A 72,089-nucleotide genomic window follows, 5' to 3' on the forward strand; every position below is an offset into this window, starting at 1 on the left:
GAGGTGGTGAAGGCTGGTACAATTACAACATTTAAAAGGTATGGATATGTAAATAGGAAGAGTTTAGAGGGATATGGGCATCAATCCAACCCTTAACCTTTCAGGCTCTTCCAAAGACATTTACAGACAGTTTTGTTTGACAAGCAGTCACAGTTGTAATGTCAAGGAACGTGGCAGCCAGTTTCTACACAGCAAGATCCAAGGAGAAGCACTGAGATCAAAGAGCATTAATGATGATGGATTAATGATAAATATTGGCCTGATTAGGTTCCCTACAGTGTGGAAACAGGCAGTTCAGCCTGACATGTCCACACCAACCCTCCGAACAGCAGCCCACCCAGAAACATTCCCTACATTTACTCCTGACTATTTCACATAACACTATAGGCAATTTAGAACGGCCAATTCAGCTGACCTGCACGTCTTTGGTCAGTGGGAGTAAACCAGAGCACCTGGGGGAAACCCACACAGACAGAGGGAGAATGTGCAAACACCACACAGACAGTTTCCCAAGGACGCGAATTGAACCTAGGTCCTTGATGTTGTGTGGTAGCAGTGCTCACCACTGAGCCAACATGCCTGAAGGTAACCCAAAGCGAAAGTAATTTGGTTCAGTTTGATGGAAAATGAGAAAACCGAAGGTGAAGAAGAAGGTACGATTGCGGATTAGTGATGGGATTGATTGTTACTAGAAAATAAAAGGTAGGGATGGAAATTTCAAAATCAAAGGAACCAAAGAAGTGCCGGGAAAATCAATAATAGATCAAACTTAAAGAGTTTGTAGCGAAATGCACGAAGCACTCCGAGTAAGGTAGACAAAGTGATGCCACAAATCCAGGTAAATTGAGTTTCCAAGGAATTTAAACGAGTTAAAGTGGAGGAGGGCTCAGGGGAGATTATTTAAGTTTCTAGAAGATGTAAAAAGACAGAGAGTGTGGAAAGGATCAGGAGTCGAATGTAAAGCACAGCAGATAAGTGAACAATGATGGGAAGGAGGGCAGTCAATGCAGGACTGAAGGTGTTGTACTTAAATACACACAGTGTACACAATGAGCTTGTAGTGCAGATTGAAACTGGCAGGTACGATGTTGTGGGTATCACAGAGACATGGCTGTAAGGGGATCCGGGCTGGGAGCTAAATATCCAAGGATACATGTCCTATCAAAAGGACTGGCAGATGGGCAAAGGGGCAAGAGTTGCCTTGTTATTAAGAAATAAAATTCAATCAATACCAAGAAGTGATAGAGACTCAGTAGGTGCAGACTCTGTGTGGGTAGAGTTGAGGAACCGCAAGAAATAAAGAATCTGATGCAAGTTATGTCTAGATCTCCAAGTGTGTGGGGAAGGAAATCAATCAGGAGACAGAAAAGCCATATCCAAAATGTTATAGCAGACTTCAATGGATAGGTGGACTGGGTAGCACATCTCAAGGAAAGAATTTCATGGAATGTCTATGAGATGGTTTTTGGAGCATCTTGTGGTTGAGCCACTGTGGAACAGGCAGGTCTGGATTCAGTGATGTCTCATGAGGCAAACTTGATTAGTGAGTTTAAGGTGAAAGTATCCCTGTGGATAAATGACCATAATATGATAGAATTCCCTCTATAGTTTGAAAGGGAGAAGCTGCAATCAGACGGAACAGTATTTCAGTTGAGTCAAGGTAACTGCAAAGGCATGAGGAAGGAGCTGGCCAGAGTTGATTGGAAGGTGAGCCCAGCAGGTAAGATGGTGGGGCAGCAAACAGCAGAGTTTCTGGGGGTAATTCAGGAAGCAGAGCAGGAACTCATCCCAAAAAAAGAAGAGACATACTAAAGGGAGAACATTCAACCATGGCTGATGACGGAGGTCAAGGACAGCATAAATGCAAAAGAAAAGGTATACAGTATGGTGGAGAATAGTGGGAAGCCAGAATGTTAGGAAGTTTTTTAAATCTGTAGAGGACAACGGAAAAAGCATTAAGGATGGGGAAGGTGAGATGTTGGGGTAAGCGCGCCAGTAATACAAAGAAAATTGTAATAGTTTTATCAGATATATAAAAAGGAAGAGGGAGGCAAAAATAGACATTGGATCACTGGAAAATGAGACTGGAGAAAGAATAATAGAAATAGCAAAGGAATTAAATAGATATTTTGCATCAGTCTGCACCAGGGAAAACACCAGCAGCATACCAGTACTTCAAGACTGTAAGGGGGCAGAGGGGAGTGTAGTGGCCATCACTCAGGAGGAGGTACTGGGGAAGCTGGTAGGTTTGAATGTGAATAACTCACCCAGATTGGATGAACTTCATCACTGTGTTCTGAATGAGATCGCTGAGGAGATTGTGGAGGCATTGGTGATGATCTTTCAGGAATGAATGGAGTCGGGGTTGTCGGTGGGGTGTGGAGGAATTTTGTGGGGGCAAGGGAATAGAAAATGGCTCCCAAAACGGCCCTGTTTTAGAAGGGAGGCAGTTGGAAGATGGGACATTATAGGTCAGTTAGCCTGGACTATTGTTGGTAAGGTTTTAGACTTCAATTTAAGGATGAAATTGCAGAACTTGAAAGTGCAATGGGAAAATAGGGCTGATTCAACATGGCTTCATCAAGGGGAGGTCATGCCTGGCAAATCTGTTAGAATTCTTTGAGGAGGCAATGAGCCAGTCAGCCAAAGGAGAGTCTGAGGAAGTAATCTATTTGGATTTTCCAGAACGCCTTTGACATAAGTTAAGAGCCCATAGTGTTAGGGGCAATGTACTGGCATGGACTGAGGACGGACAGGTTGGCATAAAGCAGAGAATGAGGAAAAATGGCCTCTGGTGACTAGTAAAGTTCTGCATGTGTCAATGTTGGGAGCTTAACTATTCACGTCATACATGAAGAAAGTGAAGACATTGTTGCTAAGTTTGCAGACGACATGAGGTGGAGGGGCAGTTCGTGTTGAGGAAGTGGGAAGGCTGAAAAAGTCCTGGATAGGCTGGGAGAGTGGGCAAAGAAGTGGCAGATAGAATGCAATGTATTACAGTGTGAGGTTATGCACTTTGGGAGGAAGAAGAAACACAAAGACTGTTTGCTAAATGAGGAAAGCCTTTGGAAATCTAAAGCACAAACCTCATTCAGGTTTCTCTTCAGGTGAACAGGCAGGTTCAGTTTGTGCTTGGGAAGGTAAATGAAATGATAGCATTCATTTCAATGGGGCCAGAATACAAGGGCAGAGATGTACTGCTGAGGCTGAGTAAGTCTCTGGTCACACTGCATTTGGAATATTGTGAGCAGTTTGGGGACAATGTTCTAAGAAACGATTTGCTGGCATTGGAAGGGTTTACATGAATGATCCTGGGGATGAAGGGCTTGTCATGTGAGGCGTGGTTGAGGACTCTGGGTCTGTACTCGATGGAGTTAAAAGAATGAGGAGGGATCTTATTGAAATTTGCTGAATAATGATCAACCTGGATAGAGTGGTTGTGGAAAAGATGTTTCCAAAAACAGGATAGACTCGGTAACCAAGGCACAGCCTCAGAATGAAGGGCCGACACTTTTGAGCTGAGATAAGGGGGAATTTCTTCAGCCAGAGGGTGATGAATCTGTGGAACTCATTGTTACAGAGGGCAGTGGAGGCCAAGTCACTGAGTGTATTTACGACAGAGATAGATAGGTTCGTGATTGTTAAGGGGATGGAAAGTTCCTGTGGAGTAGGCAGGAGAATGGGGGTGAGAAGCATATCTGCCAAGATCAAATGGCAGAGCAGATTCAATGGGCTGAATGGCTGATTTCTGCTCCTATTTCTTAAAGTCTTCTGGAGAGTTTCCCCAAAACCCTGGAACAGTGAACCCAGTGGACTGTGAGCGGTGTTGAAACTGTTTGTTATCAGAACTTTGCCAAGAGATGACCAAAGGGTGAAGAGAGTGTGGGAACTTCAGAATGTTTCCTAGCTCCTGGAATACCAGAGAATAGGAAGTGTGTTCAGTGACAGCAGTTGGAGCTCCGGGTTTCGGAGCTTGAGCAGCAGCTGGTGACAGTGTGGAGAGTCCGTGAGGCTGAGAGCTCCGTGCAGAGCATGTTTCTCGATGTGTTCACTCTGCAGCTTCAGAGTATTCAGGGAAAGAGGAAATGGGGGAGCAGCAGACAGTCCAAGCGGACCAAGCAGCTAGGAGAGGAATCCCCTGAGTGCATCCCACTCTCCAACCGGGATTCAGTTCAGAATCCTGATGAGAATGATGGTTCATCTCTGAAGTGCAGCCAGAGCCAAGTCTCTGGCACCAAGGTGGAGGGTTCAGCTGTACAGGGGCACAAGTAAGACTGGAAGAACGATAGTGAGAGGAGATTCGAGAGTGAGGACAATCGATAGATGCAGATGGGAATCCAGGATGGTGTGTTGTCTCCCAGGTGCCAGGGTCAAGGATTTCTCTGAGCGGCTGCAGAGCACCCTGAGGGGAGAGGAGGAACAGTCAGCAGTCTTGGTCCACATCGGACCCAGTGACAGCGGGAGAAAAGGGATGTGGTCCTGCAGTCAGACTTTAGGGGGCTCTGGAGGGAATTAGCACTGGGAGCTCAACAGTCGGAATCTCCGGATTGCTCCCAGTGCCCCACCCAAGTGGAAGTAGGAACAGGAGGATAACACAGGTAAATGTGAAGCCGGAAAAAGGATCCAGGTTGGAGGACTTTAGATTCTTGGGACATTGGGACTGGGTCTGGGTGAGATGGGACCTGGATAGACCAGACAGCGTTGTTCCTGAACAGAGCTGGGACTGAGTTCCCTTGGGGTGATTTACTAGTGCTGTTGGAGAGGGTTTAAGCTAACTTCGCAGGGCTGTGGGAGCCAGGGGGGTATACCAGAGAGGAACACCAAGGACCACAGAATCTTCCAAGCAGTCAATAAGTCACCACCCAGTGGGAAGGAGGCAGAGGAATACAAATACAAGGAATTTACAGATACCTGCAAACGTGATAGAGTCATTATAAATGGCTCTTTAATTTTTGAATATGGACTGGGGTAGTAGCAGTGGAACAGGCAGGGAGGGGCCAGAGTTGTGAATGTTTGTTCAGATGAATTTTCAGGGTGGCATTGTGTCCAGTGAAGAAGGCTGTCTAAGAGTACGATAGGCTCTTGACCAACTGGGCCAGTGGGCTGAGGAATAGGAGATGGAGCTTAATTCAGATAAATGTGATTGCTGTACTTTGCAAAGCCAAACCAGGGCAGTACTTTTACGGTTAATGGTAGGGCCCTGCGGAGTGTTGCTGAACAGAGACCTAGGGGTGAACATGCAGGTGCAGGTGCATTATTCCTTTACAGTGGAGTCACAGGTAGACAGGGAAATGAAGAAGGTGTTGGGTATGCTTGATTTTATTGGCCACTGCATTGAGTATAGGAGTTGGGGCATCATTTTGCAGCTGTACAGCAGTTGCTGAGGCCAGGCATTTGGGAATAATGTGAACAATTCTGATCATCCTGAGATAGGAAGGATGTTGTTAAACTTAAAAGGCAGCGGAAAAGATTTACAAGGAGGTGGCCAGGAATTGGGGGGTTTCAGCTGTTGGGAGAGGCTGAAGAAATGGGCCTATTTTCCCTGCAGCATCTAAGGCCTCGGGGTGACCTTATAGATGTGCATAAAATCATGAGGGGCATGGACAGGGTGTATATCCAAGCTCTTTTCCTTGGTAAGGGGAGTCCAACACAAAATGGCATAGGTTTAATGTGAGAGGCAAAAGAGTCAAAAGGGACCTGAGCGGTAACTTGTCACGCAGAGGGTGGTGTGTGTCTGGATCGAGCTGCCAGAGAAAGTGTTGGAGGCGGATAAAATTACACCATTTAAAACACATTGGGATGGGAACATAGATAGGAGGGGTTGAGAGGGATGTAAGCCAAATGCTGGCAAATGGGCTGAGGTCATTTCGGATATCTGGTTAACACGGGCAAGTTGGACTGAATTGTCTGTTTCCACGCTGTATGACTCCATGACTATGAGCAGCGAGAAAAGCTGAGACTTTTTTCCCTCAAGTGTAAGAGTCTGAGGAGTGACAACATAGAGGTTTATTAAATCATGAGGGACATAGATAATGTGAATCATTCAGAAAGCAGGTGAATGTTTTGGAGAAATGGCAAAAAATATTCCCAAAGATCATTCCAGGGATGAGGAGCATCAGTTATGAAGATAGTTTGGAGAATTTGGGACTGTCTTCTTTGGAGAAAGCTGAAAGGAGGTTTGTTCGAGGAATTAAAATAAGGAAGTACCTAGATACAGTAAATAGGGAGAAAATGTTCCCAATTGAGAAAGGATTGAGACTGAGAGACCACAGATTGAAAGTAATTGGGAAAAGTAACAAAAGTGAGATGGGGAACAACATTTTTGGCCAACGAGTGGTCACGATCTGGAATGTACTGCCTGAGAGTGTGGTGGAGCCAGCTTCAATTGAAACATTCCGAAGGGAATGAGACTGTTATTTGAAACGGAACAATGTGCAGGGTTACAGGGATAAGGCAGGAGAATAACATTCAATGAATTGCTCATTCAGAGAGCTGGTCCAGACAGGATGGGCAGAATGGCCTCCTTGTGCACTGAAACAATTCTGTGATTATGTGATTGAGCAGAGTTAAAGCTGGGGGAGGTGGGAGTTCGGTGTCTCACTGTGCTGCTGCTGCTGCTGCTGCTGCTGAGGTCAGTGAGATCAGAGACTGGGACAGGAAGCCAGAGCTCACATCAAACTCTGCCCGTGTCTGTCACACAGAGACTGACAGGAGGCTACTCACTGATTTCACTCGATGCTGCAGGAATGGGACCACAGGCTGCAAATGGACAGAGCTCCTCCACACGGTGAGTTAAACTGACTGACTTATATCTTGCTGCTTAAAGGGGGCAATGGGACTAAAGAGGTACAGGTGTACTCCGTATGGGGGGACGTGGTGTTCCTCAATAAAATATTTCCTTCACTGCAACACTTCAACAATTCAGTATTTGTGTTTTATAAATTGTGGTTAGAGATTGAAAGGGTTAATAATGGAGGATTGAGGTTTAGTTACTCAGTCTGAGCTTGGATCCTTTACAGAACGTAAGGGCAGCTGGAATACTGAACGTTGCTGATTGTCAGGAAGAAACTGGTCCTTGGACTACTCGCTCGGAGACTTCTGTGAATCGAGTTGTGCACTGTAGATCAGGAGAGAGGGTTTCTGACCTTCTCTCTGCTGGTACCAAGCAAGGGAGTTGCTACTGCTTTGACTGGCCGTACAGGTGCTGGTTGCTGTCTGGCCCAGTCCCACTGACAGCACCGGGGGAGACTGGGTCATGATGATGTCCCCACTGATACCTGAGGGGTCAGAGAGGAACACAGTGAAGTCAGAACTTTCACAGAAAGAGCCGGTCAAATGAGAGATTGTTGGAGACACTGAGCATTCTTCTGGTTTCATCATTTTCCCTTCAATCACAAGTCAGTGGAATTGGAGTGAAATGAAGAGCAGCTAAAGATTCAAGGTGGAAGGAGAGAGATTTGTACCTGTGCCACAGAATGCCGGGGGCCAGATCAGCTAGATGTATGAAATCATGGTGTGTGCTCCTGTCCTTGTGCCTGGTTCCTGATAAACTCTCCCTTCACTGGGCTCTGCTTTATAAAGCTGCAGCCTGTGAGAGTCTGACTGGGTGTTCCTCAGTATGTAAATGGCATCAGGCGGAGAGAGCAACATCAGCCCCTCACACTTCCTCTTCTCTCTTTCTCTCTCTCTCTCTCTCTCTCTCTCTCTCTCTCTCTCTCTCTCTCTCTGTGTCAGAGAGTCATTGATGTGAACAGCACTGAATGAGGCCATTTGGCCCATTGTGTCTGTTGCTGTTAACCAAAGATCTGATGACACTAATCCCACCCTCCAGCTCTTGGCCCATTACCCTGGCGCCTACAGCAACACAAGGGAATATCTAAGCACTGCTCCAATGTCACGAGAGTTTGTGACTCAACCAGCCTTTCAGGCAGTGAGTTCCAGACTCTCACCACCCTCAGGGTGAAAACATTTCTCACTAACTCTCCTCTCACTCTCCAACTCGATTGGGCCTGGACACAGAAGGATAAGAGTGGATCTGATTGAAATGTATAATATTTTAACAGGGCTGGGCAGGGAAGAGGTTTCCCCTGGTTGGGGATTCTGGAACCAGGTGGACAGTCTCAGGGGGATATGGGGTAGACCATTTCAGACTGAGATGAGGAAACATTTCTTCACTCAGAGGATGGTCGATCTGTGGAATTATCTTCCACTGAAGGCTATGGAGGACAAGGAACTGAATGGATTCAAGAGAAAGAGAGAGAGAGATTTGTTTTGCATTTTAACAGCATGAAGAGAATGGGGAGAAAGTAGGAACGTGACTTCAAGAGAGAGATTCAGCCATGATCACAATGAATGACAGAGCAGTCTCAAAGGGCCGAATGGCCGACTCCTGCAGCAGTTTCTATGTGTCCATGTCTGTTTTTTCTTCAATCTCTGTCCCTGGTTATTGAGTCCTTGACTCTTGTAAAAATTGCCTTCCTACTCACCCTATCACTGCCCTGAATAATCTTATCCCCCTCTATCAAGTCCCCTGCTGCAAGGAAAGCAACCCCAACCTTTCCAATCTTTCCTCACAGGTGACCCTCCATCCCAGGCAGCATCCTGGGAAATCTCTGCACCCTCCCAAGTACAATCACATCCTTCCCAGAATGTGGTGACCAGGACCTGCCCCTCTGTCTTTCTCTTTCTCTCTCACTCTGTCTCATAGCCACTCTCTCCACTGACACTTCCTCACTCTGTCTCATAATCTCTATTTCTGCATCTTTCTCTCTCACTGTCACTCGCTCCATTGCTCGCTTCAATTGAAAGCCTCCAAATGTTAATTGCCCTTCTCTATTCCTCTCTCTGTCTCTCCGTCCCTCTCTGCACCCCAATCTACAGTCTCTCTCCTCCCTCTCTGTCATTCTGTCTCTTATCATACTCATCTCTCTCTCTCTCTCTCTCTCTCTCTCTCACACACACACACACACACACACACACACACTCAAACCTACCCACTCTCTCTTGATTCCCTTCACTCTTGGTATCACACCCATCCTATCTCTTTCTGTCTATCCATCCCTATCAGTCACATCTTGTTTCTCTCTCTCTCTGTCCCTCAACCACATCACTTCTACCTCCCTCTACCTCTCTCGGTCCCTTCACATATCTCACATAGTCTCAGATGCCCCTCCCTCTATCGCTTGATCACACACACAATTTGCCTCTACCTCTCTCTCTGTCTTGCTTCTCTGTCTTTCTCACAGTGTCCCAGGTGGTGACAGTTGAATTCAGGATAAATCTCCCTCTGCTCTGCCCCACTAATGGATGTTAACCCTTGACCCAGAAGCATGTCTTTTCCTGGAGTAACTCCCCATTTCTCACATTGACCAGGGTTTGACCTCGTTCAGGAAGACGGACAGATTCTTGTCAAATGAAAGGCAGTTCTGTTCTGTTGGCCATTTCTCACTGGGGACTGGTTTGGATACAAACCTCATTCCATGAAGGCCCAGCAGAGAGAGGAGATCCTCAGGCCATCAGTGTGAGCTGGAGGGACAGGACATTTTCTGACCCAGTGACCCAGCCTGTCCATCCACAACATGTTCCAATCCTTTTCCCTTTCCTTCCCCTTCCATGATCAGTCTCTGAATCAGGTTGTTTGACTGGGATATAGGTCAGAGTATCACACAGTTACAACAGAAAGGAACTGACCCCACACCCACCATGTGTTCATGACGCACTGGACTCTCCAACAGAGTCCACTAAACAAGGAATTCAGTTCACAAGGCTGCTCGATAGAGAGACATGGGCCTCCTTCCCACTGAAGTTCCCAGAAGAGACCAGTAAACATGGGCTCCTTCCTGCTGGAACCTGCAAGAGAGAGCAGTAAACATTGGCCTACTTCTGATTTGATCCTCCAAGAGAGATCAGGAAACATGGGCCTCCGATTCATTGGACTTTCCGATTCAGACAAGTAGATGACTGAGTTTTTGAAAAAGTAATCACGAAGATAGGTAAAGGTAGATCAGTACAATCTGTCTACTTGGACTTTAGCATGGCCTTAGACAAGGTTCCTCATGGTAGATTGCTCAGTTAGATTATATCACACAGGATACAAGGAGAGCGAGCCAATTGGATATAAAATTGGCCTGATGATAGGAGGCAGAGGCTGGTGAGAGAGGATTGTTCTTCAGACTGGAGGCCAGTGACCAGCCATCTGCCACAAGAATCGATCCTGGATCCACTGTTGTTCGTCAGTTATATGAACAATTCGGAGAGAAAAAAACAGGAATGGTGAGAAGTTTGTGGCTGACATTAAAATTGTTGGCATCGTGGACAGGGAAGAAGGTTATCCAAGAGTGCAATGTCATCCTGATCAACTGGGCCAGTGGGTCAACAAATCCAGATGGAAATTTTGATAAATGCAAGGAATTACATTTTGGTAAGACAAACCAGGGCAGGAATTACACAATTAATGGTAGAGCCATGGGGAGTGTTGTTGAACAGAGTGACCGAGGGGTGCAGGTACATAGTTCCTTGAAAATGGTGTCACAGGGAGACAGGGTGAAGAAGGTTTTTGGCACGCTCACTTTTACTGGTCAAAGCAGGGAGTACAGGAGCTGGGACATCATGTTACAGCTCTACAAGGCATTGGGAAGGCCACATTTGGTCACTGTGTACATTTCTGCTCACCCTGCGAAAGGAAGGAAATTATTGCACTGGTTTGAATAAAAGAAAGATTAACAGGGATGTTACCAAGATTGGAGGGCTTGAATTATAAGGCGAGGATGGAAAATGCCAAGATGTTTTTCCAGGGAATGCAGGAGATTGAGGGGTGACCTCACAGAGGTTTATAGAATCATGAGGCTCATAGATAAGGTGAATAGCCAAAGTCTTTTCCCCATGGTAGGAGAGTCCAGTACTAGAAGGAATAGCTTTAAGTTGAGGGGGGAAAGAATTAGAAGGGACCTGAGAGGCAACCTTTTCACACAGAGGTTGGTGTGGATGTGTAATGAGCTGCCAGAGGAAGTGGTAGAGGGGAGTACAGTTACTACATTTCAAGGAGGTTTTTACAGCAACATGGATAGGAAGGATTCAGAGAGATTTGGTCCAAACAAAGGCAAATAGGATTAGTTCAGTTTTGGAAACTTGGTCGGCATGGATGAGTTGAACTGAAGGGCCTAATGCCATGCTGCAAACCTCTATGATTCTAAGATGATGTATACATGGGCCACCTTCCTACAAGACCAGTAAACATGGACCTCCTTCCCACTGGAACCTCCAACAGACACCAATAAACATAGACCTCCTTCCCACTGGAATCTCCAATAGACACCAATAAACATAGACCTCCTTCCCACTGGAACCTCCAAAAGACACCAATAAACATCGACCTCCTTCCCACTGGAGTCTCCAATAGACACCAATAAACATGGACCTCCTCCTCACTGGTTGTTTCAGGAGAGACCAGTAAACATGGGCCTCCTTCCCTCGGGACTGTCCAGTACTTGAGCTGCAAACCCCACATCCACTCCATCATGAAGATCTCTTCTTTCAATCTCAACAACACTGTCTCTCTCTGCACGACTTCAGTCCCCTGGCCACAGAAATCCTAGTTCCTGCTTGTCCCACCTCCTAACTATTGATTCCAATGTCCTCTCCCAGCTTCCTGAAGTCACATTTCATAAACCCCAACTTATCTGATATGGAGTGGTCCCTTCATTGTCTGACATCTGAAGTGGTTCAAGAATGGCCCCCGAACTCACTGCCAGCCAATTGCCTCCATGGCCTCCCTCCTCCCTCAATCTGTGTCCTGCTGCAGACTCATACTCTCTCCCTTCCCCTTCCATCTTCTGTCTCTGGTCTCCTGCCCATTGCTGCTTCCTCCATCCCACCATTGAAAGCAGAACGTTCAGGCCCCTAAAGCGAGCTCTCTGACCTCCTGCCCTTCATCCCTCCTCCTCTCAATTGTTGTGCTGTTGAATATATTGTTCAGTCCCATTGCTTTTGGTTTACTGTTCCCTTGTCATTGATTTGCTGATTTATTCTAGTAAATCTAGTCTGGCCTGTTCCCTGAGTTGGTGCAAGAGCGTTTTGCTTGAGAAAACACTCTTCTGTAAACTGGGTTGTCTGTTTCTCCCAGTCTTTGTGTAAAGGTGAGACTAAGTGTGTGTAAGCTCTTATACAGCACAGACAGAGCTCACTGGGCCTATTGTGACTGTTAGTCAAATGAGTCCATTGAGTCCCATTTACCCAGCCCTTCCTGTATAACCCTGCAATTGTTTCTTTTTCAGCTATTTCTCCAAATGCCCTTTTGAAAGTTGCTGTTGAATCCCCTTCCACTCACCTTGCAGACAGTCACCATGAACTCGCTGGATAAAAATGTTCCTATCTTCTCTCTTGTCCTTCAGACCCTTTCTGAAATGTGTGCCCTCTGGTGACTGACCCTCCTGCCTGGAGAAACAATTTGTACTGTATTTACTGCATTCAAACTCTCTAATTGTGAACCCCTCACTGAGTGAGAACTATTTCCAGCACAGGGGGAGAACATTCAGCCTGTCAGGGAAATGCTGTCATTTCATGCAGCAATCCAGTCAGTCCCACCCCCTCCCCTACTCGACCCCCAGGGCCTTGCAGGTTTATTTCCATCAAGAGCCCATCCAATCTGTCATTGTACTCACTGAGTGTCTTCACTTCCCTCACCTGAATGGGCACTAATTTCCACGTCATTACCAATTGCTGCAAAAATCAAAGTTCTTCCCGACATCCCGTATCTCATTCCCAACAAAGTGTAAGGTAATCTCAAAGTGAAGATGGGATTTTGTCTCCACACGGACTACGCGGTGGTCACTCTTACTGATACTGTCATGGACAGATACACCAGCAGCAGGCAGAATGGTGAGGGAGATAGTGAGGATGTTTTTCCCTCTTGTTGGTTCCCACACCACCTGCCCGAGGTCCAGTCTAGCAGGTGAATCAGGTGGAACGTGACCAGCTTGCTCAGTAGTGATGCTTCTGAGCATCTCTTGATGGTGGACTTTGAAGTCCCTTACTCAGGGTATATCCGGCATCCTTCCCACCCTCAGTGCTCCCTCCAAGTGTTGTTCAACATGGAGAAGGACTGACTGCTCAGTTGAGGTTGCAGGGGAGGCCGGTTCTATGTAGTAATCAGCAGCAGGTTTCTTTCCCCATGTTTGACCTGCTGTCATGAGGCTTCATGGGTTCCATAGTTAATGGTGAGGTCTCCCAGGGCAACTCCCTTTCGACTGTACATACCACTGTGTTGCGTCCCCTGCTTGTTCTATCCTGCCAGTTAAACACTGAATGAGGGAACAATTCTGTGCAGGTTCCACAGCTTGGAGACAGAGCTGCTGCTGGATTCTGTTTCTGATCTCCGAGTACAGGCGTGTGTGTTTGTGAGAGAGTGACTGACACTGTTTCCATCACTGTGCTGTTTCTGCAAAACAAATCCCAGAACCTCCTGTGCTGTCAGATTCCAGGGAGTGCAGACAGTTCACATTTTTCTCCCATCTCAGTAACAAACACCGAGGTCCACAGAATCCTCAGTGCAGTCAGTTAGTCACCACCCAGTGGGAAGGATGTGGACAAATACATCTGCAAGGAATTTACAGAAGTCTGCAAATATGACAGAGTCGTTATAAATGTGGAGAAGGGGTCTTTAATTTCTGAATGTAGACTGGAATGTAATGGACAGAAAGGGGACTGAGTTGTGAGACTGTGTTCAGCTGAATTTTCAGGTAGCATCGTGGCCAGTGAAGCAGGCTGTCTCAGAGTGCAGTAGGATCTTCATCAACTGGGCCAGTGGGCTGAGGAATGGCAGATGGAATTTAATTCAGATAGATGTGAGTGCTGTATTTTGGTAAGATAAGGTTTGGACGTAAATCTCATCCATGAAGGCCTAGCAGAGAGAGGAGATCCTCAGGCCATCAGTGTGAGCTGGAGGGATAGGACAGGCTCTGACCCACTGATCCATCCTGTCCCTTCACAACATGTTCCGATCCCTTCCCCTGTCCTTCCCCTTCCATGATCAGTCTCTGATTCAGGCTGTTTGACTGGGATAAAGGTCAGAGCATCACACAGTTACAACAGAATGGAACTGACCCCACACCCACCATGGTGTCCATGATGCACTGGACACTCCACTAGAGTCCAGTAAACATGGAATTCAGTTCATGTGTTTGCCCAATGGAGAGACATGGGCATCCTCCCCACTGAACATCCCAAGAGAGACTGGTAAGCATGGACCTCTTTCTGACTGGATCCTCCAAGAGAGACCGTAAACATGGACTTCCTTCGGATTGGATCATCCAGTAGAGACCAGTAAACATGGGCCTCCTTTCTATTGGACTCTCCAAAGGAGACCAGTAAACATGGACCTTTTTCTTGTTGGAACCTCCAACAGAAACTAGTAAACATAGATCTCTTTCTGACTGGATCCTCCAAGAGAGACCAGTAAACATGGGCCTTCTTCTGCCTGGATCTTCCAAGACAGGACAGGAAACATGGGCCTCCTTCTGACTGGAGCCTCCAAGTGAGACTAATAAACATAGGCCTCCTATTCACTGGAGTTTCCGATGGAGGTGTGTAGATGACTGAGTTTTTGAAGAGGTATTCAAGAAGATAGATAAAGGTACAGCAATACACTCTGTCCACATGGAGTTAGGTAAGGCCTTAGACAAGATTCCTCATGGTAAACTGTTTAATAAGAATATATCACATAGGATCCAGGGAGAGCTCACCAATTGGATATAAAATTGGCCTGATTTTAGGAGGTAGTAGCTGGTGAGAGAGGGTTGTTCTTCATACTGGAGGCCAATGACCAGCCGCCTGCCACAAGAATCGATCCTGGACCCACTGTTGTTCATCATTTATATAAAACATTTGGATGAGAAAATAGCAGGAATGGTCAGGAAGTTTGTGGCTGACATTAAATTTGTTGACATTATGGACAGGGAAGAAGGTTATCCAAGAGTGCAATGTCATCTTGATCAACTGGGCCAGTGGGTCAACGAATCTAGAGGGAAATTTTGTTAAATGGAAGGAATTACATTTTGATAAGACAAACCAGGGCAGGAATTACAGAACTAATGGTAGAGTAATGGGGAGTGTTGTTTAACAGAGAGACTGAGGGGTACAGGTACATAGTTCCTTGGAAGTGGGGCCACAGGTAGACAAAGTGATGAAGAAGGTATTTGGCATGCTCACCTTCACTGGTCAAAGCAGGGAGTGCAGGAGCTGGGACATCATGTTACAGCTGAACAAGACATTGGGAAGGCCACAATTGGACACTGTGTACATTTCTGCTCAACCTGCTATAGGAAGGAAGTCATTACACTGGTTTGGATCAAAGAAAGATTAACAGGGATGTTATCAGGATTGGAGGGCTTGAATTACAAGGCAAGGATGGATAGGCCGAGATGTTTTTCCAGGGAATGCAGGAGATTGAGGGTTGACCTTACAGAAGTTTATAGAATCACGAGGGTCATAGATTTTCCCCCGGGTAGGAGAGTCCCGTACAGAGGGGAAAGAATGAGAAGGGTCCAGAGAGGCAACATTTTCACACAGGGGATGCTGTGTATGTGCAATGAGCTGCCAAAGATAGTGGTAGAGGCGAGTACAATTACTGCAATTCAAGGACATTTTTACAGGAACATGGACAGGAAGTATTTAGAGAGGATTGGGCCAAACACAGGCAAATGGGACTAGGTTAGTTTTGGAAACTTGGTCAGCATAGATGAGTTGAACTGAAGGGCTTGATGCCATGCTGTAAACCTCTATGACTCTATGATGATCCATCTTCCCATAGGACTCGTAAGCATGGACCTCCTTCCCACAGGACTGTCTGGTACTTGAACTGCAAACCCCACATCCTCTCCATCATGTAGTTCTCTTATTTCAATTTCAACAACACTGTCTGTCTCTGCACTACCTCAGCCCCTTGACCTCAGAAACCCTAGCTCCGCCCGTCCCACCTCCAAACTACATGATTCCAATGTCCTTTCCCAGCTTACGAAAGCCATATTCAATAAACCCCAACTTGTCTGATATAGAGTGGGTCCTTCCCTCTCTTACACCTAGTGTCGATCCAGAATGACCCCTGACCTCACTGCCAGCCAATTACCTCCATGGCCTCCCTCCTCCATCACTCTGTGTCTAGCTGCAGACTCACTTTCCCTCCCTCCCCCTTCCATCTTCTCTCTCTGGTCTCCAGCACATTGTTGCTCCCTCCATCCCACAATTGACAGCAGAGCCTTCAGACCCCTAGAGCATACACTCTGACCACCTGCCCTTCATCGCCTCTCCCCTTGATGATAGTGCGATTGAACATACTGTTCAGACTCATTACTTTTGCTTCGTTGTTCCTTGCCATTGCATGGCCGATTTATATCAGTCAATCTAGTCTGGCCTGTTCCCTGAGTTGGTTCAAGAGCGTTTTGCTTGAGAAAACACTCGTCTGTCAACTGGGTTGTCTGTTTCTCCCAGTCTTTGTCTGAAGGTGAGACTAAGTGTCTGTAAGTTCTTATTCAGGACAGACAGAGGTCACTGGGCCTATTGTGACTGTTAGTTAAATAGTCCAATGACTCCCATTTACCCAGCCCTTCCTGTATAACCCTGCAATTGTTTCCTTTTCAGCTATTTCTCCAAATGCCCTTTTGAAAGTTCCTGTTGAATCCACTTCCACTCACCTTGCAGAACAGTCATCATGAACTCGCTGGATAAAAATGTTCCTATCTTCTCTCTTGTCCTTCAGACCCTTTCTGAAATGTGTGCCCTCTGGTTACTGACCCTCCTGACTGCAGAAACAATTTGTCCTGTATTTACTGCATCCAAACTCTCTAATTGTGAACCCCTCATTGAGAGGGAACTATTTCCAGCACAGGGGGAGAACATTCAGCCTGTCAGGGAAATGCTGTCATTTCATGGAGCAATCCAGTCAGTCCCACCCCCTCCCCGACTCGACCCCCAGGGCCTTGCAGGTTTATTTCCATCAAGAGCCCATCCAATCTGTCATTGTAATCACTGAGTGTCTTCACCTGCCCCACCTGAATGGGCACTAATTTCCAAGTCATTACCAATTGCTGCTAAAAACAAAGTTCTTCCTGACATACTGTATCTCTTGCACAACAAAATGTAAGGTAATCTCAATGTGAAGATGGGATTTTGTCTCCACACGGACTGTGCAGTGGTCACTCTTACTGTTACTGTCATGGACAGATACACCAGCAGCAGGCAGATTGGTGAGGGCGATAGTGTGTATGTCTTTCCCTCTTGGTGGTTCCCTCACCACCTGCCCCAGTTCCAGTCCAGCAGATGAATCAGGTGGAACGTGAACATCTTGCTCAGTAGTGATGCTCCTGAGCAGCTCTTGATGGTGGACTTTGAAGTCCCTTACTCAGGGTATATCCTGCATCCTTCCCACCCTCAGTGCTCCCTCCAAGTGTTGTTCAACTTGGAGGAGAACTGACTGCTCAGTTGAGGTTGGAGGGGAGGGCGGTGCTATGTGGTAATCAGCAGGAGGTTTCCTTCCCCATGTTTGACCTGCTGTCATGAGGTTTCATGGGTTCCATAGTTAATGGTGAGGTCTCCCAGGGCAATTCCCTTCCGACTGTCCACACCACTGTGTACCTCCCCTGCTTGATCTATCCTGCCAGTTAAAAACTGAATGAGAGAACAATTCTGTGCAGGTTTCACAGCTTGGAGAGAGAGCTGCTGCTGGATTCTGTTTCTGATCTCCGAGTGAAGGCGTGCGTTTTAGTGAGGGAGTGACTGACACCTTTTCCATCACTGTGCTGTTTCTGCAAAAATTAAATCCCAATCCAGCCTCCTGTGCTGTCAGATTCCAGGGAGTGCAGACAGTTCACAGTTTTTCCCCATCTCAGTAACAAACATCCAGCTGCTCCGAGCTCCTTCTTTCACTTCCTCTCTCGGTGAAGTTTCAACCTTGCGATCTGACAGTCTTTGCAGTTATTTTTTGCACTGGGGCTTTCCGCTGTGGTCAGAATCTCTAATAATAAGTGTCCAATCAGTGTCAATCACAGCAGCTAAGAGCAGTTAGGATTGAGGAGCCTGGACTCACTGTGAAACACATTGGGAAGATCAAAGCCATCCTCCTCGTCTCCTGATACAAACTCCATCTCTCTCCCTGGGGGTCTGCTGCTCAACCAGACACTTTACAAACATGGCCACATCTCTGAGAATGATCTGAGCCCAATATCCTCCATATTAAACAGACCAGCCACTGAAAATCTCAGTCATGTCGGTGGGAGTCTAAACATGACCATTCCAATGTTGTTCTGGCACACATCACAGCAATCGCCCTCTGTAACCTTCAGTTCATCCCAAATTCTGATGCCTGTATCCAAACTTGCATCAAGTCCTGTTCCCCCAACTCCCGCACCCTGTGTCTACATCGGCTCCTCTCCAGCAACACCTTGATTTTCAAGTTCTCATCCTTGTTCGCAAATCCCTCTCTGCCCTTCACCCTCCCTTTGTCTGTTACCTCCTCCAAGCTGCCTCAGTCAGTGTGATCAGCCATTTTGGATGTATGGCTCTCTGTTTCTGCATCCAAGTCATTGAGAAATATCATAAAAAGCTGAAATAGTGAAACAGAGTGATCTTGGAGTTCAGGTACACGGTTCTCTGGAAGTTGAGTCACAGTTCGAAAGGGCAGTGAGGAAGGATTTTGACACACTGGCCTTCATCAGTCAGGGCATTGACTATAGAAGTTGGGAAGTTATGTTACAATTGTACAGAACGTTGGTGAGGTCGCACTTGGAGTATTTGGTCGCCTTGTTATAGGATGGACATTATTAAACTGGAATGAGTTCAGAGGAAATGTACAAGCATTTTAACAGGACTCGACAATCTGAGTTTTTGTGAGTGGTTGGACAAGCTAGGACTTTTTTCTGAGAGTGTAGGAGACTGAGGGTTTTTTTTTCAGAAGTGTAGAAGACCTTGAGAGACATGGATAGGGTGAGTGCCCTCAGTCTCTTTCCCAGGGTTGGGGAATTGAAGAGTAGAGAGCATCAGTTTTAGGTTAGAAGGGAAAGAATAAAATGGAACCTGAGTGGCAACTTGTTTACACAGAGGGTGGAACACATATGGAGTTAGCGGTGAGTGGAAGTGATTGAGGTGGATATATTAACAACTTTTAAAAAGGCATGTGGACAAATACATGGATAGGAAAGGCTCTGAAGGATATGGCCCAAATGCAGGGAAATGGGGTTAGCATGGATCGACATTTTGGTCAGCATGGACCAGTGTGGACCAAAAAGCCTGTCTCTGTGCTGCAGTACTCAATGACTCTTTGACTCTATAATTCCATAGGTTTCCAATTTTATGGACATTCACTCAAACACAGAAACAAAGGAACTCGGAGCAGGAGTAAGCCATTCAGCCCTTCGAGTGGGCTCTGCCATTCAATATGACCATGGCTGATCATCCAACCTAGTCCCCTGTTCCCACTTTTTCCCCAAACCCTTAATCCCTTTAGTCCTAAGTCCCTTTAGACCTATCTCCTTCTTGAAAACATTTAATGTTTTGGTCTCAACCGCTTTCTGTTCCACAAGCTTCCCACTCTCTGGCTAAAGAAATGTCTCCTCATCTCAGTCTGAAATAACCTTTCCCTTTTCTTTCAACTGTATTTGCTGGTTCTGGATTCTCCAGTGATCAGGAACATACTTCCTGTGTTTTTCCGGTCTTGTCCTATTAGGATTTTAAAGGTTCCAATGTGATTCCTCTCAACCTTCTTATCTCCAGTGAATATAATCCTAACTGTTCCAGTTTCTCATCAGATCGCAGTGTTGTCATCCCAAGAATCAGTCTGGTAAACCTTCGCTGCCCTCCCCCCACAGCCAGAACATCCTTCCTCAGATAAGGAGAAAAAAACTGCACACAACATAATCATAAAATCACACAGTAAAGAGGAGGCCCTTCAGCCCATTAACTGTGTACCAGCCAAACTACACTAAACCTACACCAGTCCCACTTTCCAACATGAGGCCCATGGCTTGAATGTTATGACATTTCAACTGCTCACCCAAGTAGTTTTTAAAGTTTGTGAGGTTTCCCACATCAACTACCTTCCCACGGTGTGCGTTCCAGACCCCCGCCACCCTCTGGGGAAAAAACACTTTCCTCAAAGCATCTTGAAACCTCCTATCTTTCATATTGAATGTAAACCAATTTGTTATTGAGCCTCCCCACAAAGGAGAACAGCTGCTTTTTCTCCTCCCTGTCCATTCCCCTCATAACCTTATACACCTCGATCATGTCCCCCCACTCCACCTTCTCTGCTCTGAAGAAAACAACCCGAGCTGATCCAATTTCTCTTCATCACTGAGAGGTTCCATCCCACACAACATCCTGATGATTCCCCTCTGCACCCCATCCAGTGCAATCACATCCTCCCTAATGTGTGGTGACCTGAACTGCACCCAGTACTCCAGCTGTGGCCTAACCAATATTCTGCTTTACTGCAGCATATCCTCCTGCTTTTATAACCAATACCTGAAATGACAAAGGCAAGTGTCCCCTGTGCCTCCATAACTGCTCTGTTAACCTGTCTTGCCACATTCAGGGATCAGTGGACAAGTACTCCAAGATCACTCTGTTCCTTTGAACTTTCTCAGGTCCAAGAACAAGGGAACAAGGATCAAAACAGGAACAGGCCCTTCGGCCCTCCAAGCCTGCGCTGGTCCATCTCCTCCATCTAAACCTGTCATCAATTTTCCAAGGATCTGTATCCCTCTGCTCCCTGCCCATTCATGCATCTATCTCGATACATCTTTAATGATGCTATCATGTCCGCCTCTACCACTTCCACTACCAACCACTCTCTGTGTAAAGAACATTCCATGCATATCTCCCTTAAACCTTTCTCCTCTCACCTTGAACCTATGGTTCCTAGTAATTGAGCCCCTCACTCTCGGAAAAATCTTCTTGCTATCCACCCTGTTTATAGCTCTCATGATTTTGTAGACCTCTAGAAGGTCCTCCCTCAATCCTCAACTTTCTATTGAAAATAATGCTAATCTACTCAACCTCTCTTCAGAGCTCACACACTCCATATGAGACACTCCTGGTTAAACTCCTCTGCACCCTCTCCAAAGCATCCACATCCTTCTGGTAATGTGGCAACCAGAACTGTATGCAATATTCCAAATGTGGCCAAGCCAAAGTCCGTTACAATTCTAACATGACCTACCTACTCTTGTACCTCAATCGAAGAAGGAAAGCATGCCATCTGCCTCCTTGACCACTCTATCAACCTGCATTACCACCTTCAGGGTTCAATGGACCCGCACATCCTGATCTCTCTGTCCATCAATTTCCCCCGGGCTTCCCATTCACCATATAGTTTACTCCAGAATTGGATATTCCAAAATTCTTCAGATCACATTTGCTCAGATTGAACTCCATCTGTCCGTGTCTATGCCCAGCTCTCCAATCTATCTATATTCTGCTACGTTCTCTGATAGTCCCCTGCTACTCCACCAATCTTAGTGTCATCTGCAAACTTGTTAATTAGATCACCTATACCTTCTTCCAGATCACTTCTTTATATTTCATAAATAAGAGTGGTCTCAGCATAGATTCCTATTCTTCATTTTGAGAAACTCCCTTCCACTACTACTCTCTGTCTCCTGTTGCCCAGCCTGTTCTCTATCCATCTAGTGAGTACACCCTGGACCCCATGTGACTTTAATTTCTCCATCAGGTTACATGGGGAACGTTATCAAACACCTTACTGAAGTCCATGTGTATGACATCTACAGCTCTTCCCTAATCTATCAACTTTGTCACTTCTTCAAAAAATTCTATGAAGTAAGTAAGACATGACAATCCCTGCACAAAATCATGCTTCCTATCACGGATCCATCCCTTTTCTTCCAAGTCTCTGCTCCAGCAGCTTCCCTTCCACTGACTTCAGGCTCACCGCTTGATAATTACCTGGATTATCCTTGTTACTCTTCTTATACAAGGAGACAACATTAGCTCTTCCCCAGTCCTCTGGGACCTCACCCATGTTCAAGATTGCTATTAAGATAGCTCATAAGGCCCCAGCTATCTCCTCTCTTGCTTCCCACAGTACCCAGGGATAGATTCCATCCTGACCTGGGGATTTGTCGACCTTAATGCCTTTTAGAATACTCAACACTTTCTCCCTCCTTAAACCAACTAGACCAAGAGTGATCAAACATCTATCCCCAACTTCAACATCCATCTTTTCCTTCTCCTTGGTGAATACCAAAACAAACCACTCATTAAGAATCTCTCCCATTTTCCCTGCCTCCATGCATAATTTTCCTCTGTCCTTGAGTGGGCCAACCCGTTCTCTAGTCACCCACTTGCTCCTTATATATGAATGAAAGGCTTTGGGATTTTCCTTAACCTATTTTGCTAATGATGTTTTTTGACCGCTTTTAGCCCTTTTAAATCCTCATTTCAAATCGGTCCTAGCTTCCCAATATTCTTCCAAAGCTTTGCCTGTTGTCAGCCACCTAGACCTTATGTATGCTTCCTTTTTCCTCTTAGCTAGTCTCACATTTTCACCTGTCATCTACTGTTCCCTAATCTTGCCACTTCAATCCCTCATTTTCACGGGGACATGTCTGTCCTGCATTCTAATCAACCTCTCTTTAAAATCCTCCCACATATCAAATGTGGATTTACCCTCAAACAGCTGCTCACAATCCACTTTCCCCAGCTTCTGCCGAATTTTGCTATCGCTGGCCTTCCCCCACGTTAGCGCATTTCCTTTCGGACCACTGTCGTCTTTGTCCATTAGCATTCCAAAAACGTACGGAATTGTGATCACTGTTCCCAAACTAATCCCCGACTGAGATCTCAACCACCTGGCTGAGCTCATTCCCTAACACCAGGTCCGGTATGGCCCCTTCCTGAGTTGAACTATTTACATACTATGTTATATCCTCCTGGGTGCTCCTTACAAATTCTGATCTGCCTAAACCTGTAACTTTAAGTGAATCCCCGTCAATGTTGGGAAAATTAAAATCTCCCATCACCACCCTCTTGCTTCTACATCTTCCATAATCTGTTCACACATTTGACTGCTATCTCGCGCTCGCTGTTGGGAGGCCTGTAGTCCAGCCCCAGCATTGTTGCTGCACCCTTTCTGTTTCTGAGGTCTGCCCAAGTTGCCCCACTGCTCAAGTCCTCCATTGTGCCTTCATTCAATACAGCTGCGATATCCTCTCTGACCAATTACGCCACTCCTCTACCCCTTTTACCTCCCTCTCGAACCCATCTGACACATCTGTATCCTGGGATATGTAGTTGCCAATCTTGCCTTTTCCTCAACCAAGTCTCAGTAATAGCAATAACATCATACTACAGGTACATATCCAAGCCCTGGATTCCTCTGCCTTACCAACTACACTTCTTGCATTAAAACAAATGCACCTCAGACCACCTGTCCCTTTGTGTTTATCATCTACCTATTCTTACCCTTAGTGACACTGATTTCATTACCTAGTTCCTTACAGGCTTTAGTTACTCCCTCCTTACTGTCCACTAACCTCCTCATTTGGTTCCCATCTCTCTGCTACATTATTTTGAACCGTCCCCAAGAACGTGAGCAAAAGTAGCCTGGAGGACATTGGTTCCAGTCCTGCCCAGGTGCAGACTGTCTGATTTGTAATAGTCCCACCTCCCCCAGAACCAGTTCCAATGTCCCAAAAATCTGAACCCCCCTCCCCCTCCCCCCCCCCCCTCACTGCGCCATCTCTCAAGCCACTCGTTCATCCTGCCTATTCTTCCAAGTCTATTCTGACTAGTACGCGACACTGGTTGCAATCCTGAGATTACTATCTCTGAGGTCCTTATTTTTAATGTGGCTCCTAACTCCCTAATGGACATGTTGGACCTCATCCCATTTATTAAGTATATCATTGCGGCCTACATGCAACATCACACCTAGCTGTTCACCCTCCCCCTTCACAGCTATTCGGGAGTCTCATTTTCGTCCGCAGAACCACCTATCTATTCCCCTTACGAAGTCCAAATAAACCAAATCCGCTGGCTCCCCCTTATCAAATCCACTCACTACATCCTCAAACAATTCCAGTCGATTTGTTAAGCATGATTTTTCTTTTGACAATCCGTGCTGACTCTGTCCGATTCTGTCACTGTTTTCTCACTGCTTAGCTATAAAATATTTTATAATGAATTTGAGCTTTTTCTCCACTGCTGATGTCTGACTAATTGGTCTAAAATTCCCTAAAGTTAATGCTCAATGTTTCCCTTCATGGGAAAGTAAGGGCTACACTGAAAACCACTGAGTGACCACTAGGACAGGATCCAGAACACAGGAGGATCAGAAAGCTGAAATGTATCGATTTTAATGTAAGGAGCTTGACCAGTAATGTGGTTGACCTGAGAGCATTGAACAGCACGTGGGGATATAGAGTCATCGAGACATAGAGATGTACAGCATGGAAACAAACCCTTTGGTCCAACCTGTCCATGCCGACCAGATGATCCAACCCAATCTAGTCCCACCTGCCAGCACCCGGTCCACATCCCTCCAAACCCTTTTTATTCATGTGTGCATCCAAATGCCTTTTAAATGTTGCAATTGTACCAGCCTCCACCACTTCCTCTGGCAGCTCATTCAATATACGTACCATCCTTTGAGTGAAAAAGTTGCCCCTTACGTCTCTTATATATATTTCCCTTCTCATCCTAAAACTATGCCCTCTAGTTCTGGACTCCCCGTCCCCAGGGAAAAGACTTTGTCTATTTATCCTGTTTATGCCCCTCATAATTTTGTAAACCTCTAAAAGGTCACCCCTCAGCCTCCGACGCACCAGGGAAAACAGCCCCAGCCTTTTCAGCCTCTCCCTTTATCTCAAATCCTCCAACCCTGGCAACATCCCAGTAAATCTTTTTTGAACACTTTCATGTTTCACAACATCTTTCCGATAGGAAGGAGACCAGAATATTTCAACAGTGGCCTAACCAATGTCATATACAGCCGCAACATGACCTCCCAACTCCTGTACTCGATACTCTGACCAATAAAGGAAAGCATAGCAAACACTTTCTTCACTATCCTATCTACCTGTGACTCCACTTTCAAGGAGCTATGAACCTGCACTCCAAGGTCTCTTTGTTCAGCAACACTCTCGAAGACCTTACCATTTAGTGTATAAGTCCTGGTAACGTTTGCTTTCCCAAAATGCAGCACCTCGCATTTATCTGAACAAAACTCCATCTGCCACCTCTTAGCCCATTGGCCCATCTGCTCAAGGTCCTGTTGTAATCTTCGGTATCTTTCTTTGCTTAAACTAAATCCCTGTATAAGTGCTTATGCCCGAAACGTCGATTCTCCTGCTCCTTTGATGCTGCCTGACCTACTGCGCTTTTCCACCAACACATTTTTAAGCTCTGATCTCCAGCATCTGCAGTCCTCACTTTCTCCTAACCTTCTTTGCAGTCCACTACACCTCCAATTTTGGTGTCATCTGCAAACTTACTAACCATACCTCTTATGCTATTTCATTTGTTGTTGCATTGTCTTTTTGGAATATCATATTGTTGCAATTGCTGAGACATGATTGAACAAAGATAGGACTGGCAGCTCAACATTCCAGGGTAGAGAAGTCTCAGGTGGGTAAGACAGGGTGCAAGAGAGGTGGGTATGTTGCATTATTGATAAAAGAAACCATGACTGCAGTGTTGCTACTGAAGGAGCATTTCTTCGAAGGGTCTTCACATGATGCCGTCTGGGTAGACCTAGACAAAAGGACAATCACTTTGCTGGGATTATCCGATAGACTCCCCAATAGTCAGATGGTATGAGACGAGCAGATATGTCAGCAAATCACAGAGAGGCGTGAGAGGAATGGAGCTATATTAGCAAGGAATTTCAACTTCTCTAACATAAACTTTATGTTTGACTTCATGTGAATGGAATTTTTAAAGTCCAACCAGGAGAACATTTGGTGCCAGTACGTAGATAGTCCCACTAGACATGGGCAGTGCTGGGCTCAGTCTGAGGTAATGTCAAATTGTTGAAGAGTCAGTGGGTGAGCATTTTGGAGATAGTGAACATAACTCCGTACGTTTCCTAATTATTATGGAAAGGAATAAGGGTAGCGCAGAAGTTGTGTCTAAAGTGAGGCAAGGCCAATTTCAATATCATTAGACAGAATATGGCAAATACAGACTGGGAGCAATTACTTGGAGGTCAGTCGATAATTGGAAAGTAGGGAACTTTTTAATGTCGTTCAGGGCCATCTCAGAAAGAAAGGCAAGTACAGCAGCTCCTGGGATCCTGGATGTCAAGGGACATGGATAGTTTGAGAAAGAAAAAGGAGGAAGCATATGCCAAGTACAGAGCATCAAAAAGAGGGAGGCCCTTCAGGAGGAGAGAAAATGTGGGGAGGTGCTTAAAAATAGGAGGACAAAGAGGAGCCAGAAAATATCTTTGGCAACCTGATCCCCTCACCCCAGAATACTTCGGAAAGAGGCACGAGGAAGAATAGATGCACTTGTCGTCATCTTTCAGAATTCTCGACTCAGGAGCAGTTCCTATGAACTGAAAAGTGGTAAACATAACCCCACTATTTAAGAAGGAAGACAGAGAGAACACAGTGGGTTTTGTAGACCAGTTAGCTTGAAGTCAGTAGTGGGAGAAATACTGGAGTCCATTATAAAAGATGCACAGCAAATTTTCTTGTAACTTATACATTGTGAACCGGCACTCTTGACAAACCGGCAAAAGTTATATATCCCTCAAATGCTGCAAAGTTTAATATATCATTTTGTCCAATTATTATTCATTTATAATTTATTAACTTCAGTGTAAATATACTTGTTTTTCAATTGAATGGCCACATGAAATACCAACAGTTGATTCATTTTCGATTCAATTTCTCCTCAAACACAGTGATCTGCCGCGATGCCCGGGTAATCAGTTGAGAGTGTGAGTGGGAAGGATATGGGGAGAAAGTGGACTATTCTGGATACAAAGCATTGCTGACCACAATCATCATCCTTCCATCTGGAAGGCTGGTCCAGATGGTCAGAGCCCATGGGATCCAAGGCAAGTTGACAAGTTGATGGTGAAGGGTTGTCTTAGTAATTGTAGCTTGTCAGGAGCTGAACAAGAAAGAAAGAGTCATTAAGCTGAACAAGAAAGTTTGCAATTAAAGATGTCCAAGTTAAGGACATAAGTCACATACTGAGAGAAAAAGGATTTGCCTGGATTCTGGAAAGGTAGGAGCGGTAGCAGTGATGTGGTGACTGACAGATGTGAAAACAGTGGAAGGGTTTGTTGGATTCATCAAATATGAAGTGCCAATTTCCAATTAGAGTGACAATCACGATGCTAGACAACTATTCCCATCCCAACTGCTGGTTTTATTGTACAACACAGATCTCAGACTGAAACACAAACAGAAACTGCTGAAGAAATGCAGTTGGTCTGCAGCATCTATGGAGCATAAGTACGCAATGCTGATGATTTAGATTGAATAATAAGACCTCAGTACACAAAAGAAATGAATATAAAATAAAACATACTGACAGAAAACACAATTTCAATAGATTTCAAAACACAGCAAAATAAAATCCTTTCTATTCTAACATTATAGCTTTATTGTACTTAAATAACAGGGAGAAGGGGTTCATTCCTCTAACACGTCTTTAGATTTAACATAAGTGTAGTTTTCATTTCATTGTCTTAAAAGTTTGATTGCCTTTTCCTTGATTAATACTTCGCTGGCCACAGGTGAAGTGCCAGAGTGGAGGATTGTCAATGTGGTTCCTTTGTTCACGAAGAACAGCAGGGATAGGCCAGGCAATTCCAGATCAGCTCTCCCAATATCAGTGTGAGGGAAATTATTATAAAAAATCCTGATGTTCAGGATTAAACAATTCTTGGAAAGTTAGGGATGCCAGTATTGATTTGTTTGACAAAGGCCTCACATGGAAGGCTGGTCCAGATGGTCAGAGCCCATGCGATCCAAGGCAAGTTGACAAGTTGATGGTGAAGGGTTGTCTTAGTAATTGGAAGCCTGTGACCAGTGGTGCATGACAGGAATTGGGGGTGCGCCCTTTCTGTTTGTAATGTACCTTAATGAATTGACTGTGATTGTATCATTAGAAAGTTTTCAGATGCCACGTAAATTGGTGGTGTTGTTGATAATGGTTTTATTTTATTGTTACATGGACTCAAGTCCAAAAGTATTGGAGTACCGTGAAAAGTATGTGATGTCAGCTTGGTAGGAGCCATCTTAGGTAGAAGGACCGAGGTCCAGAATCTTCAGAACAAGATATAAAGAAAGAATAAATTTAAAAGTTACACGTTACAGACTTCTTGACCTTTTTAGTTGTAAGAAGAAAATAAGGACATAAGTCTGGAAGTTCCATCATTACCGTCTTTCTTAAGCGCTTAGCTACAGTGGGATCATACTTTGAGTCATCACTTCGAGACCGGAAGGCAATCTGAGGCTGTGCTGGGCCGAAAGACCACCTTATCCAGCAAAAGACCATCCTGTGGGCCAAGAGACAACCACGCTGGACCACTGAGAGAGCACCATGCTAGGCCGAGAGTCCATCACGCTGGAGTGACAATTGATCGTACTGAGCCGAGAGGCCACCACATTAAACTGACAGGCCAACATACCAGAGCGAGAGTCTGCCTGACCGAGCTGGGAGGTCTCTCTGCCAAGTCAGGACTCTGCCACACCAAGTCCAGAGGCCGCAACACTGGGGCTGCACTGTTCAGAAGCCTGGCAAGTGAGGCTGGGAGTCTGTGGCTGGGAGAGAAAAGAAGAGAGAACGACAAAAGAAAAACACAAAAGAAAATAAAAACCAGTGGAAGAAAAAGCAGAAAAGGAAACAGAGCGAGTAGATGAACTTGGTCTGAAGCGTCCTACTCTGCTGTCATCTTGGATTACTGGGTCTCAGGCTACAGTCTGATATTGATCAGCTGGTAATTGGGCAGAACAGTTGCAGATAGAATTGAATCCTGACAAGTGTAATGTGATCCAATTTGGGAGGTCAAATAAGGGAAGGATATATACAATGAAATTTATGTGCCTTGAGTGTCCTTATGCATGAATCACAGAGGGTTGGTCTGCAGGTACAACAAGCAATTCGGAAGGCAAATGAAATTTTGTCCTTCATTGCTAAAGGGATTGAGTTTAAAAAGCAGAGAGGTTATGTTACAGCTCTACAGGGTGCTGGTGAGGCCACAACTGGAGAACTTTGTGCAATTTTGGTCTCCTTACTTGAGAAAGGATATACTGGCACTCGAAGGGGTGCAGAGAAGTTTAATTCCAGGGTTGAGGGGGCTTGGCTTATGAGGAGAGACTGAGTAGACTGGCATTGGAACTTACAAGAACGAGTGGGATCTTATAGAAACATATAAAATTATGAAGAGCATAGATAAAACAGAAGTAGAGAGAATATTTCCACTGGCAGGTAAAACTTGGACAAGAGGGCATCGCCTCAAAATTAAGGGGAGCAGATTTCGGATTGAATTGAGATGGAACTTCTTCACTCAGAGGGTCGTAAATCTATGAAGTTCCTTGCCCAGCGAAGTCGTTGACGCTACTTCAGTAAACATTTGTAAACATTTAAAGGAATTAAGAGATAAGATGAGAGCGCAGGGAAGTGGAGTTGAGTCCAGGAAAAGATCAGCCATGATCTTATTGCACAGTGGAGCAGGTTCGAACGGCCAGACAGCCTACTCCTGCTCCTAATTCTTATGTTATTATGTTCCTTGGGAGTAGTGAGGAACAAAGGGACCTTGGAGTTCATCTCCATCGATCCCGGAAGGTATCAGCACAGCCAGACAGGGTGGTGAAGAAGGCATATGGGATACTTGCCATCATTAGCCAGGGTGTAGAATATAGGAGTAAGGAAGTCTTGTTGTTATTTTACAGAGCATTGGTTAGGCCATATCTGGAACACTGTGTACAGTTCTGGTCATTACACTGTTGGAAGAATATGATTGGACTGGAAAGGGTGTAGAGGAGATTCACCAGGATGTTGCTTGGGATGGAAAGTGATAGTTATGAGGAGAGAGACTGGATCGACTGGGTTTGTTTCCTGTGGAGCAGAGGAAGCATGGCGGGGGTGGGGGTGGGGGCGTGGTGAAAGGAGGTGGTGAATCTGATTAAGGTATACAAAATTATGAGAGACACAGACAAAGTCAATTGTGATCATCATTTCCCCACGGCAAACATGTCTATGACCGGAGGGAATAAGCTGAATGTGATGAAAAGGTGGTTTAGAGGGGAATTGAGGAATGTTTTTTTTCACCAGAGCGTGGTAGAAATATGGAATGTGCTGCGTGAGAAAGTGGTGGAGGCAGCTCCTCTCACAATATTTAAGATACATCCAGATGAGCACATAAAATGCCAGGACATGGAAGGCTATGGACCAAGTGCGGGTAAATGGGATTAGTGCAGTTTGGTGTTTACTGATTAGCATCGACACGGTGAGCAGAAGGGCCTGTTTGTTTGCTGTATGACTCAATAACTATGAAGAGAAGGAAGTGGAGGCACTTTTGATGTCTTTTGAGAAGATATTTAAATAAGTGAGGCGAGGAAAAACAATGGAGCTTGCCCATGCAAAATGAACTTGGGAAGCACAAGACGTTTGTATGTCCCTGCCAGAGGAACATTCTCAGGATCACGACGAAGTAAAAAGGTGAAAAGCACGTATGCATCGACCCCAGAAACATACAGACAGATGTTTCAGAACATACAGAAACAGTCTCCACAAACTTCTACTGAGTTTGAGAGAATTCAACAAAATAATGTTGACAGGTGGATAAGACCATTAAAGGCTGAGAATACTTACCATGCTGTGAGAGAAATTATTCTTTGAGAAAGATTTAAAACTTCCTTCCCTTCTAGAAACAGAATTCATGTAGAAGACTGAAGAGGAACAACGGGAAGACGAGCAGCTAAAATGGCTAATGATTATGGACTTCATTGAAGCCAAAACCCTGCAGATGCTGGAATCCAAAGTAGACAAACAGGAGGCTGGAAGAGCACAACAAGCCAAGCATCACCAGGAGGTGGAGAAGTCACCTGATGGGAGATCAATCCAGAAACCTTATTCCCATCAGGCCCAGAAATGGGAGTAAAATAAAAATTGGGAGAGTGTGTGGAAGGCAGGTAGCCAGGGAAGAGAATGGACAGTAGGGAACAGCCCAAGGACTCCTCCTCAGATTAAGAAAGAAATTGCTGACGGTGGAAGTGATGCTCAGAAACTGAAAGTTTCTCTGGGAATAAGGTGGGCCATGTCCAAATGGGATGTTGAAAGCTGTGAGGTAGACCCATGGGATTTATGGGAGTTAATAAAATTGAGTCAGAGGAGGGAACACAAACAGATTGTCACATGTAGCAGGTTGTATCTGTAACTATAATAAAAAGGCTGGAGGTGAATTCTGTCATTAGTAAAGGAAGTTGGGAGGTCGATGAGAGGTGGACAGGACTTTTATCAAAAGGAATGATGACTCCTTTTTCTTCAGCTAAACCCAGAAACAAACTGAGAGATACAGGGACAACACAATCACTTTTACTGGAGAAAGAATTGATTTTCCCTCCACAGAGCTCGATGGGAGCTAAGATATTAATCAAGGGGATTGATGGAGAATATATTCCACTTCTACTATATAAAGTACAACTGGAATGTGATTTGTTATCAGGAGAAGTAATTGATGGAGTGGGGAAAACATTCCCTGTTGAAGGAGTTGATTTCCTTCTGGGGAATGATTTGTCAGGACTAAAGGCAGTAACTTCCCCGATAATTACAGAATGTCCAAAGGAGAGCCAAGAAACAGAACAATAACAGGAACAGGTTTCCGGACTCTCTCTCCTTCGCGTGAGGTAACCATGGCAATCGTTAAACAAAATTCAACAATAAGGGTTGATGTGACACCACAGCAAGTGAAAGGATCGCTGAAACTTTCCAAAAGGGTGAAGATAATCCAGCTGGAGTGTTTGCTATGATGTCACTAATTACGGCAGATCCAAAAAGCAGATCCTGAGTGAAATAAATGAGCACAGTCAGCTCATACTGAGGTCGAGACTGGAGGGGTTTCAGAGTGTTATTACCTTCAGAATGGAGTGCTGATGAGGAAGTGGAGATGCCCCCCTCATGGACTCCCAGATGAAGAATGGTCAGTTAGACATTGGCTAGTGGTACCACCCAGCTATCATAGGGAGATATTCTGAGGAGCACATCAGGGTTCCATGACAGGATCAGAGGGATTTGGAAAACACAGGCATCCAGAATCAGGTGTTTTATTGAGCCAAAATTATATAAAGATGTGGCGCAGTTTTATAAATGCATCATACTTGAACTCATCTTTACCAATCTGCCGACTGCAGATGCATCTGTCCATGAAAGTACCAGTAAGGGTAACCGCCGCACAGTCCTTGTGAAGACCAACACCCACCTTCACATTGAGAATAGCCTCCATCGTATTGTGTGGCACTATCACCGTGCTAACTGGGACAGGCTTACAACCGATCTCACAACTCATGACTGAGCATCCATGAGGTACTGTGGGCCATCAACAGCAGCAGAATTGTGCGTCAGCCCCGACTCGACCATTATCATCAAACCAGGGGATCAACACTGGTTCAATGGAGAATTCAGGAGGGCATACCAGGAGCAGCACCAGTCATTCACCAAGATGAGGTATTTACCGGGTGAAACCACCAAACAGAACTACTTGCATGCCAAGCAGCACAAACGGCAAGGGACAGACAGTATTAGACAACCCACAACCAATGGATCAGGTCGAAGCTCTGCAGTCCTGTCACATCCAGTCATGAGTGCTGGTGGATGATTAAACATCTCTCTGGATGAGCAGGCTCCACAAATATCCCCATCCTCAATGATGGAAGAGTCCAACACATCAGGGGAAAAGATAAGGCTCAATCTTTTGCAGATATCTTCAGCCAAAAGTCCTGAGTGGATGATTCATCTTGGCCTCCTCCAGTGGTCCTCAGCATTAAAGACAACCATCTTCACTCAATTTGATTCACTCCACGTGTTATCAAGAAATGGGTGGAGGTACTGAGTACTGCCATGGCTATGGGCCCTGACAACATTCTGGTAATAATACTGAAGAGTTGAGCTCCAGAACTTGGCACTTCCCTAGGCAAGCTGTTCCAGGAAAGTTCTAACACTGGCATCTGCCCAACAATGTGGAAAATTGCCCAACTATGTAATGTACGTAAAAAGCAGGACAAATCCAAGCCAAGCAGTTACCGCCCCATCAGTCTCCTCTCAATCATCAGAGAAGTGATGGAATGTGTCATCAACAGTGCTATCAATCAGCAACTGCTCAGCAATAACCTGCTCCGTGATTCCCAGTTTGGGTTCCACCAGGGTCACTCAGCTCCTGGCTTCATTACAGATTGGTTCAAATATTGACAAAAGAGTTGAACAAGCGATGAGCAATAAATGCTAGCCTTTGGCAACTGGGGATAAGCAACAAATGCTGGCCAGCCAGAGATGCTCATATTACACAAAATGAATATTTTTTTAAAAAATTGTCAAATTATAGGTAAACCTCAACATGTGATTGAATCAGCATTCTTAATTCCTCTCCCAGTTTTTGAGGAACCATTCAGTCATGTACAGGTTTGTCAAGTAGTGAGTAAAATGGAGGAGGGGATGAGAAAAGGTGCGAGAGCCAAAGATAATTGGACAAGTTCCAAAGTTAACTTCCTCCTATGAGGTGAATAAATTCAGAGATATTAGAGAATTCAGACACTGTATTTTTGTATCTGGAAGAAGATCAACAGAGGGACAGAGTGAGATTGCTCAGAGAATACAAAGAAGTTTGTGTGAGGAGTGGTTGGGGTCTGTATTCGGTCTGTACTCGATGGAGTTTGGAAGGATGAGGGGGAATCTCAGTGAAACATACAGTATACTGAGAGGCCTGGATACAGTAGACATGGAGAAGATGTTTCCACTTGGCAGAGAGACTGAGGGCACAGCCTCAGAGTGAATGGACCATCCTTTGGAACTGAGATGAGGAGGAGATTTTACATCCAGAGAGTGGTTAATCTGTGGAATAATTATTGCCCCAGTATGCTGTGGAGGCCAAGTCATTGAGTGTATATAAGACAGAGATAGATGGATTCTTTTTTTAATAAAGGGATCAAGGGTAATGGAGAGAAGGCAGGAGAATGGGGTTGAGAAACAAATCAACTATGATCGAATGGCAGAGCAGACGTGATAGGCTGAATGGCCTAACTCTGCACTGATACATGGACTATAAAAAATACACTTAGGTGTCCCAGATTAATCGAACATGATGTGGATGTAGATTATTCAGACCCAATAAAACAAAACCCATTTTGATTAAAACCAGAGAAACAAGCCAAAGTAACAAATGAAGCTCAATATTTGTTGGAGAATCAATTGATTGAACTGTCAGAGTAATTGGAGTTCTCTTGTGGCGGATTGAGCAAAAGTCACAATCATCTAAAACCCAGGATTTTTTTTAAAAAAATGGCTGCCTGGAGCTGTTGTTCTGCCTGGAATTCCAGTTCACACCTCAACTCTGAAAGGGACACCAACCAGAACACATTCTCTTGGCTGAAACTAACTTTTACAACCTCGGCCTACTAACACACACTACCAACAAGCAGCTTTAGAACCAAGAACCACAGAGGCCGAACAGAGAAGCTGAATCCAGATCCCAAACCAAGAGCATCATTGTCACAAGGGACACCCAAGAGCGGGAACACCAACCAAACGCTATCTGAACAAGACCTTCCAGACACAGGCCTGTTCTGAGCCAAGAGAACCGACGGTGAGAACCTCAGCAACAGGACGCATTTTTAACCTGTACTTTCCTCAGTGGTGAGCTGAAAATCCTGATAGCTGAAAGTTTCCCTCTGAGCTCGCAGGGAGGGGATGGTGGGTGGTGACAGTGCATTCGGACCCCAAGGCTAGGAAGCCTGATTAAAGTTTCTGTGATTAAAACTGTTTCGCTTGTAATTGTAGAAATTGAGGACTGCATACGCTGGAGATCAGAGTTGGAAAGTGTGGCACTGGAAAAGCACAGCAGGTCCGAGAAACAGGAGAAATGACTTTTTGGGCATCAGCCCTTCATCAGGAACGTGGTGAGGGGGACAGTGGAGGACACACAGAACGTTTCAGGGAACGTCTCTGGGACACACGCACTAAATAACCCCACTGCCCTGTGACCGGCCACTTCAACTCCCATTCTCACTCTGCCAAAGACATGCAAAGACATGCTAGGCCTCCTCCACTGCCAAATCAAAGCTATCCAATGATTGGAGGAAGAATGCCTCACCTTTCGCCTTGGGACACTCCATCTAAACCGCATCAACATCGACCTCACCAGTCTCCTCATCTCACCTTTGTCCACCTCAACCCTCATCCAACCCTGCAATCAGCCTTCCCACCTATCCACTCCACCCTCCTCTCCACTCTATCACTTTCACCCCTCACCTGTAGCTGCTTATTGCCTTCCAAGCTACCTTCCCTCCACCCCAACCCCCACCCTCCTATTTGTCTCTCAGCCCCCTCCCCCCAGCCTCAACATACCTGATACAGGGCTTATGCCAAAAAAACAAATTCTTATTTTCCTCAAATGCTGCCTGACCTGCTGTGCTTTTCCAGAAACTCATTTTTCAACTCGAACTTCGAAAAGTGTTTAACCAGTATTTAATTTGATAGTGTATTTAATTACCGTCCTGACTATAATTTTGCAACACTTCTAACAGTGTATTCTATTAGTCTTCTATATAATTGATCGTGTTAATTTCACTGTTTATTACATTTGCATTTGTTCTTGTATTATACGAACCTTCTGTACTGAATAAACACAGAGATTCTTTTGTACTGAAACACCTGTCTACTGCTTTCTTCATTTAACATTTTAAAATAAGTGCAGTGGCAGAACCAGGGATCTGGGGTTGATTCAAACCACCTAAATATCAGCGAACTACTGATCACAAACAAGAGCGGGTACCCTGATTGAACTGGTAAGAGTAATTGGAGTTCTCTTGTTTGGTTCCTCAGCTCGATGTTTCACTTAGATTCTGTGTACACTGTAGGAAAGTGAATGTCGTCAGAAAGATGGATTTGTATCCAATTCCCAGGTCAGAAGATTTCTTTGATAGGGTGGGTAGTGCATCATTCTTATCGAAAATTGATTTGTTGAAAGGATATTGACTAGTATCGCTGGCAATAAGAGTGAAGGAAATTTCTGCCTTTGCTGCATTCTGGATCTTTGTACACAATGGAAAACTCCAATACATTCCAACCATGTTGGGACGACAGGACTGAGAGCAGCACTGAAGAAAATTAGTTTTATTAAGGAAATGGTTTTGGAAAATTTATGGGATGAAAGTTTGATAAATCCGTAGGGATCAATAACCTACATTTCAGATTACTTCAGGAATTGCCCAAAAACTTTAGGAACATTGGTGTTCAAGATTCTATCGATTCTGGAACAGATCCCAGTGACTGGAGAGTTGCTAATATAACATCACTATTTAAAATGGGAGGGAAAGAGAAAACTGGGCATCTTAGACCAGTCAGCCTGACTTTGGTATTGGGGAAAATACTCAAGTCCATTATGAAAGATTTCATCACTGAGCACGTGGAAGACAGTGACAGGATTAGACAGAGTCAGCCTGTTTTGTGGAAAGGTAAATCATGCTTAACAAATTGATAGGAATTGTTTGAGGATGTAATGAATGGATTTGACAAAGGGGAGCCAATGGATGCTGTTTATCTGGAACAGTCGGAAGGCTTTTATTAAGTCCCACAGTAAAAATTAGCTATATAAAATTAAGACCCATGGGACTGGGGGCAGTGTACTGACATGGATAGAGAACTGGTAGGCAGGCAGGAAACAAACGGAAAAATAAACTGGCCATTTTTTGTGAAAGGGTACCATAGGCCTGGATCCAGCTAGTCACAATATTTGTTCATGGTTTAGATGAAGGAACGTAAGAGTAATATCTCCAAGTTTGCAGATGACACAAAGCTGGGTGGGAGGGGGAGCTGTGTAGAGGATGCACAGTAGCCTCAGTGCTGTTTGGAGATGTTGAGTGAGTGGCAGATGAAATATAATGAAGTTAAATGTGAGGTTACCCAGTTTAGTAGCAAAAACAGGGAGACAGATTATTATCTGAATGGTGTTAGATTGGGAATGGGGAGGTGCAATAAGACCTGGGTCTCTGTGTATACAGTCACTGAAAGTCAGCGTGCAGGTGCAGCAGGCAGTGAAGAAGGTAAATGATATGTTACCTTCATCATGAGAGGATTTGAGTGCAGGAACAGGAATGTCTTGCTGTAATTGTACGCAGCCTTCGTGAGACCATACCTGGAATATTCAAACCAAAACTGGTTCAGTGACAGGGGACAGAGGGTGGAGGCAAAAAGTTGTTTGTGTGACTGGGCCCAGTGTGCAGTGCGATACCACAGAGATCAGTGCTGGGTCCCTTATTGTTCAGGATGTATTGAAACAATGAAGATGAGAATGTGAGAGGTGAGGGGTGGGGGTGAGTGGATGATGGCTGAGTTTCTAGATGACACGAGGTTTGGCAGATGGTTGACAGTGAGGAAGAAGGTCTTAGGTTACAGGAGGATCTAACTTGATTGGTCAGATGGGCAAATCAGAGACAGATGGAACTTACCCCTGATAAATGTGAGGTGATGAACTTTGGACGATGTAACAGTTGAATAAGGTATTTATGAAGTCATATGGGATACTTGCTTTTATCATTTCAGGTATGTATTAGAAGCCCAGGAGCCATGCAGAACATACAGCTACGTTGGAGCTATTGGAGCTATACAGACCTTTGGTTAGGCCACAGCTGGAGTACTGTGTGCAATTCTGGTCACCACACGATCGGAAGGATGGGATTGTACTGGAGGGAGTGCAGAGGATAGTCACCAGGATGTTGTTTGGGATGAAGCATTTCAGCGATGAAGAGAGGCTGGATAAGCTCGGGTTGTTTTTTTGAAGCAGAGAAGGTGGAAGGGGGACCTGATAGAGGTGTATAAGTTTAGAGGAGAATGGACAGAATGAAGAGAAAACAGCTGTTCCTCTTATTCGGAGTTGGCACACATTCACTGTGAAAGACAGGACCTTTCGAGAAGAGTTGAAGAGGAGGTTTTCACCCAGAGGGTGCTGGGGGTCTGGTTTGCACTGCCTGGGATGGTAGTTGAGGTGGGAAATTTCACAACCTTTAAAAGGTCCTTGGATCAACCCTTGAAATTCCATAACATTTAAAGCTATGGGCCTTGTGTTGGAAAGTTGGATGAATGCAGGTTTACTGTAGTTTGGATGGTACAGGTACAATGGGTCAAAGGGCCTCTTCTGTCCTGTGTGATTTTATGATTGTATTGTGTGCAATTTTGGTTTCCTTATCTGAGGAAGGGTGTTCTGGCTGTGGAGGGAGGGCAGTGAAGGTTTACCAGACTGATTCCTGGGATGACAGCACTTAGATCTGATGAGAAACTGGATTAATTTTGATTATATTCACTGGAGGTTAGAAGGTTGAGGGGAGTCACACTGAAAACTCTAAAATTCTAACAGGACAAAGCAGGATGTTCCTGATGACTGGAGAGTACAGAACCAAGGATTACAATTTAAGGATATGGGAAAGGACATTTAGGGTTAAAATTGAGAGAATGCTTTTCATCCAGTGAATGGGAAGCCTGTAGAAGTTTCTGTCACTGAAAGCAGCTGAGCCCAAACCATTGAATGTTTTCCTGAAAGGGCATGATATAGTTCTCAGGACGAAAGCATCAAAGATTATGGGGAGCAAGTGGGAACAGGTGACTGAGTTGGATCATCAGACATAATCATATTGAAGAGTGGAACAGGCTCAAAGTGCTGAATGGCCTTCTCCTGCTCCAAGTTTCACTGTCTGAGAGACTGTTCATCAACATGGAAACATGTTGAATTAGAAAACACATTTGCCTTGGGTCAGGAATTAGTTTAGGCGTAGGAGACAGAGCAGAGGGTTGATGCCCGAGTCTTCCAATGAGCACAATGTGAACAGTGCTGTCCCAGGGATCTGTGCTGGGATCCCAGCAATTCACAATATTTCTCAACAACTTGGATGAAGGAATAGCGAGCCATATATCCAAGATTATTGATCACACTGAGTGAGGCCGCGAGGAGGAGGTTACTGAGATGGGGAGGGTGGAAGACAGGGAGAGATTTGAGAACAAGGATGAGAATTAGAAAATTGAGGTGGTGTTGGACTGGGAGCTATTGGAGGTCAGTGAGGACAGTGGGGGATGGGGATGGGGATGGGATTTGTTGCGAGTTCGGATACGGGCAGCAGAGTTTGGGATGAGCTGAAGTTTACAGAGGGCAGTGGCTCTGACCTGGCCCAGGACAACATCAGAATGATCACGTTTGGAGTCCCAAAGCAACGGCTGGGATTTTCAGTGAGTGATCTCTGTGCTGTGGAGGACTTGGGGCTCAGATCAGCCTCAAAGATGAGGCCAGGATTGTAAGGAGTCTGATTCTAAACAAACGCGGAAAAAGTTGTAAATGCTGTAAACGAGAAACAAAAACAGAAATTGTTGGAAAAGTTCAGCAGTTCTGGCACCATCTGTGGAGAGAAAGCAGAGTTAACATTTTGGGTCAAGTGAACCTTCTCAGAACTGTTCTGAAGAAGGGTCATTCGACCTGAAAGGTTAACTCTGATTTCTTTCCTCACATACTGCCAGACCCGCTGAGGTATTCTGATTTTGTAAAGAGTCTGGTTGAACAGCAGACTAAACGCAGGGAGAGGGATGGAGTTTGTACCGGGAGTTGAAGAGGATTGCTTTGATCTTCCCAATGTGTTTCCCAGTGAGCCTGGCTCCTCAGTCCTGACTGCTCTGAGCTGCTGCGATTGTCACTGATTGGACACTTGTTATTAGAGATTCTGACCACAGCAGAAAGCCCCAGTGTAAAAAATAACTGCAAAGACTGTCAGATCGCAAGGTTGAAACTTCACCAAGAGAGGAAGTGAAAGAAGGAGCTCGGAGCAGCTGGACGTTTGTTACTCAGATGGGAGAAAACTGTGAACTGTCTGCACTCCCTGGAATCTGACAGCACATAAGAACGTAAGGACTACGAGCAGGAGTCAGCAGTCTGGCCCCTCAAGTCCGCTCCACCATTCAATAAGATCATGGCTGATCCTTTCCTGGCCTCAGCTCCCCCTCCCCAGCCTCTCACTATAACCCTTAATTAATTTACTGTTCAAAAAAATCTGTCTTACCTTCACAAACATTTACCTCTACTGAGTCAACTTCTTCGCTGGGCGAGGAATTCTTTCGATTCACAACCCTCTGGGTGAAGAAGTTCGTTCTCAATTCAGTCCTAAATCTGCTCCCTCCACACAGGAGAAGGCCATTCAGCCCATTGTGTCTGTCAGTGATCCAATTAATCCCACTGCCCCTCTCTCTCTCCATAACCCAGCAAATCTTTCCTTTTCAGCTTTTTTTCCAGTTGCCTCTTGTCGACCTGAGTCCACAGCAGAGATTGCCCCGAACCTGGGCTCCAGATTGGGGTCTCATTCATTCATTGGGAGGCAAAATGCCTGGGCTTGGAAATGGAGCTCAGGACCCTGAACATTCCCTCTCCCCTCCTGAGGGACACTTGATGGTGAGGGATAGTTCTATGAAACCCTGCAATATATCCCTACTATACACACTTCCCCATTCTGTGTGTAAAAGGCTGGAGCTTGCCAGCAGGATATTCACAGCAGGAGCCGTAATCAGTTTGATCAATTCTAACCACATCCACTCTCCATAACCGTTCAACTCATGACGAATATCAAATCTGTCCATCTCCTCCTTGGTGTGAGACAGGGAAGGGACCACACCATTTCAGAAAATTTGGAATTTATGTAGCAGAGATGGAGGAAGCTGGGAAAGGACGTCGGAATCATGGAATTTGGAGGTGTGATGAGCAGGAATCAGGGTTTCTGTGGTCAAGGGGCTGATGTAGAGCAGAGACAAACAATGTAGTGGAGGTTGAAATAAGAGACCGATGTGATGGAGAGGATGTGGGGTTTGAAGCTCCAATACTGGAGGGTCCAGTGGGAAAGAGGCCTTTGCTTACTGCTGTTCATTGGACATTCCAGTGGGATGGATGGTCCAGCGAGAACGAGGTCCAGGTTTATTGGTGTCTGTTGGAGAGTCCTGATGGAAGGAGGCCCATGTTTCCTGATCTCTGTTGGAGGTTCCAATTGAGTCCCATGGAATTGGAATGTTGGCATTTCTTGCAGCAATTGGAATCTTGGTATTTATTATCAAAGGACTGGATTACAGAAATAAAGAAATATTGTTACAATTCTGCGAGGCATTGGTGAGATCACATCTGACATATTGTGTCCAGTTTTGGTCTCCTTACTTGATGAAGGATATGTGGCACTGGATACAGTTCAGAGCATGTTCACCAGACTGATTCCCGGGTTGAAAGGGCTATCGTACAGGAACGGTTGAATAGCTTGGGCTTGTACTCACTGGAATTCAGTCGCATGAAGGGGTTTTCTGGGTGAAGTGGAGAAGATGCTAAAGGGGATTGATAAGGCAAGCATGGAGCAGATCTTCCCTCTTGAGGACCAGTCTCGAACAATAGATTGTTGATATAGGGTGAGAGGAGGTATTTTCAAAACTGAGATGAGGAGAAACTATAGGTGGCATGGTGGCACAGTGGTGAGTACTGCTAACTCAAAGTGCCAGGGACCTGGGTTCGATACCACCCTTAGACAACTGTGTGGAGTTTGCACATTCTCCCCCTGTCTGTGTGGGTTTCATCTGAGTGCTCTGCTTTTCTCCCACAATCTAATGGTGCACACAATTGGTAAATTAGCATGGCTAATCTGCCTATAGTTTCCAGGAAAGTGAAGGTTAGGTTCATTAGTCATGGGAAATGTAGGGATACAGGGAAAGGCTAGTGGGATGGGTCTGGGTGGAATGCTCTTTGAAGGGACAATGTGGACTTCTTGGGCTGAACGACCTGTTTCCGTACTGTAGGGATTCTATTCTATTCTCACTATTTCTCTCAGAGAGTTGAAAATCTGTGGAAGTCACTGCCCCCAGAACGTAGTGGAGGCAGAATCAATCAACAGATTCAAGAAAGAAACAGATCTTTCTGATGAAAAGCAGGATAGTAGGCAATAGGGAGCAGTCTGGAAAGTGGAGATAAGGATAATATCGGCCATGATTATGTTAAATGGCAAACGTGCTTGAAGAGCCGAATTACCTATTCCTGCTCATCATTCCGAAGTCCCAGTATTGCTATGGCATTGAGATCCTTGTTTACTGGTGTCTATTGGAGGATCCAGTTGCAAGAAGTCACATGTTTACTGGTCTCTATTGGAGGGTGCAGTTTGAAGCTGGTCTGTACTGGAGAGTTCAATGAAATGTAAGCCTTTATTTCCTGGTTTCTGCTGGGGTGCTCAACAGGAATAAGGTTCATGTATAATTAGTCTCTGCTGGAGTATTCAGTGGGAAGAAGGCCCATATTAACTGCTCTCCATGGGAGGGTTCAATGGCAAAGAGGCCCATGTTTAATGGTCTCTATTCGATGGTCCAGTGGGAATGGATTCAAGTTTACTGGTCTCCATTGGAGGGTCACAGTGGGACATGGGTACCAATGGTGGGTGTGGGGTTCAGTTCCTTTCCGTTTTAACTGTGTGATGGTCCAGCCCTCATTCCAGTAAAACACCCTGACCCAGAACCTGACCATGGAAGGGGAAGGAGAGGGGAAGGGATTAGAACATGTTGTGAATGGACAGGATGGGTCAGTGGGTCAGAGCCTGTCCTGTCCCTCCAGCTCACACTGATGGCCTGAGGATCTCCTCTCTCTGGTGGGCCTTCATGCAATGAGGTTTGTGTCCATACCAGTCCCCAGTGAGAAGAGGCCAACAGCACAGAACTGCCCTTCATTTAATAAGAATCTCTCCATGTTCCTGAGAGACACCAAACCATGGTCAATGTGGGAAATGGGGCCTTAATCCAGAAGAAGATATGTTTCTGGGGTCAAGACTTATCATACATTAGTGGGGCAGAGCAGAAGGAGATTTACCCTGTATTTATCTGTTGTCACCTCGGACATTCTGGGAAAGAGGGAATCCAGTGTGATAGAGACAGATAGACAGACAGACAGACAAACAGGTTCTGGTCACCACATTATGAGAGGGATATGACTGTACACGAGAGGGTTCAGAGCAGATTTCCCGGGATGCTGCTTGGCCTGGAGGGTCTGAGCTCTGCGGAAGAATTGGAAAGGCTGGGAATGTTTCTCTTGGAGCAGTGAAGGTTGAGAGGGAACCTGATAAAGGGCTATAAGATTATGTGGGGCAGAGATAGAGTGGATAGGAAGACAATTTTTCCATGAGCAGAGGAATCAATACCCAGAGGCAGAGATTGAAGATAACTGACATACAAAGATAGAAACAGGTAGTCAGAGTAGTGTTAGGGTTAGGGTTATGGTTAGGGTAAGGGTTACGGTTAGGATAAGGGTGAGGTTTAGGGTTAGAGTTAGGGTTAGGGTTAGGGTTAGGGCTAGAGTTCATGTTAGGGTTACCGTTAGGGTTAGGGTTAGGGGAAGGGTTGGGGTTAGGGTTACGGTTAGGGTTAGGATAAGGGTTGCGGTTAGGGTTTTGGTTCGGTTTGTGTTTGACCCTGTGAGGCTGCTCTGCCATTCAATATGATCATGGCTGACCCTCTCCCTCACTGCCAAGCTGGGACTAGTGTTGTCAGATCATTGATGACCCGAGAACAGACTTATTAAATGCTGTTCATGGCATTAAGCTTCCGATGGAGAGAGAGACAGAGAGAGAGTGAGAGAGACAGGAGACAGAGACACAGAAAAAAGGAGAGAGAGGGTGAGAGATAAAGGGAAGATCGAGCAAGTGCACATTGTAAGTAAGATTGAGTAGCAGGAGGTGAGGCATTTAGCTGCTCCTTCAGGACCCAATGTTCCAGTCTCCTGGAATAACAACAGCGATAGAGATCAGTTAGAGAGTGACTGGAGGGAGGGACAGAGACAAAGACAGAGTGAGTCAATGAGAGATTGAGAGGACAAGGAGAGAACAAGTGAGGAAACAGATAGAAAGATAGGTGAAGGAAATGAATGGGTGATCAGAGAGAGAGAGCGAGAGAAAGAGAGAGAGAGAGACCAATCAACACAGAAGGAAAGGGAGACAAACAGGTGTCACAAATACATGGAAAAAGAGAAAGTGCTGATATAATTGGGAATACAGAGTCAGAAATACAAATAGCAAATGAATGTCAGGGATATATATATACAAGAGAAAAATGAGAAAGAGAAAAAAGGGAATAGGGAGCGAGGAAGTTTGAAAAGGAAGGATGAGAAAGAGAGAGAGAGAGAGACGAGGAAGTGTGAGGGGCTGACGTGGCTCTCTCTGCGATAGGGTTAGGGTTAGGGTTAGGGGAAAGGTGAAGGTTAGCTTTCGGGTTCGGGATTGGCCCTGTGTGGCTGCTCTGCCATTCAATATGATCATGGCTGACCCTCTCCATCACTGCCAAGCTGGGATTAGTGTTGTCAGATCATTGATGACCTGAAAACAGATGTGTTAAATGCTGCTCATGGCATTGAGCTTCTGATGGAGAGAAAGTGAGAGACAGAAAGAAAAACAGAGGGGGAGAGAGATAGAGAGAGGGGGAGAGAGACAGAGAGAGGTGGAGAGAGATAGAGAGAGAGCTAGTGCATATTGTAAGATTGAGTGGCAAAGGGTGAGGCATTTAACTGCTGCCCCAGGACCCAATGTTCCAATGTCCTGAAATAACGCCTGCTATAGAGATCAGTTAGAGAGTGACTGGAGGGAGGGACAGAGACAAAAAACAGAGTGAGGCAATGAGAGATTGAGGGGGCAAGGAGAGAGCAAGGGAGGAAACAGGTAGAAAGATAAGTGAAGGAGAGGAATGGGTGATAAGAGAGAGAGAGAGAGAGAGACCAATCAATACAGAAGGAAAGGGAGATAAACACAGTGTCCAAATTACATGGAAAAAGAGAAAGATATAAGTGCTGATATAATTGGAAATGCACAGAGTCAGAAATGGAAATAGCAAATGAATGACCGGGATATATATATATATACAAGAGAAAGATGAGAAAGAGAAAAAAGGGAATAGGGAGCGAGGAAGTACGGAAAGGAAGGATGAGGAAGAGAGAGAGAGAGAGAGAGAGAAGAGGAAGTGTGAGGGGCTGACGTGGCTCTCTCTGCCTGATGCCATTTACATACTGATGAACACCCAGTCAGACTCTCACAGGCTGCAGCTTTATAAAGCAGAGCCCAGTGAAGGGAGAGTTTATCAGGAACCAGGCCCAGGGACAGGAGCACACACCATGATTTCACACATCCAGCTGATCTGGCCCCTGGCATTCTGTGTCGCAGGTACAAATCTGTCCCCTTCCACCTTGGATCTTTCGCTGCTCTCCAGTTCACTCCAATTCCACTGATTTGTGATTGAAAGGAAAATGCTGAAATCAGAGGAATGTTCAGTGTCTCCAACAATCTCTCATTTGACAGTCTCTTTCTGTGACAGTTCTGACCTCACTGTGTTTCTCTCTGACCCCTCAGGTATCAGTGGGGACTTCATCATGACTCAGTCTCCCCCGGTGTTGTCAGTGAGACTGGGCCAGACTGCAACCATCACTTGTAAATCCAGTCAGAGCGCTAGTACCGATGTTTCCTGGTACCAGCAGCGAGAAGGTCAGAAACCCTCTCTCCTGATCCATGATGCAATGACTCGATACGCAGGTGCCTCCAACAGATTCACCGGGAGAGAAGTGTCCAGCACACATTTCACCCTGACAATCAGCAACATACAGAATGAGGATGTCGCTGATTATTACTGTCAGCGCGAGGACAGCTCCCCTACACAGTGATATACAGCTGTACAAAATCCTCAATACACACATCACCAGCTCCTGTACTGACACATCCCACTGCTACCTATAATATGTAATAATGGACACATACTCTCACCTCCTATACTGACACATCCACAATTACATATAAATGAAACTGAACAAGTTACTCTGTGCTGGAATTGCCACTGTCCACTACACACCCCAGTCCCTGTGGTGTCCACCGCTCACTGAAGGCCTCAGATTTCCCTCTTACACTCCATGGCCACATGGGAAGAGCACCTGCAGGATTTAACATCAAAAAATAAGTTTCACAAATTGCCCGAGCCCAGCTGGACACAACGCAAAGAGAAAGCAAGAGGTAGAGACACAGAGAGAGAGAGAGAATGAGAGAGAGAGGGGGAGAGAAACGGAATGAGAAAAACAGAGAGAGAGAAAGGCATGAGTGACAGAGAAAGGCAGAGAGAAGATGAGAGTCAGTAAAAGACAGAGGGTGAGAGTGACCGAGAGGCAGCGAGACAGGGAGAGGTTGAGAGTGACATGGGGAAGCAGAGAGCAGAGGTTTTTGTATAGCCTCTGCACTGGGAGCTCTCACTGGGGCTTACGTTCGGTAAAGGAACCAAGCTCAGACTGAGTAAGTAAACCTCCATCTTCTGTTAATAAACCTTTTATTTTCTAAACGCAATTTCTAAAACACAAATACTGAATTGTTGAAGGTGTCAGTGGGGAGCAGCAGTGAATGAAATAGTTGATTGAGGAGCACTGTGTCTAACAGGGTATCCAGCCGTATCTCTTGAGTTCCATTGCCCCCTTTAAGCAGCAAGATATAAGTCAGTCAGTTTTACTCACCGTGTGGAGGAGCTCTGTCCATTTGCAGCCTGTGGTCCCATTCCTGCAGCATGGAGTGAAATCAGTGAGTAGCCTCCTGTCAGTCTCAGTGTGACAGACACGGGAAGAGTTTGATGTGAGCTCTGGCTCCCTGTCCCAGTCTCTGATCTCACTGACCTCAGCAGCAGCAGCAGCAGCAGCAGCAGCACAGTGAGACACCGAGCTCCCACCTCCCCCAGCTTTAACTCTGCTCAATCACACAATCACAGAATTGTTACAGTGCACAAGGAGGCCATTCTGTCCATCCTGTCTGTACTGGCTCTCTGAATGAGCAATTCACGGAGTCTCATTCTCCTGCCTTCTCCCTGTCACCCTGCACATTGTTCCTTTTCAAATAACAGTCTCATTCCCTTTGGAATGTTTCAATTGAAGCTGCCTCCACCACACTCCCAGGCAGTGCATTCCACACCTTAACCACCCACTGGCTGAAAACGTTTTGCCTCATCTTACTTTTGATTCATTTACTCATTACTTTAAATCTTTCTCTCCCTCTCAAACCTTTAATGAGTGAAAACGTTTTCTCCCTGATTATTCTGTCCAGACCCCTCCTGATGTTGAATTCCTCAGACAAAGTTTCTCTCAGCCTTCTCTTCTCCAATGAAGACGGTCTAAACTTCTCCAAAATATTTTCTTAACTGAATTCCTTCATCCCTGAACTTTCCATGGCACTTTCTTTTACCCCATCTGCAACATATTCACATCCTTCATGGATTATTCACCTTCTCTATACCCGTAGTCCCATTTGCCTGCATTTGGCTCATTTCCCCCAATATCTTTCCTCTCCATGTACCTGTTCAAATGTCTTTTAAATGTTGTAATCAGACTCACCTCTATGACGTCCTCTGGCAGTTCATTCAATACACGCACCACACTCTATGTGAAAGAGGTGTACCTCAGGTCCGTTTGAATCTTTCCCCTCTTGCTTTAAACCTCTGCCCTTTCGTTTTGGACGACCCTACCCTGGGGAAAATACTTAGCTAGTAACCTTACCTCTGTACATTATGATTTTATAATCCTCTAAAATGTCACCCCGTGACTTCTGACATTCCAAAGAAAATAGCCCAGGCCTAAACAACCTCTTCTTATAACTCATGCCCTCCAGTCTCAGACACAGCCTTGTCATTCTTTTTACACCATTTCCAGTTTAATGCCATCCTTCAAATAGCAGGGTGATTGGAAATGTGGCCTGACCAATATCTTGGAGAGCCACAACATGTCATCTCAACTCCCATACCCAAGTGTACCAAATTCTTTTTTCACCACCCTGCCTACATGTGGCACCAGTTTCAAGGCACAATATGCCTCCATTCCTTGGTTTCCGTTTGGACAACTTCCCATGGCCCCACAACTAACTGTGTAACCCCTGGTCTGTTTTTTGTACCAAAATGCATCACCTCGCTATTATCTCAATACCTAATGTAAATGTACTCTCAAATAGCCTTCGTCACTGTCCACTTTGCCACCAGTTTTAATGTCATCTTCAAACTCACGAACCCTCCCTCCTGTATTTTCATTCAATTTGTTTCAAAAATGATGAACAATGATGAACCCAGAACCAATCCTTTCGCCACACCGCTGGTCACAGGCTTCCATTCTGAACAACCATCTACTACCACCACTCTCTGTCTCCCTAAATCAAGCCAATTTTTTACCAGTTGGCTTGCCCTCCCTGGATTCCATTTGATCTAACCTTACTAATCAGTTGTCCATGCAGTGCCTTGTCAAAGGCCTTGCTAAAGTCCACGTAGACAATGTCTATGATTCTGCTTTCAGCTATCTTCTTGGTCACATCTTGAAAATACTCAATCAAGTTTTTGAGACACAATTTTCCAATTACAAAAGCCATGTGGACTACCCCTAATCAACCCTTGTCTTTCCAAATGCATGTAGATCCTGTATCTCAAAATCCCCTCCAATAACTTACTCCCCACTGATATCAGACTCACCGGTCTAAACTTCCTTGGGTATTCCTTGCAGACTTTCTGAAATATCAGCACAATGTCAGCCATTCTCCGATCTTCCGACACTGGCTGTTGGTGATATAGCATCTTAACAAGGGGCATTGCTGTCTCTTCCCAAGCTTCCCACAACTTACTGGGATGGACCTGATCAGGTCCTGGGGATTTAGCTACCCTTCTCAGTTATAAGAACAGATTACTGCACCTCTTCTTTTTCTGTAATATGGACTCTTCTCAAGCCAGCAATATTTATTTCCCAAAATTCCATATATTTCTCAACAATAAATACTGTAGCAAAATATTAGTTTTGTAACTCATCCATATTCTGTTTGAAAAAAAAGTGAAAATTTCGAAGTGTGAGACATTTGGAGGTTATCCATGGGATCTGATCCATGATCATGACTTTATTCTGGATTCTCCTTTGTCCTTTTCTACTTTCACCCTAAACCTTGTGATACAATGATCACTTTTCACGAAATGTCCTCTCACTGACACTTGATCTACTTGGCTTCCTTACTCCCAAGGTTCGGGTCTCGCAGAGCTTCCTTTCTCATTTGAATGGAGACACATGCCTGGAGAAAATTCACCTGAGCATTCTCTCTCAACTCTGGCCCCTCTCTGTCCTTCACACTGCTACTGTCCCAGTCTATATTCCAATAATTAAAGTCCTCCTAATGTTTGCTGTGAATTTCTTGCAGATTTGTTCCCCTACATCCTTCCCACAAGTTGGTGACTGACAGATTGCACTGAACAATCTGATTGCACCTTTTTTGTTCCTTATATCGAACCAAATCAATTCTGGCCTTGACCCCTCTGGGACATCCTCTTTCACCAGCTCTGCATCGACCTCCTTAACCAATCCCACACCTCTCACTCTTTTTCCCTTTTCCTATCTTTCCTGAACACCTTCTTCCCAGGAATATTTAATAACCAGTCCTGTCCTCATTTGAGCCTTATCTGTTAGAGTGATAACATCAGTTTTCCCCTTGGTAATGTGCATTTGTAACTCCCCAGTCTTATTCTCCACATTCCGTACGGTCCCATACATGCACAGTCAGCCGGACTGAGAATTTATTGCTCTCTCTGTCTCTCTGACCCTGCCTAATAAATTACTATTCCTTATTCTGGTGCTATCTGTCTTTTTCAGGATTCTGTGTTCCTTGGTATTCCTCCTTGATATTACATCCTGGTTCCCACAGCACTTCCATGTTCGCTTCAACCCACTCCAACAGCACCCGCAAATCATCCCACAAGGAGCTCAGTTCCTGCTCTGATCAGGAGCAACCCATTCGGTTTATAGAGGTCACATCTCCCACAGAATCATTCCCAATGTCACAACTATCTAAAGCCCTCCCTCCTCGACCATCTTTCCAGCCTCACATACACCCCACTTTATCCTCCTGTTTCTATCCTTACTTGCATTGGTCATTGGGAGTAATCTGAAGATTCCTATTTATGAGCTCCTGTTGTTAATTCCCTCCTGAGCTCCCTAAATTCTATCACTGGGACCAATGTGTGCTGCCTGTTCCCTCTCTCCCCTCATGGTGCTCTGCCGCCACTCAGTGACATCCTTGACCCTGGCACCAGGGAGACAACACACCATCCTGGATTCCCATCTGCAGCTGCAAAAACACCGATCGATTTCCCTCACTCTCGAATGTCCTCTTAATCTTCCAGTCTTCCTTGTGTCCCCCTGAACCAACAATGCTCTCAGTTCCTTTTTCCAGATCATTAATATATAATTAATTGTTACATGAATAGCTGAGGTCCCAACATTCGTCCCTGCTGAACTGCACTGGGCACCAGCTGCCATCCTGCAAAAGATCCATTCATTTCCCCTCTCTTTCCATGCCAATACCGGGCCCCAAATTCCATGGGCTCTTATGCTATTTAGCAGCCCCGTGAGTGGAAACCTGTCAACGACCTTCTGGAAATCAAAACAAATCATGTCCATTGGCTCTCCTTTGTCTAACTTGCTCATTAGCTCCTCTTATTACATTGAATTCCAGCTTCTCCCTCTTGAACTGCAGGGTGAATTCTAACACATTATAGTCACTGTCCCCTCAGGGTTCATTCACCTTCAGCTCCCCAATCAGAGCTGCCTCATTACACATCACCGAATCCGGAATTGCCTGTTTCCTAGTGGGTCTACCACAAGCTGATCCAAAAAAGCCTCTCGTAGACATTCCATGAATTCCTTTCCTTGAGATCCATTCCCAACCTAACTTTCCCAGTCTACCTGCATATTGCAGTCCCCATCACTATTGTAATAATCCCTTTCTTACATGCCTTTTCTATCTCCTGATTTATTTTCTGACCCACATCCCGACTACTTCGAGGAGGCTTGTACATAACTCCCATCACGATCTTTGTTCCTTTGTAGTTTCTTAAGTTGACTAACACAGATTCTATGCAGTCCAACTCAAAATTTCCTCTTGCTGTTGATTTAATTTTATTTCCAAGTGACAGGGTAATCTCTCACATGGGACCTTGTCAAAAATCTTTTGAAAGTCCAGATGCACAACTTCCACTGAGATCTGAGGAAAGGTCACTCAATCCGAAAAGCTAACTTCAGTTTCTCTCCACAGATGCTGCCAGACCTGCAGAACTTTTTCATCATTTTTTGGTTTTGTTGTCCACTGACTCAGGCTTGACCACTCTGTACTGATCACATACTCAAAACCTTCCAGAAGATGTGTCAGGCCTGATTTACCTTTAGTAAATCCATGCTGACTTGGACCGATCCTGTCACTGCTTCCCAAATGCTCGGTGATCGTATCTTTAATAACTGACTGCAGCATTTTCCTCATGTATAATTCCTTATTTTCACTCTCCTTCTTTTATTAAAAAGTGGGATTATACTGGATACTGCCTAGTCCACTGGAACTCTGTCAGAGTCTACAGAATGATCACCAATGTGTCCACTATTTCTACATCCACTCTCTTAAGGACTCTGGGATATAGAGCATCAGGCCTTGGGGACTTAGCAAGTTTTGATACCATCAATCCCCCTAGACCATTTCCTGACTAAAAGGATTACCTTCATTACCTCCTTCAAACTTGACCCTCTATCCCCTTGCATTTCCTTTCAATAGGATGCATCCCTGGATATTTAGTTCCCAGCCCTGATACCCTTGCAGCCACGTGCCTGAGCTACAGGCTCATTTACCTTGTTTATTATACTCGATGTATCGAAGTACAACACCCTCAGTCGTGCACTGACTGTCTCCTTCTCACAGTTATCTCCTTTAGAATTCATAGAAACCCTACAGTGTGGAAGCAGCCCATTCAGCCCAGACTGACCCTCCAAAAAGTATCCCACACACCCTATAATTCCCATGGATAATCCTCCTATCCTACACATCCTTGTGACAATGGGAGGAAACCCAAGTAGACACGGGGATAATGTGTAAAAATCCCTGTCCTTTTATGAGGTTGGTTTGGTGTTGGCCACAAATATTCAAATGGATTGCTTTACCAGTTCATGTTCAGAGAGTTGAAATCCCTTTGAATGGCAGGGATTAAAATTGTTTCTCTTGCTTTTCAGGTAGTCAAAACTCTCAGCCCAAGCTGACCCTGCTGACCCCCTCCCCAGAGCAGATTGATGCCAAGGGCACTGCCACCCTGGTGTGTTTTGCAAATCACTTCTATCCCGATGAGCTGGAGGTGCAGTGGAAGAAGGACGGTGCAGTCATTTCGGACGGGGTTCAGACCAGCAACTACCTGCGAGCTTCGGACAGCACCTACAGTGTCAGCAGCGTGCTGACCCTCTCTGGGTCTGACTGGGAGTCCAACGCTCGCTTCTCCTGTGCCCTCACCCACGTGACCCTCTCCTCTCCCCTCAGCAAGAGCATCAGGAGATCAGAATGTGTGTAGAGTGTTTGAAACAGTCCACAGAGGAGACACAACTTTAAATAGAACAGGGCTGAGCTAGCAGGACAAAGGTCATTGTCAGCACTGAATTTCAACACTTCCTTCTTGGGATTGGCTTGGCAACACTTCTGAGGTTCAAGGGTTAAGTCCGGTCATTGGGATCACCAAAAACAAGCTTTACTCTGTATCAAACTCCATGCTGACCCTGTTCTGGGAGTGTTTGATTGGGGCAGTGATGACTGGTAATGCCAAATAAAACCGCTCAAAGATGCTGAAAAGTGTCAGCTGTACAAAAACAATGTGTACCTCAGAAGTTTCTGCTTCAGTAAAACAGATCTCCTTCCTGCTCAGCCGCCAGTTCCAATTTAAGGTTTTGTCACTGTTTAAAGGGCAAGATTCTCATGTTTTTGAGAAAATCTCCACAAGTGTTTTCCTCAAGCTCCATTGTGGCTGTGAATTTGTGCAGCTTCCTCTGTCTGGGCTGTTAATTGCAGTCTGTTTTCTGTCAATGTCAATCTGGAAAAGGGAATAAAGATGAAGAAGATTCAGTCTTTGTCTCGTGTGTGCTTTGGGAATGTGCCGAGCTGAAGCCTCAGGGAAAGGGTGTATTAAGTGAAACCCTCCATCCTCAAGGCCCGGAACACGAGAGAGAGAATAGAGAGGGCAATGGGGTCCCGGGAGCAGGAGGGCAATGCTACAGTTAGGGCCAGAAGGGGCACTTTCAGGAGGAATACAGGGCCCTGAGAATATCATCCCTAATCAATAGGGAAAAGAAGGAAGGCAGGAGGGGACACAATAATCTAATGGGAATTCACTCACCCATCTTTTAGGCACAGCAAGATCCCAGGCCAAAAAAGTAACTCAACCGTTTGGGACCCAGTGTCGCTGGGAATCATGTATTGATGAATATGACCAGCAGGATCTTGTTACTCAGAATAACAATTCCACAGGGTTTGGGAAATAAATATTCCCTAAATTAGACCTGGGTTTTCTTTACTCTTCAAATGAGATGCAATGTCCCTGTTTATCCCTGGAGTCAGATTGAGAATGTTCAGTCCAGGGGAGGTCTGTGAGTCATGGCTGGGGAGGGCAGTCAATGATAAACTGGTTCCACTTTCTGCTGTCATATTCTGTACCGCTGGACCATCTCAGTAAGGATCATCCAGGGCTCAGGGTGGATTCCAGAGCAGCTCATTGTCCTGATTGTTGTGTTCCTCAGTCCACATGTGGTTCCAGCAATCTCACTCCCTGGCTACAGTATCAGTGGGAACCCGTGGAGCTGAAATCTTATCCAAACAGACCCTCACACAGCGGGGAGGCTGCTGGTAGCTCAGAAACCCCTTGGATTCAGTCCCAGATTCCACCGTGGCTCTTTCATTCAAACACAACATTAACACACTGACACCACATTCAGAGGGCAATCCTGAGATGGGGCAAGTTTGGTTCTTGATTCCAATGTGAGGAGATGGGGGCTGGGTGTGAAATGTCCAGTCTGAAACTGGTGGGTACTTTATTATGAAGAATAGAAACTGATGTCAGAATAAAGACTGATGTTGATGGGAGTGAGGAATATCTCAATGATTTGTCTCCTGAATCCACAGACTCTACACATTCCTCTGTCAGACCCTGAAATCTGAGAAACAGTTCCTTGACATCATTCACTTCTCCACCTTTCCCAGAAAAGGTGAAATATTCTCTGTCTCAGAGATTCCCTGGAACAGGACATTATAAAACGGGCTGTGGGAATGGAACTGTTGACTCCCAATGACAAAGCCAATGGAAGGATATGGAGCTAGTTCTGTGAAATGTTTGGGCACAGAGGATGATATCAGAAGCAATTCAATGTTGTCCCTCTCTCCTTTGCAATTTGCTCTCTTGTGTTCGATCCACTTGTCTTTCTTGCTTTGTTTCTTTTGACTTCAGTCTGTGGGTAGTTCCATCAAAGCCCAATCTCCTCACATTCATCCTGGCCCCTAAAGAGACTAGAGACAAAAAAGCTGGAATCCAAGGATGACAAGAGGAGGCTTGGAGAACACAGCAAGCCAGGCAGCACCAGGATGTGATGAAGTCAATATTTTGGGTGCAACCCTTCTTCAGGAAGTTGGTGGTGGGCGGGGGGTGGGTGTGTTGTTTAGGGAGCTGCAGATCAAGGAAGTGTGGGAGGAAGATAGGTAGAGGGTAGGATTTCATTGGTCAATGGGAAAAATGAATCCGGATTCATCACTCTCATCTACCAACCAGGTCATATTCTCTACCTTTCTCAATCTATCCTCATTTTCCAACACTCCCGTGTTTCCTCTTGTGCCACAGCTCATTCTCCTGAAGGATAGTTGTGCTCGGAGTCAAAAAGTGTGGCGCTAGAAAAGCACAGCAGGTCAGGCAGTTGTGCTCAGCTCGAGCACATGGCCTTGTCGCTCTGTCAGATCCTCTTCAAGAATCTCATGGCTCACCACCGGACTCTCCAGAACAATTAGGGAAGGGCAACAGCCAAGGATGGAGATGAGGACGCAAAGACTCGAGGGCTGTTCTCTGCAGTTTGGGGGCACACCTTGACAGTCGTTTGCTAGATCTTTGAGTATAATTCATTTGTTGCTGACCGCAGGGCACTCCACCTTTCAGTCTGACAAACCAGGGTCACCCATGTCATGGCTCTGTTTCTGGCCAAGGCTCCAGTCCTTCAAAGTGATGAATTCAAGCCTCACCAATTTGATCATTTGAATTGTATGCCATTTATTTTGATTTCTCCTGAGATGGAGCAGGCGTTGACGTGTCAGTTGTTTGTTGTCGTTTCCTAATTGTCCTGGAGAGAGCGGTGGTGAACCATGTTATACCTGGAAGCAAATGACAGGTCATTCCCACTGCAATCCACTGGAGTGACTGCGGATTTATTCATGGCTAATGGATGGAGTCATTACCCATAATCCTCAGTTGCATTGCAAGTACTCGATAGTTAATAGAAGGCAGCACGGTAGCACAGTGGTTAGCACTGCTGCCTCACAGCGCCGGAGACCCGGGTTCAATTCACACCTCAGGCGACTGACTGTGTGGAGTTTGCACATTCTCCCCGTGTCTGCGTGGGTTTCCTCCCACAATCCAACAATGTGCAGGTTAAGTGAATTGGCCATGCTAAAATTGCCCATTGTGTTAGGTGTAGGGGAATGTATCTGTTTGGGTGCGCTTCGGCGTGTCGGTGTGGACTTGTTGGGCCCCAGGGCCTGTTTCCACACTGTAAGCAATCTAAACAAAGTCAGAAGTCACACAACAACAGGTTCATTTGAAATCACAAGCTTTCAAAGGGCTCCTCCTTCATCAGGTGTACCCCAGCCCCCCATCGGTATCCCCCACATTATTGAACAGTACAAATAAACTGGGGCTCTGAGAGGATTCAACTGGCTCCATCTTTAGAAACGAGGAGAGAGAGAGAGAGAGAGAGACATTACAGGTCTTGGACCAAGATGCTTATGGCACCACAATGAAAATGCCCTGCAAGCTATGATACATCAAAAAGAAGTACTTTTGATTGTCTTCACGGTGTGCTGTTTTGTTCATTCAGTGATACACGTAAACTATGTCAATATTGGGTATCACAAAGTATGTTCCCTCCATTAAACACTTTCCAACACACCCTCTCCATCTTGCTTTACTCCTTATTGACGCTTCGACAATTGTCACTGCTCCTTCACTCCGTCCCGGTCCCAGAGGGATTGATGGCCGGAGTTCATGACCCCGCAGTGTGTGAAGGTTGGTGGGAAGTGAGGCCAATGTGTTGGAGCTTGGGCTCCTGCCTCAGGCCCAGGTGTAGAGGCCTGTTCAACAATCTGCACACTGTCTTTTTTCTCTTTCTGAATGAACTGGATCAAGTTGCAGTAACGAGCTGGAAACAAGGTATCTTGTCCAAAATGTTCCCAGCACTGGGCACAGAACTGGCTGAGTCAGAGGAGACAGAGGTTTGTGATAGGAGGATGGAGGGCTGTGAATAGTGATGTTTAACAGGGATCAGTGGTGAGAACTCTGCTGTTCATAATCTCCATAAATGATTTGGAGGAAAGCGTAGCTGGTCTAATTAGTAAGTTTACGGTTGATACAAAGATTGGTAGAGTTGCAGATAAAGAGAAGGATTGTCAGACGATATGACAGGATATCGATCAGTTGGATGTTTGGACAGAAAAATGGCAGATGTCGTTTAATCCAGACAAATGTAAGGTGATGCATTTCGAAAGGTGATGTACAGGTGGGAATTATACAGTGAATGGTAGGATCCTTTGGAGGATTGATTTGTAGAGGGATCTGGGTGTGCAACAAGCATCAAGACATGGCTTGGCTGGTGGTGAGAAGGGCTCTGCCTGCGAGATCCTTTATGCATGCCTGGATTCTCAGCTACACCGCACGCTGCCCTTGAAGCGGCTGCGGGGTGGGGGGGAGGGGGAACGAGACTGTCACACACCTCCTTTTGGAATGTGCCTACGCAGAAGAGGTCTGGAGAGGAATGCAGTGGTGTTTGTCGAGGTTCGCTCCAAGCAGCGCTGTGACGGGGGACTCCGTGCTCCCGTTCCCCGGGATGCACACTGTGACAAACATCAACTGTGCGTGGAGCATCATCAACTCGGTGAAGTACGCTCTCTGTGCGGTCGACCCCAACTGAGTGTTGCAGACTGGCACATTCTAAAGTCCAGGACTACGTGTTGAGGGGTGCGCTGAAACTTGGGGCAGCTGCTGTCAAGGTGCGGTGGGGAAAGACCACCGTGTTACGTCTGCCCGCCGAAGAACAGGGGGCCGGTGTCGTAAGGGGGCTCTGCTGACCCCCCAGCTAAATATGTGGATAGTAATTGTACAGACCTGTACTCTGACCCTGTATGCAAAGGAATGGAATGTTTATGGATGTATGACATGACCAATTGTACAGATCATCAAAATATTTTATGAATAAAGCATATTTTTGAAATAAAAAAAATTCTGGGTGCGCATGTTCACAGATCACTGAAGGTGCCAGCATAGGGAAGTAAGGCAGTAAAAAAGGCTTATGGCCTGCTTGCCTTATTGGAAGGGACATTGAGTAGAAGGATAGACACGTTATGCTGCAGCTTTATCGAACTTTAGTTCGACCACACTTGGAAGGGATCTGAAGGTAAATGTTTCACACAGAGAGTGGTGTGTGTACAGAAGGTGTTTTCAGAGGAAGTGGTAAAGGCGGTTACAATCGCACATTTAAAAAAGTATCTGGAAGAGGAGGGGTATTGGCCAAATGCTGGCAAATGAGACTAGCTCAGAGTTGATAACTGATCGGAGTGAACAGATTGGACTAACGGGTTTGTTTCCGTTCTGCATGACTCTGATTCTATAAGAGGGATGACGAAAAGTTCTGACAGGACATTTTAAGTCGGTATTCTCTTCACTGGAAGTTTATCATGTCTCTATGTTCACATTGATTGAAAGCTGTGTTAGTTAAATATTTGACAGAGAAGTGAGTCATGCATAATGGGATGCAGTCAGGAAAGTGGGGATGAGAGCCCAATCTGATCAGCCACAATCTTAGTGCCTGGTGGAGAACGCTCCAAGTGTCTAATGACCCACTCCTGCTCCTCAGTCCCATGTTTCTGTGTTCCATTCAGCCCCTCAAACCTGCTAGACAGGAACAGTTGGAGGCTACTTATTCCTATCACCTATTGGACAGAAATAGAGGAGACCATTCGGCCCTTCAAGACTGTCCCACGCACTTTGAGGTGATTTGGGAAATGTAATTGGAAAGCCCAGGCTGGGTATGAAAGAGACCCTCATCTCTCTTTACACAGCTTCCCCTCTCTGCAACTTGTGCTTCATTTGTTGGTCATGTTGTAGACCCAATTTCACTGTGAATACAGCTCCCATACCTCACCCAGAAATGGCTCACGCAATCCTCTAGTCTCACTGACTGCAACATTCAATAACACAACATTCACGAAATTAACACCCACTAACTTTCCAATAACAGAATAGAGAACATCAGAAACAGGGCAGGTCGTTCACTCCCCAAGTCAGCCTTGCCCTTCACTAAGATCATGACTGATCTACTCTTGGTTTCAAATCCTCTTTCATACCCAATTCTTCAGAGCTATAACTCTCTGACAGGTGAATATCCATCGACATCCTCTTCAAATACTTTCAGTCATCTTGCTCCGCAAAACTCTTGAGAAGAGAATCCTGACATTCAATACCACCTGTTTGAAGAAAACACTTGCTGCTCCTATTTCATGGCCTACTGATATGAACAAACGAGATTGACACAAGGGCTCTGGTGAAAATGACTGGTCCTGATATCAAGGCAGTGGCTGCCTTCTGTTGACATCAAGGAGCTTAACAAAACTGGACTTAATGGGAATCAGAGTAAAGTGTCCAGTGTTTGGAATCAAACATGGCACAAAGGGTCACCTCTGTGGGAGATCCACAGGGTAGTTTTCTTTTTTACAAACATCTTCAGCTGCTTCATCAATGTCTCTCCGACCCACCCTACCCACCATAAGATCAGAGGTGGGGATCGTCACTGAAAATTCCACAATGTTCAGAACATTCCGCCCCCCAGCCCCCAGCCACCCCTCAGCTCCTGAACTGGTCTCTTTCCACGTGCAGCATGACCCAGACTCCATTCAGGCTTGTGCTGTTAAAGGCTACGTAACATTCATGCCTGGCACTGCACATTGCCACATTAAATCAAGAGTTCATTCAGCACCTAACACTGGTTTCACAACAATGTGAGAAAACCATTCACCCCATTGACACTATTGGAGAAAAACAGGGACAGCTCATTCAGTACCTCCAGCCTATTACTCAGGAAGAGAGGGATTCTTGCGTGATGGACCACACTTGACCCCCTCGTAAATATTTGAAGGCAGTCGCCTAAACTCTAATGTTTTCTTATTTCAAAGGAAATGTAAAGTGTCTGTTCCAGATGCAATGGGACTGGTCAAATTACTCTGTGGTAAGCAAAACCCCATTTATTTCAACACGAATGATGAAACAAAACCAAAGAAAGAGAAACTTAGAATAGCGTAATTCTATTGGACAGCTTAACAGAATAATAGAATTAGGAGCTGTTACTAATGAAGTATTCCAACATAGGAAACTCCCATAAACACAGCCCTTGGCAAAAAAGGAAAATTCAGACTCAGAATGTCACAAATATTTCTCCAATCCAGGAATTGAAACCAGTTTCAAGAGAAAATTCCAAAGAGTGTAGCAGCCAGATGACATTCATTGAAGCTTCCAACTCTGTGGAGACCCTAGTAGTTTCTGATGTTACTGAGAAACCAAAATCCAGGGATACTAATCTGTGAGAGCTGGCCACACCCATTCAGGCTGCATTAAAATAAACCCAAGGCCTCCCTGGCTGTTAGCTCAAGTGGTCTTAACTAGCCAGCTTGGTAACAATCGTTCAATCTCTCTCTTAAAATAAACTAGGACAAAATAACCTCTAAAAGCTGCAGCATCATCACACTTGTCAGCACATCGAGCTGTCAAACAGGAATGAGGGGTAACCACTCAGGCCCTTGGCCCTGTCCAATCGGACGAGAAAAAATCAGTCAGTCCATTGAGTCACTTTTACAGGAACAGTAGGAGGCCATTCCCACCTCAATACATTTACACGGGGGCAGAATGTGGTAATTTATGCTGATTCCTGATGAATGTCTTATTTCCAAAATGTTGATTCTCCTGCTTTGAGGATGCTGCCTGATCTGCTGTGCTTTTCCAGCAATCGACACTCTTCTCTGATCTCCAGCATCGGCAGTCCTCACTGTCTCCGAATTGATGCTCTAACGTGATGAACAAGTGGAGCATAGGCTGCACAGACAGACTGCTCCACGTTGTTCCTCTTGGCTCCATTGCTTATGATACATATGTGGGACTTTAACGTGGTTTTCTAGTGGTGAGCAGATAAGCCATATATCTTATGTGAAGTCTCAAGAAGCATCTTTCATCTCTGAGAAGACAACCTGGTGTTCTCTATGTAGGACAGAAGCTGATGGGAAAAGCTACCTGTTTCAGATGGAAGGTATTGTGTCTGCTGTTGGGGATTGTGAGCAAACTGACGTTCAGTACGGGTTCACATGCCGACTGCCCAATAATGTGGGGAGAGTTAATTTAGGCATATAAGCTATTAGGAAAGTCACGTTACACTGATGAATGGACTCTCTAAGTTCAAATAATGCTGATCTTGTTCATGTTGATTTTGTCTAGTGCATGTCCTGTGCAGTGTAACCTGTATGCCTTACTCTGTACAAGTCTATATCCACCCTATGATCTGTCTGGCCATGCTTAATATGACCTTCCTCAACTGCTCATAAATAAAGTGTTTCCCTGTACTGAGGTACACGTGACAATAAATCAAATCAATCAACCCTGGGTAAAGTATCGAATTTCTCACCCTATCAATGTCTCTTTTGGAAATAAGTGATCGCTGCCACTCCTCGTGTTTCAGCGTCACAATTTCTTCGTCTCTCACAGCTCTATAGATTAAACAGTCAGCTTATTTACTCTCTCCTCATGTTACCATCATCCGTGTCTGTGTTAAGGAGATCATTCCTTACTAAGGAGATCAAATCTGTAGAGAGTGCCCCAAATGCTCTCTCAGCATAGATTTGTGAGTGGGAGATCATGCCTCCCAAATTTGTTAGAGTTCTTTGATGAAGTGACTAAGAAGGTTGACAAGGGCAGAGTGGTAAACATAGTCTCGATGGATTTCAGTAAGGCCTTTGATAAGTTTCCACATGGCAGGATGCTCTGTAAGGATACATCGCGTGGATTGCTGGGGAGACCGGCCAATTGGATGCATAGTTGGTTTGATGGTAGGAAGCAGAGGGTTTTGTGGAAGAATGCTTGTCAGACCGGAGGCTGGGTCCATAGCTGTTTGTTATCATGATTTGGTTGAGATTGTACAAGACATGATTAGTAAGTTTGCAGATGACACTAAAATAAGTGGTCGTGTGATCAGTGAGGAAGTTTATCAGAAATTGCAGCAGGACCTTAATCAGGTGGGGAAGTGGGCCTAGAAATGGCAAATGGAATTTAATATAGATGTTTGAGGTCTTGCATTTTGGAAACTCAAATCAAGTTAAGAGTTTCATGGTGAATGGGAGTGCCTTACGGGGTGTAGTGGGCAGAGAGATCTTGGCGTTCAGGTTCACCGTTCTCTGAGAGTGGAGTCACAGGTAAACAGGGCAGTGCAAAAGCCATTTGGCGTACTGGCCTTCATCAAGCAGGACATTGAGTTTAGAAGTTGGAATTTTTTGTTGCAGTTACACAGGACTTTGGTAAGGCCGCACTTGGAGTATTGTGTTCAGTTTTGTCACCGTTGTTATAGAGAGGATGTTATTAACTTAGAAAGAGTGCAGAAGAAATTTACAAGGACGCAATGGTCTGAGATAAAGGGAGAGGTTGGACAAGGTAGGACCTTTTCTTTACAGTGTAGGAAACTGAGGGGGGAGTTAAAGAGCTGTTTAAGATCATGAAGGATATGGATAGGGTGAATGCTCTCAGTCTTTTTCCAAGGTTTAGGGAATAGAGGCGATCAGTTTAAGCTTAAAGGGGAAGGAAGAAAAGGGGACCTGAGGGGCCACTTCTTTACACAGAGGGCTGGAACGTGGAATAGCTGCTAGCAGATGTGGTTGAGGGGGGTACATTATCAACATTTCAAAAGCATTTGGATAAATATGTGGATAGGAAAGGACTAGAAGGATATGGACCAACTTCAGGGAAATGGGGTTTGCGTGGATGGACATTTACAAGGCGGAGTCGAACCTCTTTGTTAATTAAAACCAAACACCCAGAAAAGCTCACCTCACCTCATAATCTGTTAAAATATGAGTGACACAGATCTCCTATATTCCACTATTAAGAAAAATTAACAAGATTATTTCTTAATTTTAATAGTGAACACTAAACAACAAATATTCCCAAATACAAGACCCTCTTTACTGAACTGCTTACTATCTGACTCCAACTCTATAAAATTATGCTATTCCAATAATCCACATATTAAACATTACAATCTCAAGACCAAGCAGTCCCTGTGTTCCACGCTGTGTTCACTCTTCCAGTTGCTGATCTCCCTGGGTCATGTTTTTTTTTGACTGCAAGTAGGTTTGACATGAACATGTATCTTTGATAGAGAGTGTTTGAGATGACCAGTTAGCACTGCTGCTCTACAGCAGTTACTCTGCTGTTGGAAGGCAGTGGCTCTCTGTCTAGTGTTCAAAATGCTGAGTTCACATACTTCCCATGTCACAATAAATCTCATACTTTCCAGTTGTCCAAACAATAATATCGATTTCCGTTGGCTTCTGGTGTGCTAAGCGTTATTTAAACTCTTTGGTTGTATTTGAATTTTTTTTAAAACAGCAACCAAAACTCAGGTATCCATTTCTCAGCTAATGGTGTATTTGGAACAGTCTCCGCTTTAGCTGGCATCTGTGGCTGTTCTTTCTATTCAGCAAAACATGCTTAAAGTGACTAGACATGCTTTCAGCTTCTTAAAACCTCCCTTCTTCAGGAATAAAATGAACCATCAGAATGAAAATATGGCCTAATTTATTTTCCTTTAATTCTTAATCCCATTATTATGAAATACAAAAGTATTTATCTCAGGTAAACCATTCATATTAATACTGCACACATTTATAACACTGGAATAAGTCAAATTTTCTCCACACAATTTCCTTTAAAACTGTGATAACACATCTGCTATCACATTTATCCGACTCACAGAATGTACATGTTGTAAGTTTAAAATCTGTAACATAAGACCCCAACGAAATAGCCTCAGATTCTGGACTTTAAACATTCAAAAAAATGAGAGAGGATTGTCGTTGTTTTCCACATCCATCTCCGACAATTTGTCATATAAACATTAAAATATTGTCAGGTTAGTACGAAACTTAAACTTGTATGAAACTCAATCTTTCTTGTTCAATAATGGAGATTTTGCATTTTGTTCTGGTGGATATTGAGCTTTTTCAACAAGTAGCCAATTGGCCATTCAATTCCATCATCATCTTTCTGTATCAGTACATTTCCGACCCCTATGTCCCTCGCATCAAACACAATTTTCAAAGGGTTTCAAAATATTTGGTTCAGTTAATACCGGTGCGTTGATTAATCCTGCTTTAAAATTCTCAAATGCCTCCCTGCATTGTTCAGTCCACCACAACTCTGTGTTCTCGTTAGTAAATCCATCAGGGGTGTCAGTACGCTGCTGAAGTTTGGAACAACGTTCCGATAGAGTCCACTCTGTTCCAAAAATCGAACCACCTCTTTCTTCGAGGATGATTGTGGAAATTCGTTGTGTTCCATGGGGTCAACCTTCCATGGCCAATGTCATATCCCAGGAATAGCCTCTCTGCCTTCGTGAATTCTGTTTCCTTAAATTTATTACCAAGTTTGCTTCTTATAATCGTTCAACATGCTCTGCCAAAAGTAATATGTGAGCTTTCAATCACTTTCTAAAGATCACTGCATCATACAGATAAACTGCAAATTTTTTTCATTTGGTCATAACTCTGTTCCTGAGTCTTAAATGTGTTTGGAGCATTATTCATTCACATGACATAACGTATTTTTGTCATATCCGCTATCTTTACCAGATAGTTTTACTGACTCAACATTTTTTTATTTTTAATTTGAAAGGGGCCACGAAACCTGGCTTTGAAGGGTTTTCCTCCCCCTGGTAACAATACTAATACGTCATCCCCACTGGAATTCGTTAAAGTTTCAGCATTTTTATCTCCCACCTTTTTCACTCCATGCTGTGCCCTCTTCAGGTACTGTTTAGCAAACTCACTTACTTCATCTAATTTCTCCCTCACCTCAGATATATAATCCAAGTGTGAGATTTCTGACTTCTGTCTTGTCAACTTATATTTAATTAATTTCAAGAAACCTCTCACTTCATGTACGAATAATTACTCAAAGGAAGTAAAGTGAGTAGATTTATTTGGGGCATCTCTAACAGCAAACAATATAATGAGACGCCTTTATTCCAATCATTCGGGTAATTCTGACAGTACGCTGTTAATATTGTCTTCAGTGTCTCATGCCTACTTTCCAAGCTTCCCTGTAATTTGGTGTGGGACGCACTTGATTTAAACTGCTGTATGCTGAAGCTATCCATGACTTCCTTAAATAGCTGAGCGGTACAATGAGACCCTTGGGTCTGACTGAATGACATTGCGCAGCCCACAGCGAATAAAAAAAAGCTAACGGCTCCTCCACCTCCCCTTTTGCGTTAACACTCGATAATGGAATTATCCCTGGAAATCTGGTAGACACGTCCATTATTGTCAGCAGATATTGGCTTCCAATTTTATTTTAGAAAGGGGAGCTCCACAATTAATCATAACCCACGTGAAGCGTTCTTCGAATGCAGGAATTGGCGACAAAGGTGCTGGTTTTAATAGTGCCAGTGACGTACCTACCATTTGGCATGTATGACATGTACAACAAAAAATAACCGCGTCCGTGTGCATTCCAGGCCACTAGAAATGCTTCTGTACCTTAGCCTGAGTCTACACCTAGGTGGCTGCCTGCAGATAGTTTGTGTGCTACCCGTAACACTGCATGCTACAGGTAACACAATCTGGTTCACCTCAGTCCATTTCCCTTCTGCACTAATCTGTCGTGGTCTCCATTTAAAGTTTAGGACTCTACCTTTAATAACGTTCGGCAAAACCATTCTGATTCCTTTTGTGTGTGTGTGTGTACAATATATACAATATTTCCTGCTTCGTTACATCAAACAGGGTGTGAGTTCACTAAACATCAACTCCTTTGTGTTTTTTCTTTCATTTTTCCTTCCTGCTGTAACTTACGACAGTAGGATCTTGTTACTACGCAGTCTGGAAAAATCCCCGGGTATTTTTATTTTAATTACCCAGTTCCCTAGTATTCCTTCGATTTCTCCACCGCAAGGGATGCTTCTCCCACCTTGGATCCTGCTAAAACGTTCTCCAGAACAATTTGTATTCCTGGAACTGACACCCTGTCACTCACTCTCACAGTTACTTCCCCAAACTTGACTTGGCACCCTCAACCTGATGTGACACAAGGGAATGCTTAGTTTCTGCTACCATTCCACAAATTATCACGCTCTTGAGTAACATGTCAGAACGAGTGAAAATACTTCCATCTCTTACTATTAGAGGCCGAGGGAAAGTGAGGACTGCAGATGCCGGAGATGCGAGTTGGAAAAGCACAGCAGGTTGGCAGCATCAGAGGGGCTGGTGAGTTGACGTTTCAGGCATAAATCCTTCATCAGGAAAGGGGGTTAAGTGAGGGGGAAGGGGGTTGAGAATTAAATAGGAGGGTGGAGGTGGAGCTGGGTGGAAGGGAGCTTGGAAGGCGATAGGTAGCTGCAAATGGGGGCTGATGGTGATAGGTCGGAGAAGAGGGTGAAGTGGATAGGTGGTTGGACAGCTGGAACCCTCAAGCTGTACAGCATCAAAATCAACTTCACCAATTTTCAAACCTCCCCTCCCCAACTTCATTCCAGATCCAACCGTTCAAATTAGCACTGCCTTCTTGAACTGTCTTAATTCTCCATCTTCCTTCCTACCTACCCACTCCACCCTCCCCTCCGACATATCTCTGTGACTCCCACCAACATCTTCTTATCGCCTTCCCAGTGACCCTCCTGTCATCCCATCTCCTACCCTCCTATTTATGTTTCAGCTGCCTTGCTCCCCCAACCCGTCACATTCCTGATGATGGGTTTATGCCTGATATGTTGATTGTCCTGCTCTTTGGATGCTGACTGATCAGTTGTGTCATTCTAGCTCCTCACTTCTCAACTATTAGACACTGAACAGATCCCGTAACTCACAAAATTATAACTACTTGTCATCCTCCCACAACCACGTTTTTTTCTTAGTAAACTTTATCCACAGAGGCGAATTCTTTATGGAGATCAGGCACTGAGTCCACACCCAAACACTGAGTCCACACTGTGCATTCTCCTGCAACTCCTCAGCTCCACTTGGGGTCTCCTTTTCCAGGTTCACAAATACCACTGGCTTAACATCTTTTACCACATCTTTTCCCAAAGTGTCTTCCTTCAATGCCCAGCACGGTGTGTCCCAGCTGACTGCAGTGAAAACACCTTTTCCCAGTGCCCTTCTTAAACCATCAGCACTGTAATTTTGTGTGTTCCACTCCGTTATAGTGAGAACACCTGAGGCCTTTCACCACCTTTCAACCCCCTTGGACTTGTTTTTTCACCTGTGGTAAAGTATTGCCAGTGTGCTTTACTCTATGTTTTGTAATTTAGGATCTCCCCTTCTGCCAATTTCTATCCCTCACAAAATGAAAATCCTCCCAGAAGCTAAATTTCTTCTCATGCGCCAATGCATATTTACCTGCCATTTCTGCCACGCTTCTCATTTCCTGTACTTTCTGTTCATTCACATGAATTCTGACCATCTCTGGAAGTGAGTCTTTAAACTCCTCCAGCAGAATTACCTCCTCACAGGTATTATCCATTTTTAAGGCCTGCACCATTTCTCAAAATGACTGTGGTTACTTCTTTCAAACTCAACATCAGCCTGACCTGGTTCCGTCTCGATATTTCTGAACAGCTGTCTATATGGTTCTAGTGCTAAATCATAAGCACTCAAAGTAGCCTGTCTGATCTCTTGCTCCCTCATGTGACAAACCTGCACCTACCTCTCAAGCTATACAATTTCAGCTTTACTTTTGTCCCTGGTTCAACACGATTATAATCTACTTGTTATTTCTAAAAGTCTGCCCTTCCTTTGTCTTTTCTTTTCTTGGCAAATTTGGGAATCATCTTCAAACCTCTGAAGCTCTTTAGTAATGTTAAAAACCAATTCCTTTAATTCAACCAACCACAAGGAAACAAAATTAAATGAATGTTCTCACCTGTTTTATTTGAAGGTCTAGGTCACTAACTGCCAAGTGATGAATTCTGCTGGGTCCTTTTGTACCCCAAATCTGTTCAAATCTGTCCAGATTGCATACGACGAGCCCTCAAACCATTATGACATCAATGTCGAACCCCTCTGTTAATTAAAATCACACACCCAGAAAAGCTAACCTCGCCTCATACTCTGTTAAAACATGAGTGAGAAGGTAGTCCCAAATTCCACTTTTAAAAGAAAAATTACAATTTATAAACATGTAAGTTAACTCGCTGAGCTTGAAGGGTTGTTTTCAGATGTTTCGTCACCATGACTAGGTAACATCATCAGTAAGAGTCTCCAGTGACCCACTGGTGGTATGTCCCACCTCTCTATTTATAGATTTTGGTTTCTTAAGTTGGGTGATGTCATTTCCAGTTTTTTTTCAAGGTAAAGTAGATAGGATCGAACTTGATGTGTTTATTAATGTACTTCTGGTTAGAAGGCCATGCCCTTTCAGAACTTTAGTGCGTGTCTTTGTTTCGCCTTTCCTAGGATGTGTGTATAGTCTCAGTCAAAGTGGTGTTCTTCCTTGTCTGTATGTATGGAAACTAGTGATAGTGGGTCATGTCTTTTTGTGGCAAGTTGATGTTCTTGCATCCTGTTAGCACGACAACAGGACATTTGAAATGGAGGAAAAAAGATTTTATATACACTATTTAATCAGTTTGTGTTCAGATAAGGAAGATTGTTCATATGTGTACAACACATTCCGAATGAACAACGTAGACACAGATAACGAAAATTGGTGCACATGATGTATAACATTTTTAAAGCATTAACACATTATTTGATCCTCATCTGAAGTGATATGTTCCCTTTCTCTCAAAGTTCCCTCTTTTCTGGGATTCCCTACTCTTGTCTCTCATTCTTTTTAGAATGTGTGTTATAAATCTTGGTTATGGTGTCCCAATTTATTTCAGTTAATCCCCTTTCTACCAGGAATTAAATATATTGGCCTGCTGGGTTCTTTACAAAGCTAGTGTCTGTCATGTCATTGGAGAGAAAAATTCTGGCAACAGCCCCAGCATTTGAACATATTGCTCTGTTGTCTATGCGCTGTACAAAGGACCAGAGCACACAGGAATTGCGAAAACATTGAGGGATGTACATTGACTTCTAGCGATAATTTAGTTTTCTCACTTTTCTTATCTCCACATCTACATTCTGTCTCTCATTCTATCATTTTATCTAGTTAAGAAATCCCCCAATTATTCTTCGTGTCCTATCTCTCAAAACTCCTTCTTTTGGTTTATCTCTATTGCTTCTTCTCGATGTAGTGTAATTATAATTGAAATATGTAAGTACAAAGCCATGTGGGAGGTGCTGGCCTGAGTAAATTGGAAGGGGAACCGAACAGGGAATACCATGGAACAGCAATGGCAGGAGTTTCTGGGGATAATTTGAGATCATTTATCTCAAAACTGATGCAACATACTCAAGGGAGGACAAGGCAGCCATGAGCGATAAGGTATCAAACTAAAGACGCAACATACAATGTGGTGAAGATGATTGGGAATCCACAAATTCATTGGCTCCGAAACTACATAAGGCTGGCATCACTGACGCTACAGAACTCTTAATCATGGTCAGGGCGAGAAACAGAGGGAAAGACATTCACCTCAAACACAGAAGATGTTATTACTGAAGAAAAACTGCAGATGAATTAAATAATTGAATTAAAATCAGTTAAATGCTTTTGTGGAATGTTTCAGATTGAAAGCATGACCCTGGGAGAGACCCTCAGCAGAACGAGGACTTGAAAATGAAAGTATTAGCAAATCAGAAATTAGAGTAGGTCACTGAGTGGAGGACTGTTGGGTGAATGGGTCTCGATGTGAACTAAGGGACAGACAGCAGAATTGCAATGCAGATATTGCAGCTCAAAACTGCGTATTTATTTTCGTGCTGTAGACCACAGCAACAAGAGAAGCAAAACAGCATTCACCCACAACCTGTAACATTTTTGCCCAGGGATAATTTTGTCAGTCTGCTATTACCATCAACACGATCTATGGTTCAGTGAAGAATGTGGGTGAACGTGTCACGTTCAGAACCACGTGAGCCTAAACCTCATGCTAACCCACTAAAGCTATCACACTTGACCAACAGATCTGATTGAAACTCTGCTGTCCTGCCGCATTCAGTCAAAAATAGTGATGGATGATGAAACAACTGACGGAGGAAAGGGCTGCACAAACATCTCCATCCTAAATAATGGAACAGTCCTGCATATCAGTGTAAAAGATAAGGATGCAGCACCTGCACTATCCTCAGCCAGAAGTGTTGAGTCAATGATCCATCTCACTCTCGTCATGATGCTCACAGCATCACAGATGCCACCCTTCAACCAATTTGATTCACTACACGTGACGTGAAGAATCAGCTGAGCACAGTAGATTAAGACAAAGGCAATGGGCCTTGAAACCATTCCTGCAATAGGACGGAAGAGTTGTGCTGTACAGTAAGCCGTGTCCCTGGGGAAGCTGTATTGTTCTAGCTCTATCTCCGTGGCAATGTGGAAAATTACTCAGCTCTGTCCCGTCCCCTAAGAGGAGTATAATTACAATCTGACCAATTACCTCCCCCTCAGTCCCATCAAGGCAGTCAAATTGGTGGGAGTTCTTTTTGACAGTGCTTTCAAGCAACACAGAAATAACCTGCGCAGAGTGGTTTCAGATAGGTCCCTATGTAGATATGGTGCTGCTGTGGAACTGTGATTGGATTACTAATCCAGACCAGGCTAATGCTCTGGCAGCTGGTGTAAATTAGAAACAATCTATAAAATATCGAGATTTAAAATCTGGTCCCTGTAAAAGTTACCCTGAAGCCAATGTCGATGGTAAACAGCTGTTTGCTTCCCCAATGTACTTTCAGGAATTGAATCTCCCGTGGTTTCCTGGTCTGGCCTAAAAGTGACTCCAGAAATTCAGACAGCTGATAAACTGTTCAATGGTCTCTGAAATGTCTCCAAAATTATCATCCCTGCTTCTAATCTGTCTCGCCCTGTCAGAGGTTTATACATGCCACTGAGATCACCACTCGTTTTCCTAAAGCCCATGGAATACAGGCCCAGTTGCCCCAAACTCTGCTCCCACAACAAGCCTATCATCCCAGAGACAAGTCTGGTTATCTTTCGCTGCTCTCCCTCAATGTCAGGTTTGTCCTTTATTAGGTAAGGTGGCCAAAACTACACGCAATACTGCACAATGTTCAAAATGGGGTGTCACCAAGGCCCAATAGAGCTGCAGAAAGACACCGTTACTCCTGGACTCAAATCCCCCTGAAATGAAGGTCAATACAGCATTTACCTTCTTAACTGCTTTCTGTTCCTGCAAAAATTTACTTTCAGTGTCTAGTGTACAAGGAGACCCAGATCCTGTTCAATCTTACAGCTACCCAACTGGTACACGGGTAAGTGTACCAATGCCATTCCCAGTATTTTCTTTGGGCTTCAGAACTCACTGCCCTGTATGGACGGCGGAGGTCGGTGAAGAATGAAACAAAGAGAAGGATAAGTCCCTTTATAGAGTAACATTTTTTTTTCTTTTGTTTTGTTTTGTTTTCTTCTGTAAAGACATAACTGAAATATTTGCTGCATAGTTTCACCATTTCCCTCTTCTCCATTCTCCATTCTTTGGTAACGAAGCTGCTCTGTTTTCCCCTTAAATTTGCCATTGACGTACTTTTTGAAGAGATTACAAGTTCACTCTTATTACCCTTGTGCATATAGAGTGTTCTGAAACCCATCGATTCCTGCCTTACGTTTCTCAATGATTGACCTTGCACAACCATGCACTCATAGAAGCATAGAATTTTCACCGTCAGAAATACAGCACGATATGCATTAGTCCTACTTTTTCTACATGAGCCCCATAGCTGGAAATGTTATGAAACTTCAACAGGCCGTCCAAGTACTTTGTAACAGTGTGAGGTTACCCGTGATAACTCTCTCTCTGGTAGTGCATTCCAGACCCCAAAACCTTCTGGGTAAAAAGCGATCCTCAAAGTCCTTTCTAAATCTCAAAGCCTTCACTTTAAGAGTGTTCTCCCCCTTGTTCTTCTCCCTCTGACTTAAAGGAACAGCGGCTGTCTATCCACACTGTCCATGTTCCTCGTAATCTTATCCTTCTGAATCACGTCTCCCTCAGCCTTCTCTGCTCCAAACTAAACAACCCGAGCTTATCCAGTCTCTCTCAATAGCTGATATGCTCGATCCCAGGGAACATCCTGGTGAATCACCTCTGCACCCTCTCCAGTACAATCACATCTTTCCTGGAATGTGGTTCCCAGAACTACACACAGTATTCCATCTTGGCCTCACCAAAGCTCTGCATAGCTCTTATAATCTGTGCCTCGATGAATAAAGGCTTTGCTTACGCTCCCTTTTGCTTTCTCAACTTGTATATTAACCTGTCCCGTCGCATTCAGGGTTGTGTGGAGAAGCTCCCTCTGAGCTCCCTAGTATGCTGCCATTCACTGAGTACTCCGCTGTCTGCTTCCTTCTTCCAAAATGCATCACCTCATATTTAT

The 72,089-nt window shown here is 44.8% G+C and overlaps 1 gene segment (V, D, J or C); it reads left to right on the forward strand.

Moving 5' to 3' along the window:
- Nucleotides 1-6,746: 6,746 nt before the first annotated feature.
- On the forward strand, nucleotides 6,747-53,168 carry LOC140479542 (immunoglobulin kappa constant-like). The segment is given in 3 exon segments: nucleotides 6,747-6,787; nucleotides 45,612-45,791; nucleotides 52,295-53,168. Coding segments are annotated over 3 exon segments (531 nt in total).
- Nucleotides 53,169-72,089: the final 18,921 nt, after the last annotated feature.

This window comes from Chiloscyllium punctatum, chromosome 7 (assembly GCF_047496795.1).
Source record: "Chiloscyllium punctatum isolate Juve2018m chromosome 7, sChiPun1.3, whole genome shotgun sequence".
Taxonomy (NCBI): Eukaryota; Metazoa; Chordata; class Chondrichthyes; order Orectolobiformes; family Hemiscylliidae; genus Chiloscyllium; species Chiloscyllium punctatum.